At 50.3% G+C, this 71,201-nt stretch overlaps 1 protein-coding gene and 1 long non-coding RNA gene across 2 annotated transcripts; both read right to left on the bottom strand.

Annotated features, from left to right (window-relative positions):
- Positions 1–19,414: 19,414 nt before the first annotated feature.
- LOC118920840 (uncharacterized) lies at positions 19,415–23,552 on the bottom strand. Its single transcript, XR_008997952.1, has 3 exons — positions 22,936–23,552; positions 21,986–22,050; positions 19,415–20,065 (listed from the first exon to the last, which is right to left on the bottom strand). It is a non-coding gene; the product is annotated as an uncharacterized LOC118920840 (long non-coding RNA).
- Positions 23,553–41,780: 18,228 nt separating this feature from the next.
- On the bottom strand, positions 41,781–45,126 carry MAFB (MAF bZIP transcription factor B). Its single transcript, XM_057502990.1, has 2 exons — positions 43,785–45,126; positions 41,781–42,746 (listed from the first exon to the last, which is right to left on the bottom strand). Exons 1-2 carry the CDS (start codon positions 44,750–44,752, stop codon positions 42,725–42,727), a joined length of 990 nt encoding a protein of 329 aa, XP_057358973.1. The 5' UTR covers positions 44,753–45,126; the 3' UTR covers positions 41,781–42,724.
- Positions 45,127–71,201: the final 26,075 nt, after the last annotated feature.

Genomic DNA, 71,201 nt, shown 5'->3' on the forward strand with positions numbered 1-71,201 from the left:
CTGCAGCCCCTCCAGCTCTGGCCAGAGTTCCCTGTGGGTTAATTACACCGCCTTATCATAAATCAATGGGAGAAGGGAAAATGCTTTCTTGGAAGATTCTAAACATAACTCAAAGCCCAGGAGACTTTGGAAACTGTTCCACTTTCATTTAAAAGACACATTGATGAGAGGGTGAGCTGCCTAAGGAGCAGGTTCTCACAGTGAGGAACAGAGGCCTGCCCACAACAGAGGCTGCAAAGGTGGCCACTGGGCCAGTACAGGAAGCAGATTAAAGGAGAGACAAAAACAGCCCAGAGAAGTCACCAAGAGACAAAAGGGAGAGAAGGGGGATGAGGCATAAAAAGAGAGAAAGAGTGAGAAATTGGGGATCAACAGAGGTGAGGCTTAGAACCTCACCCCCCCTGTTTTGAGAGAAATCTTCTGCCTCTGTGGATGTTTTGTTGCCCTTGTCTAGCTTGGATTAATACTTAGTCTATAGGCACACACCTGATCATCTACATTTGCTCTCTTACAACACTAAACTATGTTTTCTACCTTTATCTTGCATCTACCTACCACTTCAGCATTTTATTAAAAAATAAATAAATAAGGGAGAAATGTGGGATTCACATATAAATCAAGTATAAAAATCAAATGAATAATCATATCTGACTTGATTGTTTATAGTTCATGATGTGTGATCAAAACCGAAAGTTTCTGTGATGACTGCCCTTGCACCGTTCACCATGTAAGAACTTACTCACTATGTAAGAACTTGTTCACCATGTAAGAACTTGTTCGTTATGCTTCAGAAGATTGGAGACTGTTGAGAATTAGGCTTGGGGTTGATTAATGATTGTGCATGGAGTCCCCTATACAGAATTTTATTGTTGTTAACAACCATTTGAACAATAAATATGAGAGATGCCCTCTCAAAAAAAAAAAAAGAGAGAGAAAGAGTCAGAGACAGAAAGAATAGAAAACGAATAGGATAGAATGGGAGGAATCGGTTGTGAGGAATTGATGATGGGGAAGGAAGCAAGTGTGAACCAGGAGAGAGACAGAGACAAAGAGAGAAAGACAGGGAGACAGGGAGAGAGGTGCCTATCAGAGCCCACCTAATGTGCGCTCTTCCTCCTGGACCCAAGTCCTTTGGGGGAAGTTAGGGTGAGACCAAGACACCCAGGGGGGCAAGGAGTTGCCTGGGGACACTGGGCCTGGCACGCTGGACCCCGGCCACATCTGACACCCACCAAAAGACAGACACCCGCCTCTGAGTCAGCTCTTTCTTCACGGCCCCACCTGCCCCACCTCTTGGACTAATACTCCAGAGATAATTACAGAAAGCCGGCTCAACTAGGGGTTTATGAGCTCAGAGAGCCTGGCTGCAGGGAGGAGGGCAGACAGCCACCACTGAGCTGGACCCTGCAGGTTCCTGCCACCCGCAATGGGCCCACAAACTCCCAGAGACAAAAGGTATCTGAGCCCAGAAGTGCCAGGAGGCCTGTCCCCACTGCGGCCTGGGCCACAGAGCCAAGTCTGCCACCATCCAAACAGCCTTTCTACCCTGCCTTCCACCCACCTCTCATCCTTCCCCTGAATATGTCACCCATGTACCACCTCTTCAACCTCTTGGCCAGTCCTTCTCCCCGCCTGCCAGCACCTTCTCCTGACATCTCCTCTGCTTACCCACCTTCCTCCGTTTACCTACCTGCACCCATCCATCAAACCATCAACCCAAAAGAAGCGTCACGATCAGCACGCCCCTCATCAGTGCGCCGACAGCTCCTCCCAGCCAACAATCCCTCTGCCATCCACCCGCCCTCCCTTATTGGCCGCCCTTTCCTCTCTACCAGTTCCTTCAACCTCCATGAAGCCTTCGGTCACCACCATTTCTTCTAACCCCCTGCCAAGCCCTTCCCCACCGGTGCTCCGTCCACCTGTGTGCCATTCTCCAGTTGTCTTCCTGCGACTCCAGCAACCCATCCACCCACCCCTCCAGCCATCTGCCCACCCTGCCCCCTTCCTCCAACTTCCCACCCGCTAGCCCATCTACCACTTTCCAAATCCTCCAGCCATCCACCCAAATCTCCAACCCCTCTGTACATTTACTACCCACCCTATCTATCCCTACACCTGCACACCACCTCTTCCCATGGGTTGCCAATCCCTCCATCTGTAATACGACACCGTCCCACTCACCATCCCAGCCAACCAGCCAGCAGTCACTCTGCCACCAGGTCAGCCTCTTCCTACAATGCTTAGCCCTGTACCCACTAAGCCCTCAACATCACCCACCTCCCAATGCACTCTCTGACTTCACAGAGGACCCAACCCGGCCCTCGGGGTGGATCACTGAGAAAATGGATTTGAAGAACACATACATGGGGGATATAATCTTGGTTTGGCATGTGGCTCAGTCCAGAGCACCCCTGCCCACTCACAGCCTTGGGAGGGTCCACAGGCCATTAAGGGAGTGGAACAGAGTCGAAAGGGGAGAGGGGAAAGGCCCTCTCACCTCTGTTAAGGACGCTGGTAAAGTTAATTACAGCCATCTCCACACCCTCCCAGCTAACTGGCCAGTACAGAGAAAGCCTCACCCTGCTGATTTTTGCCCTGACCTGTCCTGCCTGCCCTGATGGGGCACATCCAGGCCACAGGCTCCTCCTCTGCCTGAGTCCTGAGATTCTGAACTAGCTCCAAAGATTGAACAGGCAAAGCCACGTTGGACCAGGCTTGGGGCTGTAGGTCCACAGCACTGCAGTGACCCACTCAGTCCTATATGGTCCTATCCACTCCCTCAGCAAATAAATCTCTTGTCAGCTTATGGACAGGTTCATATCCAAGCCACATGGACAGCAGGTGACACAGGGGGAGGCTATACTAAACCTAGATGTAGGCTAAGGAATTAGTAAGACCTGAGCTTGCATCCTTGTTGTACTTCCCAGCTGTGTGACCTTCCCAGGTCACGTAACCTCTCTGAGCCACAGTATCCTCGTTTGAGGATTAAAAAGTTTCTACCTACTGCATGGGATTGTTATCAAAGATATGCCCACATTGGGTTAAGGCCTGACACATAGAAGGCCCCCATCAAGTACTGGGTTGCCTTCCCCTTACCAGCCCAGAGACTGGGGCGTGTGCCTCTAGGAGCAGAATAGAAAACGACACATTTCTACTACCAGCCCAGGCTGCCTGGGCCACTAAGCTAAGCTTTCTTTCCCCCTAGAGCTCCCTATATCAGCATTTTCACTAAAAAAAACTGTTTTCAGGGAATTTTAAATTCCAGGAAAATTTCTCTATGGGTGAAACTTGGCCAGAGCAATAAACAAATTTCTTTTGCAAATCCCAGCCCTCCCTTCTGGATTTGTGCAGGCCCCTCACCGAAACGCCAGCTGACAGACCAGTATGAGTGTTTCTTTGACTTGGGTTTCCAAAGTGGAGTTCAAGTAATCAGTCTAATTGCCTTTGATATCTAGAAAGGCTAATTAAGGTAACAATACTTGGCACTCGTGTCATAATAATAAAAATAATGACCCTTTATATGTAAGGAGCGTCTTTCATCCGAGGATCACAAAGCCTTTACAAACATTAATTAATCCTTACAACTCACCTGTGAAGTGGGTATAATTAGCCCCATTTTACAGCTGTATGCATTGAGGCACGGATGGGGTAAGGGATGTGGCAAACATCACACGCTGCATCTACTGCCAAGATAAGGATGGCGCTGAAGAATCCAGAAACCCCACTCAGAGCTCCCTGGCTGTTTGGCAGATCTTGCACCTGTTGTTGGGCTGTCTTGGGAAGTCTCCCAAGAGCCAAAGCTCTCTCTTGACCAACCACAGAGAAAAGCAAAATGTCAGGGCTGCCTCTGGCTGGGTGGCCTTGAGCCAACCCCTTCCCCTGTCTGAGCCTCCATTTCCTTCCCCATAAGCCAAGAGGATTGGACTCCATGCTGCTTCTCAGCCCCACGGTCCACCCCCCATGGCTTGTCAGCCTGTTTCTGGCTTCACAGGCAGGTTTTCTGAGCCCTGAAACCACCATCAAGGACCCATTTTCAATTAACATCCCTTAGTAGTTTTCAGAAATAAAAATACAAGAGGCCCAGCTAAACTGGAATTTTTAAAAAAGAACAAATCTTGTGTTAGTATAAGTATATGTCCCATGCAATATTTGGGACATGCTTAAAAAACATGATTTGTAATTTACCTGAAATTCAGATTTAACTGTGATTCCTGCATTTTATCTGACAACCCTGCTAATTAACTACTCTGTGCCAGGCACAGCCTGGATGAATAGACTCCAGTTCCTGATCTCCCGTGATCCTCAGCCTAGCCCTGGAAGGCAGGCATGGCTATCCCCTGGAGCCTCTGCTGACACTTCCATCAATTCCCAGTGGCCGGAAAACAAAGCGCAGACGCCTTGAAGGGATACCTTCCAGGTCCCGCCAATCTGGCCCCCAAAACCTCTCTGGCTTCCTGTCAGCCCCAGAGACCCCCATCACGTGCACATCTAGGGCCTTGCCCCCAACCATCCAACCCTGCCTCCCTTGGGTCTTTGGCCTTTGCCTCTTCTGTTCCCTCCACCTGGTATGCCCTTCCTCTATCTTCTTCAAACTATCCACAACATCTGCAGGACTCTGTTCAGTGTCACCTCCTCAAGGAAGCCTTCCCTAGCCCCAAACTTTCCCTGCTGCATTCATCTCTGGGCCCCCACAGTTCCCACTGTGTGTGGGTGTGTAGGCGTGTCCTCTGTGCTCCAGCCACACCAACTCCCCCATCACCAGCACACCTTGCACTATTTCTTGGCCCCATGCCTTGGTGCATGCTATTCCCTCTGCCTGAAATTCCAACAAACTGCACAAACCTTACAAAGGTGATCAGGGCATTCATTCATTTAACTAATATTTATTAAGCATTTACTATATGTCAAGCTTATAATCCCCAACCTCATGAAATTCATAATCTAATACATAGGTCAGCAAACTTTTCTATAAAAGTTCAGGTAGTAAATATTCTAGGGGTTTTACAGGCCACAGGGTCTATGCCACCACTACTCCACTCTGAGGCTGTGGCATGAAACCAGCCATAGAAAATACTTAAACAAATGCACTCAGCTGTATTCCAATAAAACCTTATTTACAAAAAAAGGCAGCAAGCCACATTCAGCACACCAGCCAGAGTTTTCCGACTCCCAGTCTAGTGTTAGGAACAGACATTGAAAAATACCACACAGATACCTAATAACGATAAATAACAAACTTTCTTAAATGCTGTGAAGGCAAAGATTTTGCTCCAATTCCTCTTCCCCACAAGGCATTATGTCAGTGGCCCTTCCTCTCTGCTCTCATGGGCCCTGGTTTCAGAGCACACATCTGTGGTCATTCAAGGTCAGGCCCTCCTTTTCTACCCAGAGGCCTTGGGTCTGCTGTTGATGCAGTACCTAATTCTGCCCAAGGCTTCCCCTTTCTGGCACCAGATGGGACAGGGCTGCTGCGGGTCTGGTCGTGCCGCCAGGCCTAGGCCCCCTCCCTGGCAGAGGGGGAGCCTGCTCACCCCTCACTTGCAACAACAATTCTGTTGTCACTCATTTCAGTTGCCCACTGCTGATTAATAATCTGCGCTGAGCAGGACTGGGAATCTTATATAATAAGAGAGTGCCTGTGCTCATATACATGAGTGAGAAGTATCACATTATATTGGGAAGGAGAGACGTATGCGTAAGCACACACATGGCCACCCATGTTTTCCTGCTTCACACTTAGACTCAGGCACAGACACAGATATATCCAGGGACACACAGACCCTGCATTCTTGCCTCACACCTGGACATGCAAATGCACATCACACTGTACATATCTGTGTGCACACACTGTACTCTTGTATGCATGCACATATACCATACCCATGCTTGTACACATGCATACACATGTGTGTATGTACACACACTGTGCTCACCTATCCTGTGAAATCCAGCCTCACCATGTGTCTTGCAGGAGGAACTGGCCATGTAAATCACGTCTTTGGCATCTCTGGGCTGCCAGCTCTGTCTGGGTTCCTGTTGCCAATATCAGCTCTGAGGCGGCCACAGGAAGTTCTTGTTTCCCTGGCTGCCAATTCCAGCCACCTCTGACCCGCAGAGAGACAGAAACTCCTCCGGCTTCCTGCAAGCTGCCCAAGCACTCTGTCCCCACCACACTACCTTGCGTGTGGCTCGAGGAGATAAAGCGGGACTTGATGTCCGTGCCGCTACAGTCAAGGCAGCTTCTGTGGCCTCCCCTGGGTGTCAGGGCCTGGCATGCTGGGGCTTCCAGGGAAGGACCTTGGGCTGAGCAAGGTCAGAATGTCCCCATTATCTGAAGGACGCTGACAACTTTCCTGCCCTGCTTCCCAACACGGTTCACAGCCTTGAGGAGCTCACCACCCCCAGCAGCCGTGCAGTGACTCCATGCAGCCCATGCCCGCTCTCCTTCAACTCTTCCTGAGCAGCCCAGCTCCAGCCTCTGCTGCCTTCCTGGTGGGGAGCCGGTGGCACATAGCACAGGGACAGCAGCAGTGATAAAGAATCTGGGGGACTAGCTCCCAGCCTCTCTGTTGAACTGGTCAGCAAGATGTGGACAACTCACTCATTCATTCATTCATTCATTCAAAACAAATGTGCTGAGGCTGTACCTGGTGCTATTCAGTGGTGAAAAGATGAGAGTCACTGGTCTCACTGTGGGCATAAAAACCTGGAGCCCACCGACATGGCCTGCTGAGTCAAGAAGGCTCCACAGAGGAAGTGCCATTGGGCTTGATTCTAGAAGGCCAAAGAGGAACATGTGTGGAAGAGCAAGCTAAACAAGGCCAGCAGCAAGTGCACAGGGCCTGGTGCTTAGTGGGTGCTTTAGAAGCGACTATTGACTGAATGAATGAATGAATGAGTGAGAGACCTTGGGCTCTGTAGCTACTGGAGACTAGCAAGCAGGGAAGGTACACTGACTCTTGTTAAGTAATACTTCCTACTGTTGCTGGGTCCTCCAAGGACTGCACCTCTCACTGGAGGGCCTCTTTCCCCCTGGAGACCCTGTGCCCCATGCCCATAACACACCTACATATAGATGCAAACATCACGTAGCTGAAGATACACCTGTGCACATGGGTACTTGTGTACATGTGAGACAATCACATGTGGCCCTTGTCTCTGTATGTAAGAATAATAGTAAACACATGTATTACACTTTCCCACAGGCCAGGCAGTCAGGCACTGTTCTGTGTTCTCTGTATTTAGTAACTCAGTTAATTCAGCCCCCTAACATAGGAAATGTTAAACATAGGAAATCCTCATGTTTACAGATAAAGAAATTAAGGCATGAAGAGCCATTTGTCCAAAGTTACTCAGTTAGTAACTGGCAGGGCTGGGATTTGAACCAAGTCCTCTGATCCCAGAGTCCATGCTCTTAATCATCAAAGCAAAGCAGTCCCAGCCTACTCCCCAGTTTGCATGGGTAAACTGAGGCATAGAGTGATTAAGGTCACTTATCCAAGGTCATAGAGAGGCGGAGCTTGGCATAGACTCAAACTCTCTTGACTCATGAGCTTCAGTTGTTCATCCCATTTTGGACTGTGTCCTGCTCAGTTTTGGCTTCTGTACCTGAAGGGAAAGCTAGGGGGAGGAGGAAAAGGTGGGAAAAGGGGAGGAACAGGAGGAGGACCAGCGCCAAAACAAAGTGCAAGGCGACTGGCCATCATGAATCCTGGGTGGGAGCGAGGTGGGTACAGCAGCCTTTCAAACTTTCTACCCACACTTAATTTTGAATAGTTTGGAAATATTAAAAAATGGAGAGAACTGTGCCATGAGCACCCGCAAACCCACCGCCTGAAGTTGGCGGTTAGCAAGTGCCTGTCCTTGCTTTAGCGCACGGCTGCCCATCCTGCCCGCCACCAGCCCACTTAAAATGGCAGACGCTCTGCAGATTCTTCAGACCTGAAGAAGTGATTGAGGCTGAGCTCCCTGGGAAGAGCCGGGGCTGCGGACCCGGTTACAAGGCTTCACTGGGGTCAGAGAGCCCATGCCCGCACGTGCGCATGTACCTTGGCAGGTGTGCATCCACAGCCGCCCACATGCGCGCAGGCACACGCAGAGGGACGAGGGATTCGGAGGATGAGGGGAGCCCCGGGATCTGGAAGAGGGCCTGGCCATCTCAGCTGTTCGGCCATCCGGCCCCTTCCCACCCACCATTCCCGCAGGGGGCGGCTAGGCCCGCATGGCCCCATCGCTGCCACCGGGAGCCCCTGGGGCCCAGCTGGGGGTGGGCTTTCCCTAATTGGCCGGCTTGTCGTTCACCCTGCGGAGGAAACAGCCGCTGGCTTCGGCCTCCAAATGACAGGAAATGCCGTGGAGGGCTACTGGGGTGGTAATTACTACTTTGAGAAAGGAGGGAGAAAAGCTGAGGGGGAAACGGTTCCAACTCAAATAATCTGCTCATTGGGGGGGATGGGGGACATTTCAAGGAAAAGACATTTTGAAAAGCCTTCAATCAATCTGACAAGCAATTATCTGCTTAGCTGCTGGTACAAATCCCCCAGTGAGGACGGGTGCCCCTCCCAGGAAAACAGCCCCAGACTGACACTCAGCCCCCAGCCCAGCAGCTGCGAGGGTGAACGCCGGAGACTGAGACCCTGCCTGGGAAACCTTAGGCTCTGGGGGTGGCCGGTGGCTGGGGGGGTGTAGCCTCCCCATTCTCCCCCTCCACCGCGTGCACCCACATGCACCCACACACACACAGGCCACGCGCGCACCCAGTGTGACTGATTACACGCCCTGCCCCACAGGGGTGGATGAGCCTGTTTCAGGCATTCTCTTTCCCAGGCAACCACAGCATTCTCCCATCTCATTAATTCATTCAACAAACATTTTTCTTGTAAAGAAAATTCACTAGGACATCCAGTGAGAGGATGAGAGTCACCCATGGCCTTTGGAATACCGGTGGGGAAGGAACTAAGTGTCACCTGCTTTGTGGCGAGTCACCCGGTTTAGGGAAGCAGCCCAGAGAACTGCAGAGAGCCTGCCTGGGAACGGGCAGGATTCATACCAAAGTGTGGAAAGCAGGTGTTGGGACCCTCTAGAGCCCCAGGAAGCCAGGCTGCAGGGTCTCTTTTCTCCTCTGCCGGCCCCAGCACCAGCCTTTCCCCTCTGGCAGCTCCATCTCCGAGGCCCTGGCCTGAGCTCTTGCTCAGAGAAGCCTGAATGTATCTCTGGTACAGCCACCTGGGACAGAGTTTGGACCACCGTCCTTCCAGGGAGGGATCTTGCCTTGCCCTGCAGTTCTGAGCAGAACCACCACCAGTACAGAGTGGGGACCCGGCTGATCCCCTTCCCCAGGGCCTACACATGGCCCCCCTCAGTGCTTTTTCTCTCTCTTCACCACACCTCTCCAGTGTGCTAGGTCTTGTGCAAAAGCACATGTATTCAAGGTCTCCATGAAACTCCCCAACCACATATGAGGTACAGACTCTTACCAGTGCGAACATTCTGCAGGCAAGGAGACAGAGCTCAGACAGGTGGAGTGACTTGCTCATCCCCACACAGTTACCAGCAGAAGGGTCAGAATGAAAACTCAAGACTTGCAAATTCGAATATCCATGCTGTTAGCCACTTTGAACAGCCTATGTGAGAAACTCATTTAACAGAGCAAATGCTCAATAAGTGTTAGCTACTCTCAAATTTGTTTCTATCCACCTTGGAACCCAAAGAAGGTTGCATCAGCAAAGCTGAGTGCCCTGGTGAGGAAGCCAGATAAGATATTAAGTGGAAATTGGTGCCCTGTGTTTTGCACTTAGACCTCGGGTATAGATCAAGAACTAAGCTCCATGTCCAGCCATGTGGGCCCAACATGCAGAGCTTAGAAGAGAATGACTAATTCCAATTCCAACATCAGTGGGTCAGAGTCTGCTGGGCAGACACTGAGGCTCTGCCCAGAGCTGGGAGGAGAGGCAAGCCCTGACCCCAGCAGGCCCCATATGACTTTGCAGACCCAGAACGTAGGATCCTGCTTCCCTCCAATCTCTCGCAGGCTAGAAAGGGACTGAGCCCACCCAGCTCAGACACATGGCTTCTTAGAGCACCCACCCACAGTCACAACAGCTGCTCTCCACACCCTGGGACACACGCAGGGCACATTCACTCCCAAGGCCATCATCAGGGAGAGGAACACACACGTAAATGGAGCAAAATGATCCTGCTTGCCTGGCACAGGAAGGAGGTGGCTGTTTGCTCTCCTAGGACATTTCATTTTGCCTTCAGTGTTTGGCAACACATATCTGATGCCCTGGCAGGCAGGCACATTGTTCACTGTGTCCCCGTGAAGACACACCCTCCTATTTTATGACAGAACAACTCAGGTACAAGATCAGCCCCAAGTTAAACCCGACTCCCATCTCCTGATTGCATCGCATGAAAGCAGAAACTCCCCGCTTGCAACAGAGCTGGGGCAGACGTCCAACTGTCTGTCCATCCACCAATCCGTCCATTTCATCAGCATTTATTGGCGCCTACCTGCACCCAGCCCTCTGCTGGGCCCTGGAGATGCAAGGACAAATACGACACTTCCTTCCTTTAGATCTCAAGGTCCGGAGGTGGTGACAGGGAAAGCAATGCCATTAGGAGGTCGGTCTAGCAGTAGGGCGGCTTTGGCAAGACACAGAACTAGGTTTAGATTCCAGCTCTGTCCTGTCCTAGCAGTGTGACCTTAGCAAGTTGTCCTCGGCAAGCCTCAGCCTCCTCCCAGTGGATAATGAGGGTCCCTACCTCCTCGTTTTGCTGAGGTGATTACATGGGAAACTGCTTGTAAAGTGCTGGGCACTGTGCCTGGGACATTGAGATGCTCAGTGTGTCTGCTGGTGTCATTCGTTATTACCTTCAGTGAAATGGATATAGCAGTACTCAACCAGCCTGCCTTTACAATGTGGTCATACAAAATAAGATAACATGTGGGGAGAGTGTTTTGTAGATGGTGGACTCTTTATTTTATCACTCACTCTTGCAGCAAACATTCCTTGAGCCTCTGTGATGTGCCCTGGTGGGTGCTGGGGATGGATGAGGGGGGCACGCAGATTCCAGCAGCTTCTGGTGGGGAGGACCAACCTGTAAACAGACAATCACAGGTCTGGGGCACTGAGAACAGCAGTAAAGGTTTCTACAAAGGAAGGCAAAAGAGGAGGTTATTTGCAAACTGGAGAGGTCAAAGTCAGCTTCCTGGCAGAAGGAGAACAATTATCTGTACAGCAAAGATGAACGCGCTACACCTTTAAAGTCTGCGTGAGGAGCATACAGTTAGAGAATCAGCATGCCTTGGGTGATACGTGGGTGATACGAGAGGGGTGGACCCAGGCAGGTTTTGCTCATCACCCATCAAGTGCACAGGAGCTCTGAGGACATCAATCCAAGAAGCCTGGAGGCAGCGGGACTGCAAGTCAGCCTTCAAACCAGGAGGCAGAAAGGCCGTCCAGGAGGGAAACTTGGGAGCATGAGCAAGGAGATGGAGCCAAGCACACTTAAGGACAGTGGGGACACCAGCATAGGAGGGCCAAATGGGGCTGGAAAGCGAAGCGGGCAGGATGCGTTACCTGAGTTCTCTGAGATCCCTCAGTCCACAGTGACAGCTTCTGCAAGTCTCAGCTGGTGGAAGCAAGATTAGAACCTGGATCTGGCTGTTCACATCTCTCTGTCAGATCCACCAGATTGCTCAGTTCTGGGCTGAGTTATGGGCCTCCAACTAGGAAGGCAAACCTAATCAACACATGGCCTTGCCTCACATATTCCCTGTTTGTATCATCCATGCACCTGGGGTAAACTCCTCTCCCTGTGAAGTTCTTCCAGGTCAGTCCTTCTCTGCTCTCTGTAGAAAACAGATTCCACCCACTACCTCCAAACCACACCCTTCTCCTCAGCTCCACAAGCATCCAGCCACTTCCTATACCCCTAAACCACTTACTCTGTCACTAAGACCTAATGCAAGTCACAGGGGAAGCCCTTGGCTGACATCCACGCCAGGAAGCCACATTAGCAACTTCATTAATCAGAATCAGGTCTATGCTTCTATTGTCTGCTATGATCATTTGTTTATTTCAACTTTGGCGGCAGCCCCAGTTTATTGTAATTATTACTATCTGGCATGGGAAAGAATAAACTTGCCTTTCACAAGCGTGTAGGAATGGTGTTCTTGCATTCTGTAGCAAAAGACTCATCTTATCCAATATTACCAATATAAATCTATTCATACATATCATATATACCTCTTTGAATCCGCAATCAAAGAAAAGTGAATTAAAATAAAAAGGAATAACACTTTATCTCATAGCAAACAGAATTATAAACAATAATACCTAGTGCTGGTGAGGTTGCCCTAAAATTGCTAAACCGGCAGACTTTGCTGGAGGCAAAGTAATTAGAACAGCCTTTATGGAAAGTGAATTGGAAAATATGTATCACAAACCACAAAAATGTTCCTACCCTGAGACCTACTGATTCCCCTTCTGGGAATTTATCCTAAGGAAATGAGACAAACAAAGAGACTTACTCTGTGGAAGAAGAAAGTGTTCGTTAAAGCATTATTTAGGCTAGGAAAAAAACTGAAAGTGAAATTCAACAGTACCCAGCACCAATTTGATAAAATAATAGGTAGCCATTAATATGATCATCTGTAAGGCTGCTGTAGCAGGCAAGGTGCTTTTAGGCTGTCACAGGAGGTGGGAGAGCGGGGTTCACATTTCAAGTTTATTATCAAAACCATATGTACAAACTACGGGTTAACAAAGAGGTCATTGCACTTGCACTGCTGGGCTGGTAGCCGTATGGGAAGGGATTTTTGCCCCTTGTTTTCTCAATTTTCAGTTGGACTCTATATTGGTTTATAGTTTCTTTTAACTGGAGATAACAAATGATCACGCTCCACGAAAGAACCACAAACAGAGCTTAATTAGACAGTGTAGCTTTCACAAGACCCTCGGCCTGTCTGGGCCTCATTTCTGTCTTCCTTACGATCATCTGTCCCATAAATGTCATGTAGGAAGGAGACAGACCTGAGAAGGCGTTTTAAGTCTTAGAATCAAGTGCTGTGAGGAAGAATGGGTTTGTCCGAACTACTGACTAGTGGTTGCAATACCCAGCCACAACAGCCCTGCTAAGTGGTGGTATCATCCTCATTTTACAGATGGGGTAACTGAGGCTCAGGTGTATGGAGACGACCAGGACAGGTGGTAAGGAACAGAGCCAGGACTCACATCCAAGTTGCTCTGTTCCATAACCTTTGTTGTGTTGTTTCTCAACCCGTGTTGATTATTTTTCCCAAGTGGATGTGTTTTAAAAGAAACTGACTCATTCAAAAAAGTTGGATATCATGGCTTGAAAGGAATGCAAGGCGGTCCATTCAGTCTTCTCAGGAGGCCTTGGAAGGACTCGGGCATTGGTTGGCTTTGGTTGAAAGAGGACTGGCATGGCCAGTGGCTGTGAAACCCACTGGGTCCAAGCATTCCAAAAGAAGGCACCCCCTTCACCTAGAATGTACTTCAACGACCACAGAGACAGGTCCCAGAAAAGAAAAAAGGGCTGGAGGGGCCCCTGAGTGGCTCCCAGTGATGTCATGACCCCACCCAGAAAGCCCGTAAAGGCAGCCTGTTCTGGACAACTTTATGGGGGCCTTGGTGTCTGCACCCTCCCTCCCTGGCAGGCAGGCCGGCACCCCACCCGCCCCCCACACGTCCATGGCCTTCCTGCCCTGGGCCTCATGTAGCCTATAATTAACCACAGTGACCAGCTTTATGGGCTCCTAGAGATGGGGGACAGGGCAGCAAGAGGAAGTTCCTTGAAAGGGACCCGGGAATCTTCCCAGCAGGGCCTCTTCCTGCCTCCTGCTCGTCTGGGGGTCTTGAAGAGCAGACCCAGGCCCTGCCTCCTCAGACAGCCTCCCTGCTCTGACCCTCCTAAGTGGCCCCATCAGCATGCACTCCCCCTGTCAACAATCCTTCAGCTGCTCCAGGGCTGTAAGGACAAAATACAAATTGCTCCCCTGTGGCCTCCAAGTCTCTGCCTGGTCTGGACACCGCCTCGTCTCTCACGATCCCCTGCCTTGCTCCACGGCAGCTGCAACCACCTCCCCACCATTCACACACACCTCTGCCCTTGCTTGCCTCTGAGCTTCCTCAGATGCTAGTCTCTCTGCCTGCACACTTATCCCTCCCTCTCTCTCTGCATACTCCCCTTTAGATGATTAACTCCTACTCACTCTGGAGTTCTCAACTTAGTCTTCTCTTCCTTCAGGAATTTGTCTAGATCTCTGTTCCAGCTGGGCAAGGTACCCCTCTTCTGGGCTCACAGAGTCCCCCAGGTTTGTCCCATATCTTAGTCATTGGGGTTCCCCCAGAGGCAGATGCTACAACATAGATTCCAGTGCAGGCAGTTGATTTAGGAGGTGATATCAGCATTCACTGAAAGAGAAGCAATAAGTGAGATAGAAAGGCCGTGAATAAAGGGTCTATATCAGGCAAGTTACCACTGTGGGCAACTGGGGGTTAATTCTGCTGGAGCCTGGGGCTTCAGTGTAGCACACAGGCCTAGGGGAGGGAGTCAGAGTAGTAATCCACCAGTCCCACTGTTATCATTTGGGCTATTCCTACTGGACATCAATTATCTGGCCTGTCACAAGCTCAGGTACAGTGGGCTCAGGCAGCCGAGAGCAAGTTCCCAGGAAGTCAGGTGGTGAGGACTGTAAGTCTGAGATGCAAAGGGATGCAGGCCCTGCACCAGCATCCCCTCTACCCTCCCACTGCCACCAACCAGCACTACAGTTGCCTCTTCCCCTCTCTCTCCTCAACCAGACCACAAGCTTCATGCAAGCGTCTGTGTGTGGTTGTACTCCAGGGCCCAGCACAATACTTGACACATAGGAACATTTGGCAAGCCAAAACTGTGTCCTACTTGGGATGGGTCCCCAAGCTCACCAGTAGTTCAGGGGCCCTATCAACAGTGTCCTCAGTCTTCCAGCTGGGAAATCCAAAGATCCAGGAGGCAAAACCCCAAGAAGAAATCTCAAACACCTTTCATTATTATCAGCATTGGCCAGAGACTCCAATGGTCAATCCTATCCCTGTCAGATCCTAAGACAAGGACAGCAGTGAGCAAAGTCAGACGTCTGGGTTGAAATCCCAGCTCCACCAATTGCTGTGTAGCCTTCGGCAAGTTGCTTAATCTCTCTGTGCTTCAGTTCCCACAACTATAATAATCCCATAAGGGATGCACCATTATTAACTTTATTACAAGATTCAGATGGAATAATGTGTACAAGATGGTTGGCCTTCGTTAAAAAAAAAGTCTTACTTAGCAAACAAGAGGCTGACTGGACCCAAAAAATGATTTTTAGTGAACAGCCAAGATTGGCCTAATCCCAACCCCCGAGGGTCCCCTGCTCAATGCTGAGCGGCTGACTAGAAGTGGTACACCCATGCAGAAGTCCACCCCAGGCAGGCCTGCCTTCAGCAGGGCTTGCAGCCCGATAAGGTACTTAAAGTGACAGGGAAGGCTTTCCAGCGACGGACAGCTCACTACTTCACAGGAGAACCAGGCTGGTGTCCTTGGCCAAGCTTAGGACACTCTGCTTCTGTTCCTGCAGTCAGAGGTTACAATAGCACTTTGACAGCTCCCACACCGTGTGGCCCCGGGCAAGCCACTCGGCTTCTCTGCGTCTCCGTGTCTATCTATATAATGGAGACAATACAGGTCCATACCCCATAAAGCTGTTGGGGCGATTCAGTGGAGTTGTACACAAATAGCCCCATATGCAGTACTGAGGAAGCATTGGGTAGTATAAGAGGCTGGCTGAAAGCCATAGCTCTGCCTTGTTCACAGTGGCTCTCATTTCACTGGGTTTTTCTCATCTTTCATCATTCCCAGCAAAGTCAGAAAGCTGCCAGACTTTAACTGAATCATTGATAAACATGTTGGCAAATACTGGACCTGAGGAACCCTACATTAAAGGGTAGGCGCCCACTGGCTGCCTCCCTCCGTTCCCCTTTCCACCAGCTGTGGGTGCTCCAGGGACCTGCCACTCTGTCGTGTTATTCTGTTTCTCCAGATTCTTACATAGTGACTAGTCAAGGAACACAAGTTGAATTCACCCCTGTTCATGGACAGCCAGAAGCCAGGAAGACAGTTTATAAGGTATTATTCTTGCTTTCATTTGATATATGAGAGCATTAATCACAGAAGGGGGGCGCTGTTGACCCCTTGCCACACATTAGATCCTCCTCTACTCACTCACTTAGTCTTCACTGATGAGGTATTACTGCCTCCACTTTTCAGGTGGGAAAACTGAGACTCAGTCAGGTTAAGTGACTTGCTGAAGACCCCACAGATGCCGCAAGACAGAACTGGGATTTGAACTCAGACCTGTGCAGCTCTGAGCCTCTTTCTTCCTCTAGCTGGCACACTTGAAAGTGCTCTCCCAATACTAAAAGTTGTGTGGGAGACATATTTGGTAACCCAGCTCATCATCTACCCCTGGGCCTGATTCCAAAAATCTGCAATGGCATAAACCCTCCAGTGTGGCTTTGAAACACAGCCATAAGCTCTCTGACACTACTCCCACTGAAGGTGTGAATAGGGCAGGAAGGTAGCAGGCATCAAGGACTTACGCTACTATATGATTTCCCAGGCTGTGTCATAACGTGCTGGACAGGGCCCACTTCATTTCGTCTCCCCTAGCGTCCTCGGCAGCCACTAAGAAATCCTGCTATCCTGAGACCACAATGCTAAAGACCATATGTAGGTGCTCTGAGTGGCAGTCCCTTCTGAGCCCAGCCCACAGCCATCGCAGCCCAGCATCTTGGAAGTGGATCCTCTAGGTCCGGCCATGTGGATAGCTCAGTCACCCCAGCTGAGGCCCCAGACACGGTGGAGCAGGGACTGTGCCCCTCCAGAACTCCTGACCCCCAGCGCCTGTGAACACACTGAAAGCGTTGCTGTTTCACACAAGCAGACTTGGGGATGGTTTGCTCTGCAGCCATTAGTCAGAACGTCATCTGACAGCGGGTCCCCATTTCTCTGCACTCTGAAGTTGTCAAGGGAAGGGCACATTCATTCTCAAGGTCAGAAGCTCCACATGGACCATGTCCCATCCGGCCCAGGTACTGTGGCTGAGTCCTGAGGGGTGTGGTGGCCTCTGTGTTCATTCCTCAGTGGCTGTTGCATTGCTGCATTTTGACTGGCACTGGGCTAGGGATGGGAATTCAGACACCAAAAAATGGACCCAGTCCCTGGCCTCAGAAGCTCACAGTCCAGTGGCAGAGACAGACGTCAGATGAGTAATTTTAAGTTAGAAATGGAGACACACAGCCTTGGGGGATTTAACTGTGTGGCAGAGGTAGCAGGAAAGACCCACGAGGGCGACCGCCTGAGGGCTGAACGTCAGAGGCAGCGCCCATCCAAGCGCAAGAGCAGGAGACAGAACTGCAGGCAGCGATACAGCCCGTGGGGAGGCCTGGGTCGGGAGCACAAGGGCGACTCGGGGGCCCAGCAGATGGCCATCATGGCAGGAGTCAAGGCCCTGAGGTGGACAGTGAGGGGAGAGGCAGGACCGGGCTGCACTACCCAGCCCCCTGCCCAACCCGCTGGGCCACTACCCACCCTCCTATCCACCTTGCCCTCTCAACTGCCCTTCCAGAGATCAAGATTGTGATGCCCCATCTCCTAGATATGAGACTCACTCACTGTTCTGTTTTGGAATGGAGTTTCCCACTCCCTCTCAGACTCTACTTTCTGGGGTAAGGGGCCTATAACCCAGGAGGTCCCCAGGTGTATGAGAAGTCCTGGAGGGACTGGAGGGGGACAGCAGGTACGGCAGGTGGAAACTCGGAATGAAATGAGTTTGGAGGTGATTCCAGACATGACTCCGGCTGGCACATGGCAGGTGCACAAGAATGGGTGCAGAATCCGAATCTGAAAAGCCCACCCAAACCCAAGAACTTGATGGAAAAATAAAGGGGCCCCAAAGGCTCCAAGCCTTGCCTCACTGTCCAGCCAAGCAGACCCTAGTACAGACAGGGGAACGGAGGCTTAGAGACAAGAAGGGACAGGCACCAGATCGTGCTCTGATGTTGGGATGGGGGCTGGAACCCAGGCTTCCTAATGCTCTGCCTACCCTCACCCTGTGGAATGGGGTTAGAAGTCCCGAGTGACCAGCTGGCTGAGTCCAGACCTGAGGCCAGACGCTGCTCACATGCACTGCTGTTTGCCGGCTGATAGCCATCTGGTCACATGTCTGGCACTGGAGTGTGAATGACAGTACAGAGGCATGGGATTAGGGGGAGGAGAGGTGTGGTGCTATAATCTGCACCATCACTGCCCCCACAGACTCTGAGAAATTGGGTGAAAGTATACCATGTTTTGGGCCCCAGCCACCTTGGGTCAGAAATTAGGCATGCCCTGCCTGGGGGCAAGCCCACACCCTCCCAGACCGGGGAATCCTGGGTTCCTGGCACTCTTGCTTATCATAGCACTGAGCCACTCAGCAGTGGGGCACAGTTCTGAACCTTGGAAGAGCCTATGAGGTCAGGCCAGGCCAGATGTGACCACGCATGTGTGTGTGTGTGTGTGTGTGTGTGTGTGTGTGTGTGTGTGTGCACATCAGAGAGCCACAGAGTCAGGGACAAATTATAACTCAGCCACCGGGAGTACCAGCCAATGTCTACTGCTGCCTTCTCTGCTGCACCCAAGGAAAGAGAAAGTAAACCCTCCCCTGCCCAGGAGCTCAAAGCTGGTAAGAGGCCAGGGCAAAATCTACAAGTACCTGCCCACACATGGAGGGCGTTGCTGTGCCGTCTAATTGAATCTGCCCCATAATGCCCTGAGGAAGGGGGTACTACCTACATCACAGCTGAGGAAACTGAGGCTTGGGGAGGCTGATGGGCATGCCTGCAGGAAGTTCCAAGCAAAGCAGGCACCAGTCTGCCTTTGCTCACCATTCAGTTCCAAGTACTGGCACATAAGAAGCAGATGCCCAGTAAATCTCTACTGAGTGAGTGAGTGATAAAAGAATGACATGTCAGAGTCAAGATTAGAACCCAGGTCTGCTTCCGTCAAAAGCCCAACACAAGGTAGTGTGGGAGCACTGCCAGCCGGGGCAGGAGTAGCACAGAGAGCAAGAACATTTGATTAAAGTTTTGGAGTATAGATAGGGATTTTCTAGGCTGACCACTCATTCCGCAAATATTTAATAAGCACCTATTGTGTGCCTGGCACCCTTCTAGGAGCTTTGGATCTATCAATGAAGGAGACACGATTTCTGCCTTCGTGGGACTTAAATTCAAGAAGATGAGAGGGAGAGGGCATCTCAGGCAGAGGTAAGAGCACACAGAGGAGGAAGAAGGTGTATCTTGGGGAGTCAGAGTATGGGGTTCATTGGGTGGGACAAGTGTGAATGGACAGTTGGGAAAAGGAGGCTGGAGGGATGGGCCATGGTCCAGAGGGTTCCGAATGCCTGAGAGCAGGTGGGAATGGGGTAAGCGTTTTTCATCATAATAGGCCTAGTGTCTTTGGCTGCATCAGTGGTCCTTTTTATACTTAGTTCATGTGTTATCCTCCTATTTTAAACCATGGATATCACCATGGAAAATCTGGGCCTCCAGAAATTTTCAGTGTCCTGTAAGAGAAAAGAAATTATTTGGGCTTATTATTCATCTTTTCATTCTTTATATTGATTTCGATATTTAAAACTGAAATCTTTATGTCAGGTACCCAGACTCCAGTTCAGGCAGTTAAGTTGCTTATAAAATATGTGACATGTTTTAATTTCTTTAAATCAATCAATCAATCATTCATGATGTCTTTGGCAGGGATAAGATAGAAAACAGGCTTTTATTTTATTAGAAGTTGCAGTTGTCAACATTTCAAACGGGAGGTCACCTGACCCACATTTCTGCAGATTGTCGGGGAAAAGTTAAAGCAGACAATTCCAGAGTTGAATGTGGATGTGGCTCCGTGGAGGAGGGGGAGCCGGGGCTCTCATGTCCAGAGGGACCCACTGGTATGGCCAGACCAGGAAGAGAATTTCAAGGATCTGATGGCAAATAAGGGAGTGGAAGTGAAGGAAGGAAAAAAGGTTCAGGCGGCAACCATATGGCTCTCTGCAAGCCAGCAGTGGGGAGTAGGGTGACAGACACACAGACATGGGCAGAGTGGGGACCTGGGTCTGCAGAGGCCACAGAACAGGCAGGAGCCCAATGGTCAGAGTGCCCAGCACAGATCCTGAGCCGTAGCAGGTGCTCAGCAATTATATATTAAGCGAATGATCTTGAATGCCAGCTGATTGATTTTATTTTTTGATAGCTTTGATATGTTGGGTGCTTTTTATGTGCTCAGAGATAACCTTACTAAAGGCCTTTCATTCATGCATTATCTCATTTCACAGATGAGGAAACTAAGCCTTAGAGAGGCTAAGTGGCTTAGCCAGGGTCACAAAGCTGGCAAGTGCTAAAATCAGGGCTTAAGCCCACTTCGGTGAGTCTAGCCCCTAAATTCTCTGTCTCTTGGGACTTTCTCCTGCAGGAGAAGGAAGTGCAAAGACCAAGGTACCGAATGCCTTTCATGGGACCCAGGAACTTTTGCTTTAATAGACCCCTTCCTCCATAAAAATATTTTTTAAATGATAATTTATGGCTGTTACATACAGAAAAATATACCCTAATCTGGATTATCTTCACTTTTTTTCTTTTGACTTTACAAAAATTAAAACATTTCCCTGGGCCCCTGCAAGGGTTGTAGGCAGGGTTCTCTGTGCTGCAGGAGAGGCCGGCCCTAGGCAAGGATGCCCCAGGGCTGTGATCTCTGTGCCTCTAAGCAAAGTCATTCTTTGGGGTGCAGCCCTTGGAGGCCACCCAGTGGGTCAGGGGAGTATTCTCACGGCACATGCAAGACCCTCCCAGAAGGCATCCCCCAGACCATGACACTCCTCCTTGAGGGAGTTTTATGCCTTCCACTGACAGATCAGTTGCCAGGGGACTCAGACCAAGGCCAACTTTGTCCACACAGAGACACAGCAGGAAAATCCAGCCGCCCCCAAGCCCCAGCTCTAACCTTTCCCCAGCACTGCAGAGGGAGAGATGCTCAAGCCACCCTCTGCCCTCTGCCCTCTGCCCTCTGCCCTCTGCCCTCACCCTCAGCCTCCTGGATCTATCTCCCCGGGGAGGAGCTGGGGCTCCTGTGGGTGACCTTTGGCATCTCTGATCTCCATCTTCCCTCCCTAGCCCCACCCCCATCACTCAGCAGCTCCTGGGCAAGGACAGTGGGCATGGGGGCGCGCAACTGGCCACAGCCCAGCCTCCCAGAGCCTCCCACGCTCACCCTGGGCTGCGGGAGTCCCCCTGCTTCAGCCTCCTATGGCCTCGGCCTCGGGGTGTTTCTTTGGAAATCAAAATCACTCTTCTGGGGCTTCCTAACCAGCTCCCATACCAGTCCTAGCTATTAGCCTTCTGAAAGAATGCATGAATAATTTTCAGCTTTATCATGAACCAGGCTCTGTGCTAAACACTATACTTATTTCAATGCCCGTAACAACTCCACAAAACACTATCATCACCCCATTAGGGGGCTGTGTGGGTTAAGAGACTTACTCAGGGTCACACAGCAGTGAGTGGCCAGGTCAGGATTCAAACCTGCCTGGCTGGCTCCAAGGACCAGGCCCCTGCTGCTTTCCAGATTAAATTCTTCAATGCCTCCTTACTACCTGAATAAGGCCTCACTCTCAAGGCCATCCTACCTTGGCCTTTGCCAAACCCTATAATGTCCACTCCCAACTGCTCTCCCACATGACATCAGCACACTCCATCCAGAACCACTGACAACTCTTTGAACTCCCATGTCATCCTCTGTGCCATTGGGCATGCTATTCCCTCAGCCTGGAATACTCTTCCTGATGCAGGAAGGTCTCTAGAGGATTACACATGGGGTTCGGACAGACTGACCTGGGTCTGCCTCTCACCTCTGTCCCCTGGACTGTGAGTTCTAGGAGGGTCTGAATGTCCTCTGGCTTTGTCATGGTGCTTGCTGGAAGGAGGAAAGGAGGAAAAATAATTCAGTGGATCAGAAGAAGGTGGTTAGGGGTTGATAATGGGACTGCACACCAGAGATGGATAGTAGAAAACAATTTGGTCCTTCATCATTTGGGTAATTAGGCTCAAAGCGCTGGGAGCAGGAAGGGTGACTGCATTCAGCCAGGTTGCACAGTAACCCTGCTGTGTAGATGGCCCCAATCATTCTCAGGGGCCCCAGTGAGTGGGTCCCATGTCCTGTTTGGCCCCTCCTCCCAAGGCACCTAAGCCTCAGTCAGAGCCCCCAACCCCCGCCCTGGACTGACTGGGAGCCTCAGGAAGCCAAACCAGGCCTGACCCCCCGCCTGGTGGGCTCCCTGGCATTTGGGGGAGATTCTCACAGTGGTTTGCCCTCCTCCTTACACGCCAGGCCCTGTGCTGAGCTTTGGCCTTTCTGTGCCTTGAAGTCACAGGTGAGGGGCAGAAATGGGGAAACTGCAAGCTAAGCCAGGGGCTAGCGAGGGGAGCACCAAGCCCACCCCTTCCCACGCTGGCCTCGTTCTGCTCCCCTCACACCCTCCCCTCTCCACCCTCTCCTCAGCCCTCTCCTCTTTATCCCAGCCCCAGCCCAACTCTCCCCACTGCTTCCCTTCCCCCATTCCCACCCACCTCCAGGTCTCCATCCCTTCCCAGTAATAACAGCCTCCAAACCAGCCGGACAGGTTCCAGAGGACCTAGCCCTGCCCCAGAGGCAGGTAAGAAGTGGGACAGCAAGCCCCTAGCTGCTGGCTGCCAGAAAACACCAATTATCCCTGCAGTCCCCTGGCCTGCCCAGCCAGCCCAGCTCAGCAGCCCCGGGGCAGGGGAGGAGGCCCTGGATACAGGGACCGCGTTTCCAGACCTTGCAGTCCAGGAACATGCCAACCAAGGATGCGGCCTCTTCTGAAAGCTGACAAGCCTGGAGAGTTCTGCCAAGCCAGACACACTGACTCACATTTAATTACACACTGAACCGATCATCTGGCTGAAATGAGTGAAGTTTCATAAAAGGAGATGTGAAATTCAGGGGGCAGGGGGAATTAGCAACTTTGTTTCTTATGAATTATTTGAAGTTTTGACATGAACCATCCCTGAAAATCCCTTCTGGAGCGAACCTCCCTTTTGGAGCCGGGTTCCCAGACTCCCTTTTTGGCCAGTGACAGGAGCTGAGGAAGGGAGGTTGGTCAGAGCAGTGTGAAGTGTGTGTGCGATTTTACTTGTGAATGTGAGGGGATGCATGTATGTCTGTAAATGTGTGAGCAAATAAATGTGAGCCACATGGCCTGGGTTCAAATCCACCTCGATTTAGCTGTGTGACTCTGGGCAAGTTATTTAATCTCTCTGTGTCTTGCTTTGCCTCCTGCAAGCTAAGGAGTTTCTCCTGGGGTTGTCCTGAGGAATGCAGGAATTTGTAAATAAAAAGCATTTAGCAGAATAAATACATGATGGGCATGCTTTAAGTGTTTGTTATTACCACCACTAGTATCAATATTGTTGTATTAGTGTTACCATGACTATTATGATTACTTAGAACCATCCTTGGACCCAAAAGCACTGAATCCAAGTAGCGCTGATGGTGTGTTCGTGTGTGTGTGTGTGTGTGTGTGTGAAAGCTACAACTGAGGAATTATCCTGTGGATGAACAAATGGGTCTCCCAGGATGAATGGCTAGTCCATGTTAGTTTTAACTACATTTCTATAGATTGGAAGTTCGACACAGTTCTTGCTGGGCTAAAATCAAGGCGTCGGTAGGGCGTTCTAGGAGCGAATCTGTTCCCTTCCCTTCCCAGCTCCTGGAGGTCCCTGACTTCCTCAGTTCACACCCCTTTGTCCTTCTTCCAGGGCCCCAGTGTTGGGTCTCTCTAGCCCCCTTCCCACTCACATCTCCCCTGCCTACGGCTGGGAGAGGCTCACCACCTTTAGGAGCCCTTGTGATGACGTTTGCCCCACCCAGATAATCCAGGATAATCTCCCCATCTCAGGGTCATTAACTCTAATCTGTCTGCAAAATCCTTTTGGCCACATTAAGATAACATATTCACAGGATCCTAGGATTAGGACACAAACATGGTTGGGAGGCCATTATTCTGCCTCACACGAGGGGGAAAAGGCCCTCCTGCCTCTAAATGTGTTGCGGTTGAATCACATTAATGAGTGTCTACCTTCTGCATCTCCTGGGGCTCTGGGTGCTGGAAGAGGCTGGAGGGAGCTGGCGTGGCTGTGGACATGCTTCAGTCTCCACGTTCAGGAACACCCCAGCTCAGGTGCCCAGGCCCCACATCTGGCCAGGTTTGGGTAACTCCTCCCAGCTCTGAAAGGACATCAAGCCATGAATCAGGCTCTGTCACCGACCCACTGCATGGCTGTGGGGACAGTGCCCCCTCTTTGAGCCTCAAGGTTTCCCCACCTACAAAGCGTTCTGAGGACCACACGCAATGACCCGTGAAGTTGCTATGACAGTGCTGGGTGTCCAGTAAGGGCCCTATTGGAGCTTCTGCACGCCCGTTCCACATCCTCGGGACGTGAAGGTCAGGTTGTGGGGATGGGGGAAGAAGTATGTGAATGCGTGAGCAGGAGGTGGAAATCAGTGTGTAGGAAGTGGAGGTCAGTGTGCCTCCCTGCATGGAGGACCGAGCCACAGACTCTTTCTCACAAGCCTGGAGCCTCCCACCCAAGTTCCTCTGGAGGCCAAAGCCAGCTAAGGGTCTGAGAACCTGACTACAGTGAGCTGCCCCCAGTAGAAAATTTCTCTGAAGTCTCCCATTTTGCATGTTCTATTCCAGAAGCTGTCCACTGCTGCCTTATTATAAGGAACAATGTTTCAGGCTGCGGAACACCAGGCTACTGTTAAAACCATGAGGTCAGACTTTGTACAGACAAGATGTCCAAAACATATTTTCAGGCAAAAGATAAAGTGCATTTCATGACACTGGGTATAAGTTGGACCCATTTTTGTTCTTTTAAAAAAGGGTCCATCTTGCCAAGTTTCGGAAATACAAATCCTTTCAAGGCACCAGATAGAAGTGGACAGATGTAACACTCTAGGGAGTCTGCATCCAGCCCCCTAGTTAGGCCCAGGTGACACTGCACATTGTAACCTCCAGGGAAACATAGTCAAACCCCAGTTTTCAAAGTGGGCAATGAGCCTCTGGAGTCTTTGAGAGGGGAGTGAAAGTGTGTGTGTGTGTGTGTGTGTGTGTGTGTGTGTGTGTGTGTGTGTGTGTGTGTCTGGTGTTTGTGTGGGGAGCAGTATATAAGTTCATGATGGTTTTATAGTAAGAAAGAAGGGTTTCAGGGCCTTTGGCCCTTTCTTTCCTGTTTACATTGTGCATTTCCTTAATCTTTTAAAATAAGCTTATACCAAAAGTACCGAAAGTCTTAGTACAGTTTTAAGATTAAAAAATAGTATTTCTCTAATCATAAAAATAGACAAAGAAAAAATATATAATCAAACATTTGTGTAAAAATGGTACCCCAGGAAAATGTGCAAGGTTTGTCCCATGGAGTCTCACACCGCCTGGTGCGCCTGATGGGGCCATTAACCAAGGCCAGTCAGGAATCCGCCTCCCGCCCAGGGGTGAGCAGGCCTGCCTCGGAGGTTGCTGCTTGGCCTCAGGGAAGGTCAGCAGTGTCTGCCTCGGAAACACGGGATGTCGTCCCAGGCCCTGTGTGCTCGAACAAGCACACGCTCAGCATTCAGGCAGGGTTCTGCGAACAAATCCCCCTTGTGCTGTGTACTCTTCGTTCTCAACAGGCACCAGTCTAGGTGACAGATCTGCCTTCCATGACTGACTGTGCCTGGCCAGTTGAGTAGCTTTAGACATGCCGTTTTTACTCTCTGAGCTCTGATGTCTCCTTCTGCAGAAAGAGGATTCGAGACAATGCATATGAGGTGCCCGGTGCAGTGCCTGACCATTGCAGGTGCTCAATAATAGGGTTTCTAAAGAAGTAAGTCCCATGGCCTCTCCCCAGCCGCTGGGCTCCAGCCCGGTAGGAGGATGTCATCAGAGTGGGCTGGCTGCCTGAAGAGAGCAGAGTCCATGGCCTTATCAGGCCAGCCTCACTCTGCCCCACGTGGAACTGGCCTCTGGCCTCTGATCCCCTGTACCTGACTAGTTTCAAGATACGTGCCCCAGGACCCCGTGGACCCAAGGGTCGGAGGAGCCTCGCTGCCTGCCTGGGAAAGAAGCCAGATATTCCCATTTTGCAGGTGGGAAAACTAAGGCTCAGAGAGGCTCTGTAACTTCTGTTCATACACCTGCTTTCATTTCATTCATTCATTGGTTCATTCCTCCATTCGACGTTTAGAGATGCTAATGAGGACCAGGCACTGTGTCAGGCTTGGGGCAGGAGGCAGCAGCAGAAAAGTAGCCCTGCAGTGTCTTTGAGGCACAGACCAGGAGCTGCTTCACTAGTCACACTGGTCACGGGGCCAGTAGCCACCAGAGACCCTGCAACTACAAAGGCCAGCGAGCGTGGCTTTAACATTCTAGTCCCATCTTAAACATCTCAATAATGTTTAAACAAGAGGCCCTTCATCTTCATTTTGCAAAGGGCCCTGAAAATCATGTAACAGATGGAGTTATGAGGGTCATGAAACCAAATAAACATCCCAGTAGATGGTGTCTGGGGGGGGAGATTCAGCAAACCTGGGAGAGGTGGCAGTGGCAGGGGGGGTCCTATGCAGTCTAGAGCTTTGCTGTGGCCTTCCTAAGGGAGTAATGTGTTGGCAGAGGCCTGAACAATGAGTAAAAAAATGGCCTGGTAAAGAAGTAGGAAGATGAGAGGAAAACTCAGATTCCTTAAAATGGAGATAGTGAGCCTGGCCTCATGGGACTGATTGTCACAAGGTTTCATTCACTCATTCAGCCAATATATTTCAAGCATCAGGCAGGAGCCATCACCAACACAGCAGTGGAGACAAAATACACCATGCCTATGACATATGTGTCCTAGCTGAGGGAAGGATGTGAGCACAACTTCTTGTGCAGACAATTATTTACCTACTCCTGGGGTTTGTGTGGGGAAGACCGACAGGGTGCTAAGGAGCAGGTGATGGGGCCGAGCTGGGCTAAAGCACAGAGTTCTCAGCCCTGCCAGGGCCAGGCATAGGGGAGGCCCTGGCAGAATGCAGGCTGGTGGAGCCCGGCTCTGCATTCTGTTCCGCTGCAGGCAGACCCAGCAGGAGACATGTGGACCCTGATGATCCCAGGAGGCGCCATGGCAGCTGCCACCTGCCTGTGCCCTGGTCCCAGGGGCACTGGGTAGATCTTGGGAGGAGCCAGCTCGTGGCAGGGAGAGGGTAGGAAAGCAATAAAAACTTAATTAAAGGGAGACTGCTTTCAGAGGGAAGGAGGGAGGCCAGCCTTACTGACCAACTGGGGGCCTGGTACTTCTATCACGTCTGCCAGTCCCCGAGAGCCCTCCGCAGCAAGAGGCCTGTGTTACACTACAGGAAAATCAGTCTCAGCCTAAGCAACTACCCAAGGGCACGCATGAAGAGGTTGGGAACAGAATCCAGTCTCCTGACTCCCGGAGCGGACTGCAGCTCTGCTCACCTACTCCCTGACCAAAAATCTACCCAGCTGCTTGACAGTCTGCCAGAGAAATTTCTCCCCAGCTCCAGAATCAACAATGCTTTTGTTTCCCTTGAGCAATGGGTTTGTGTTTCCTTGATAAGCATCCTGGGTCTTAATGTTTATGTTTTTTCACTTTCCGTTGACCACCAGGAAGCCCAGAGCCAGCTCTGTGGCCCATCTCAACACGGACTTTATGTCCCATGTAAACCATAATGTCACTTCTGATTCAACATCATTCTTTCATCCTACTTTCATTTTCTGCTTCCTACCTTTGGCTAATTGGCAATACGGTCTGGCTCATTCTAGCATGTCCAGCTTCCCTGAGCCATCTGAAACCTCTTCAGCCTTCTCTACATGTCTGCTTCATCCTCCCCTTTCTGCAGAGAGCTCTTCTCCGGCTCCTCAGGCACAAGGGCCAGGTGAAGCTGCCCCCGCTCCCTATTCCCACCCTTTCCCCATTCAAGCTCCCATCACACTCTGACTAGCACCCCAGAATCCAAACTCTAATTTGCGAGGAAATAGATGCTTATTGCCCCAGGTTGGGTCAGGCATCCACTTCTAGTCCAAGGAGTGTCCATGGGTGTGTAACATGGGAGTGTAAAATGGCCACAGGATTCCATCACTGCAGTGAAGTCAATACTAAACCCTCATCCCATCATTCGAGCCCCTTAGGACCTGTGTGAAGCTTCCTCTTTCCAATCCTAGCCATCTCCTACACCTTCATCTCTAGCCAAATAGGACATCTTGCTGTTTCACTTATCTGGAAACTTCCTCTACTGCCGCCTCAGAGATTTCACCCAGGCTATTTCTCCTCCCATTTTTCCTTCTTGTACTTTGTCCACCTTCCCTACCCAGCACCACAAGTTTCAATAAGGCTCTGATAAGCCTCTCAGGGTGCCAGACTCTTGAAAGGCAGAGACTTTGAAGCGAGGTGCCAACACCCTGTGCCTTGGGAACAGACAGACCTCAGTTAAAATCCTAGTGCAGCCACACAGCAGGAGATTTAGACACACCCCTCCATCTCTGCATGAGGTGCCACCTGGGAGCAGGGACCCACTGCCTCTCACAGTAGAGACTGTGGGACTGCACGGGAGCCGGAGGGGTCGGGGTGCAGAAGTGCTCTGTGCCGGGCACTTCCAGAGTACTTGTTGAGCGAATGAGCTGGTTTGCACCTGAAGATGAACATGTTTTCACTAATCACACACACACTCTACCCCCAGCAGCTGGGCAGTGGCCATATGTACCTGCCTATGGCCCTTTTGGTTCCTGGGGACACCAGGAAGGGTGTGGCAGGTGGCCCCAACCCAGAGCTCTGTAGCCTCTTCCCAGTAGGTAGACGTGGCAAGCTCCTACACACAGCATGTAGTGGACTCTGCAGCAGGGACAGGCCTCCACAGAACCAGGTTCCCCCATGCTCGTCCTCTTCTGCAGGGGAACTCACACTGTCCCTGCTCCCAGAAGGCCCTGTCGGGGAGCAGGTCTGAGCCCCTTTGCCCTCTCCTGTCCTTTCCCCACTCCCATCTCCTGTCCCCTGGGATTGCCCCTGGACAGGGAAGGTGCTGGAGGGGAAGGAGAGCAACCATATTTGCTGATAGACGCTCACCCAGTCGCTGCACTCACCACTTTATGCACATTTTCCCATTCACTCTTGGTTCTCCTTTTCTGCCTTTCCACATTAATATGATCATACCCATGCTGCCAATGAGGGAAGTGAGGCTCAGAAAGACTACCTGGCCTCCCCAGGCCACCCGGGTGGTGGAGCCAGAGGTTCAGGCCAGAGCTGCCAGTCTGCAGAAGCTGGGGTCTTGCCAATGCAATAGGCGGAGACCCCACCCCCAGTCCCAGGGAGAATTCCCCAGCTGGGTCAGAGGGAGAAGGCTGGCCTCTACTCCTCTGAGGGCTGGTTAGGAGACCCTGTACAAGAAGGCCAGAGTGGACAAGGGTCCACTGTTCAGGGCTCAGGGGGCTGGGCCAGCCAGCCACTTGCATCCTTCCAGACTGCAGGGCGCAGGGCTAGCTCTTTGCTCACTACTCAGAGCGCCTTGGGAGTGACAGTCTGTAGCTGACCACTTTGTGGGCAGAGAGGCCAAGGCAGGAGGCAGCTGATCAGGACTCGAATTCAGGGTGGCATCCTGAGTGATGGCTGGAGACTGCACTGGGCCCTTTCCTAAGGTCTGAGCATGGGCCCGGGGCCTCGGAGGCCTCCTCACCATCAGATTTTCCTCTAGAGGAGGAAGTGAGCGCCAGCAATGGCTGATGAAGCAATGATTTTCACAGTGAAGATGTAGATGATGTTGGTGATGAGGGTGACCCTGACGGCAACAATAATAGCAGTTAACACACAGGGTCCCATATGTCCACCAGACACTGTTCTAAGCACTTTATGGCACAACAACCCTATGAGACAGGTACAAATGTTATCATGACCATTTTACAGATGAGGATACTAAGGCAGAGAGCCGTTAGGGAACTTCTTCAAAATCATATAGCTGGAGCGTGTTGGAACTGGCACACTAATTTCAGAGTCTGTAATCCTACTATGATATTGCTTGCATTCAATTTATATTACATGAAATTAGCTTTCACTATTTACTGAGCACCTACTATGCATCAGGTACCATCTAAGCACTTTACAGGCACACACGAGCTTTAAGTCAGCGATATCATAGTTGCATTCCGCTGAGGTAAAGCGTAAACCCTCGAGGGGAAAGCCATCTCTCCAAAATGACAAGGCCAGTAAGGGCAGAGGTGACTGTCACACCCAGGCAGCCTGACATCTTAACCACAGAGGGACACTTTCTCTGTGTCTGTGTACACACAGGCACATGCACCCTTCCATAAGCTCATGTGCACACAAACATGTTTGTAGCAGGACACACCCACCTCACACAGACTTACAGAAACACAGCCAACAAAAGCCAGCTATGTGGTCACCCAGTTCAGAACCCAAGCCCTTGGCCTAGAGACTCAAGATGCTCTCTCTCTAAAAAGTGGTTCCTAAGGGGAGGCAAGTTTGTATTGTGACCATGCCAGTAAATGCTGGCAAGCCCTGTCAGTCAAGGCTCCTGGCCTCTGTGGATCTGGAAAAAGTCAGTGGGGGTGAGAATATTCCCGCTCAGAGCTGAAACTCCAGCTTCTTTCCCACAGTATGTTCACAGCTGCAAATCCCCTTCTGGGAGCTCCTGCTGGGGTTTGCACACCACCTCCCAGGGCCTACCCTGCCAATCAATTTCAGGGCGAATTGAGCCAGAGATCCTGGCCAGAGGGTAGAACCGGTTAGACCTGCTTGACAGTCTCCCAGCTGCAATGCAGGCGTCTGGGCTTGCGGCTAAGTCTGATCCTTCCAGGTTGCTTCTAGGAGCATTTCCTGAGCTCCTGTCTCCGTTCTGTAAGACCAGGCCCTAGACCCTGCTAAGATCAGAGGTGGCTCAGACCCAGCCTTTTCTCCAGAATGTACATCTTCCTGGGGAGACCGACAGGCTGTCTCTCAGCAGATCCCTCCAGCTACCAGAGGAAGTGGGCAAGATGCTCCCCATTTTGCCAAGAAGCACTTGAGGCTCAGAGAGGTGAAGTGACTTACCTGAGTTCCCACGGCCATTAAGAGGAAGGGGCTGAGTCTACACCCAGGTCTAGCTGCCTCCACAAACTGAACTCCTTCTAAGCTTCCACTCTAGCTCCAGAGAGGAGTTCAGAAAGAAGAAATGTCTTCCTTCTGGTGTTGGTGGCTGAGGAATGACTGACATAGGAGATGATCTGAAGACGAGAGGATGATGGGGAACTAAGAATTTCATGGGAGAACAGCTCAGAACCAAAGGTGGCTTCTAGGGTCTGTCTACTCAGAGCGCAGGATGCTGAGTGAAGAATGAAGGGGCAAAAGGTTCATGGTGCAGGGCCCTGAAGGCCAGACCAAAGAATCTGGAATGTGCCCTGGAGGCGATGAGAAGCCATTGATGGTTTCTGAGCAGGACTATCTGCCAGTATCTCTGAAAAATTAATTTAAAAGCAATGTCCTTCTTCACAAGAAAAAAAATTTTGTAACTATGTATGGTGATGGATGTTAACTAGACATTGTGGTGATCATTTTGCGACATATACGAGTATTGAACCATTATGTTGTACACCTGAAACTAATATAAAGTTATGTGCCAATTATGCCTCAATTAAAAAAAAAAGTTTAAGCCATGTCCCCAGTGTAACACACAGGGATCAAGAGGAGGATGCAGGAGAGTCGGAGGGTGAGGCGGCTTGCTCTTCTCAGAATCAGATCTCCACAGAATAAAATCCCAGAAGCATTTTTCAGCCAGTTACAAATGTTATCTCACCTATCACAGACAACTTCAGACTTGAGAAGAGTATAATAGTTGAAAACATAGACTCCACATGTAGACTGCCTGGGTTTGAATCCCAGCATTGCCACTTACTAGCTGTGCATCCTTAAGCGAGTTGCTTAACCCCTCTATGATGCCATTTTCTCATCTAGAAAATGGAGATAATCCTACCCCCTTGCTTCACAGGGCTATTGTGAGGATTATGTGAGTTAATAGTTGTCAAACTCTGAACAGTGCCAGGCACATGGAAAGTGCTTGTCAAATAAAGATCTCTGAGGCCACAGCCCCTGATCTATCTACCGAAGATGAAACTGGAATGAGTCTGACGTGGTGTGTTCTGAGTGATCCCATTCTGGGTCCTAGTAGTCATCAGTTCTTTTGCTACACACAAACCATTCCTTTAATACACCCTGGCAGATTCCCAACCACCACCTCCAAGCTCATGGGTCTATAATCTGCAGAGTGAATCTACTACATATCAAGTTTCATAAGGGTCAACCTAACACTTCTACTTTCTGAGAAGAGGCCTCCTGTGCCCTTGGTCTCCTGGTATACTCTCCTTCCTCCCTCCTGCAAACAAGGAGAGGGAGGTGGGCCACCCAAGAGAGCACAACAGAGTCATCCTTTTTCAAGACCTCAAGCAAAAGAAAGGTCTTTTAGGTATATCATGCCTATAATCCAAATGATATGTACCTTTCCTACTATGCAAAAGTATAAAATCCAGAGAAAGGTCACCTTCTGTTGACCTTGAAGGAGACAAAAGCTGGACAGGCTGAAGGCAGGCCAATATGGATTCTCTTTACAAGTCATCTGAGGGCTGGGACAGACTCTTCCCAGGGACCTCTGTACTTCACTTCTGCCCTTTGACCTTCCGTAAACTGCCTCAACGTCTTGGACCATGAGAGCCACTGTTTAGGAAGAACTAAAATTTGAAGCATTGCTGTCTTCTGGGACAAAGACAAATCAATGACTCCTTGATTGTGCAACAAAACAATGACATGACCAGAGGTAAGTGTTTGAAAGAGGATCCTCACAGCCTCCAAGTAGGGTGGGGCCTGGAAGATGAGTTTATAAGATTCTGGGAACTGACCAGGGAAGAAGTGGGGACATTCCACACACTAAGGTGTGGTGGTAGAATAGGCCAGCCAAGTGCATCTGAGAGGGGATATGGAAATAGATTCACCCCGAAGAAATCAGTTCTCTCTCAAGAACTGGGACAAGAATCTCAAGGAGCCCACTAGGCCTGGTGTGTTAGCAGAACCTGGAGATGCATTCTCTCCCAACTCTGCTTGGAGACAGGTTCCCCTGACTCTGTTTACCTAACTGTGAAATGGACTTCATGCCTGATCTTTTCCAGCATGAGGCAAAGAGCCTAAAGTTGCATGAAGAATGCAAGGGGGTAGGGAGTGGGGGTGCAGACGGGTGGCGGTGGGCGCTGCTCACAGATGGACTTTGATTTCCCAGCCCCAATCAGCCAAAGAAAATGTCCCCGGGAACCACGTCAGCCTCCCTTCATCTGCGTCCCGCTTTTAGAGAGCCTCTTCCTGCATCAATGAAACAGAAGGCAGGAGCTGGGGGAAGGTTGATTTTGACTTGAGGACACTGAATACAATCTTTTCTGGGTGTTTACAAAGTGTTTACCAAGCAGCCGCTCTCCAAACCCTAGCAATTGCTTAAAACAAGAGAGCTGTTGATTTGTGGCGTGTTCTCTCTTTTAAAAAATATCCATCACAAATGTTTGATTTAGAGACATTATTTCTTTTTAAAAATAACTTGTCAAGGAGACAAAGTATTTAGGAGGCTTTCTTCTCAGCTCAGAAAGCAACAGGGAGGAGGAGCCTTTCTTTTCCCATGTGAGATTAGGAGGGAAAGGGAAAATCCAGGGAGGGAGGGTGACCAGAAACAGGTGGTTAGTTCCCTGCCCACAGAATCCCAAAGACCCTTCGCCATTTCCCTCCCACCCCCACCTTTCTCTTGTCAAAGACCCACCAAGAATCCGGGGGGAAGCAGTGAGCTCTGCTCTGCCCCCTCCCTCTCTGGCCCATCCCAGTGCTCCCCCACCTGCCCCTGGTATTAGATACCAGCCTTTCTCCTCACAGACACCAAAATGTGTCCCAAAGTGCACAAGATTTTGGAGAATGAAACACAAACAACACTTTTAAGATTTTTTTTCTAGTGGTATGTATTTTAAGGAATATCAAAAAAACTAGATATATAGATGATGATGACAATGATGATGAAGATGGATAGATAGCTAGGTAGATAGATGATGATATATGATAGATAGATGATAGATATAGATGATAGATAGATATAGATAAACAGATAGATAGATAGATAGATAGATGATAGATCGATAAAGGATAGATAGATAGATGATATAGATAGATAGATAGATGATAGATAGATAGATAGATAGATAGATAGATAGATAGATAGATAGATAGATAGATAGATAGATAGATAGATAATAGAGGGAACATGCTAGGACTTCAACCCACATTTTCACAGATATTACCCCTTTCCTCTTTAAATACCTTTTACTCAACACATAGTCATTCAACCACTTATTGGGTTACTGAGGTCCTACTAAGTGCCAGGCACCATTCGTGGTGCTTAGGAACATCAGTGAACAAAATGGTCATCAGACATTGACCTCACAGAGCACATGCTGGCAGGAAGAGGCAGAGTGAACAAGGTGAGAGAGTAAAGGAGGAAAAAATCAGAGGGGAGACAGAGATCCTCATTGCTTATTTTAAAATTAAGACTAAAAGAAAGTTAGACCTAGAATATTCTTCCCCTACCCATTTCACTTGGATAACTCCTATTCAAGTTTCAGAGCTTAGCTCAAACATCACCTCCTCCAGGAAGCCACTCTCCCCAGTCAGTGTCAGCTTCATTGTAATACTGATGCTCTCAGACGGCCGAGCTGCTTTCCTCCATAACAGTTATCTCCTTTTGAAATTGTATATTGATTAATATAATATCTATAGCTATCTCTCTCCCCTACTAGACTGTAAACCCCCTGAGGATTTGTTTGCCAAGATTGTTTCTGGTTTTGCTCACTGTTGTATTGCCAACACCTAGCACAGTGCCTGGCATATGGAAGACACGCACAAATATTTGTTCAGTGATTGAACAAATGGTCTTAGGTGGCAGGACTAGAAGCAGAGTATTTGCTGAACAGAGGATTATAGCAGCTGTGGAGAGCTGTGATTCAATAGGCTCTTGGAACTCAAACCTTTGGCAGGTCTGATCAGCTCCAGAAGCTGAGTCCCAGCTGCAGCAAACCTGAGTCAGCTCAGGACCCCCAACCCTGTCTTGTGCCCATCTCCTCACCAAGGCTCTCCAGGATAACTTCTGTCTTCATTGGAAAAGCCAAGTCCCAGATATTCACAAAATGCCTTTGCTCCCCACCAGCTCTGCACCTGCAGTCACACTGAAATCCTAGGAGTGGGAACCGACCTTGGCACATTTGCTGGGATGCCTGGCTAGGCATGGAGAGGGCCATGTGCTCCAGCACGTACGTGGCTGCCCTCATGGAGCAGGTCCGGGATTGCACAGCCCTGGATCTGACAGGTAACACACCGCAGCTGCATGATTTACAGAGGTTTGTGGGGAGAGGTTCTGTTTCCCACTTTGAGAGCTTGAGTGCCTTGTATAAATATTTATGGGAGTCTGGAGCTCCATTAACCCCACCAGTGCCACATTTCACTTGTTACAAGGTGCTTGCATGTGAAAGAATGTAAAGGCCAGTGTTCAATATACAATGCATGTATGTTTGTGCATATGAGTATATGAGGAGCATGAACCCATGTGCATTTTGTACATGTATGTGTACTAGATTGTGTTTCAATGTGAGTATAAATCATGCAGGTATGTGCACAATCAAGCACGCCTTGTAAATGTATGCACATAAGCAACTGGATATGCATGCACATGGGCATGGATATATGCACGTGGCACTTGCGTGATATGTGCTTGTCTGTGTGTGCACATCTCAAGACTTTGAGAATGATACATAACAAATAAACACATGCAGATTTAAGTGTGTGTGCTCATATCTGCCTGCCTCTGTATGTATAAGTATGAATTATTTACACACGTGTTTATGCATACGTCTACACTAAGAGTGTAAACACACCTACGAGCAGGGCAAAAGTTTCAATATCACTCCAGAATCAGCTTTGGTTAAGCTATGGATGATTCTATCAAAATCGCCTCACCTAGAAGCTGCGGCTTCTATAAACCCATGCTCTGGTAACAATGACATTTATTGAAAAGTTCAACTGAGAACAGATGCAGGGTGAGAGAGGCAGATTGATAAATTACAAACAGCACCAGTGTCCTAAGCTAAGAATGCCCAAGCGGGTGTCCCCGGCAGCACAAGTTCAAAACCGTCACACCCTGCCTGCCGGCTCCTCAGTGAAAGGCTGAAATGGGCCACCTTGCCACAGTGTCCCTCATGACAAACCACCTTGTCGTGTTTGTCCCGCAGCATCTCCAAGTGCCGACGGCCCATCCTCGTGCCTACATAGGGACCCTTGTGGCTGGAGAGCATTAAATATACCCCCAAGACAGTGACTACCCTCTGCAAAGGGAATTAGAAGGGAAACTATCCCCCAAAAGGGCTATTTCCCACCCCTCCATGCTTTCTCCCCAATCTGTCCCCTACACCCAAGTGTTTCAGATAAGGGATAGTGGACTTGTGGAGTTTGGTGGCAAAAATACAAATTTTGCCATTAGCTACATGGGGATTCAAGTTCTAAGTCTTGCACTGGGTGACACTGTTCGAGATGACCACTCTGGGCCTAGTTATCCATCTCTGACTTGCATGAAGTCCTTCCTAGGGGTAAGTGAAATGTCTTAATGAGACATTTGATCTCATGAGACATACCTCTTATGCTCCTTGACTTGCTTGCCCCTTATCCATGGAAAGGGACATGTGTCCCAGGACACAAAGGAAGGCAGATGCTGAGCCCTGCATGTGGAAGTGCAGCCCTTCACTGCCCCCTGGACAGGCAGAGCTGAGTCCCCAGACCAGGCCAGGCCCTTGACGTCTCCTCAGCAGGACACAGGTGCGTGTAGCCCTGCAGGGCAAGTCAAAGTGACAGACCAAAAGAAACAAGGGGACTTGGTAGTGAGCTCAGGACAGGCTTCTGATTCCCAGTGGAGTCACAGGCTGGCTTCCATGCCTGCCTCACCCTCTTCAGCTCTGAAATAAACACACTCTAGCTTCCCACCTACCCCTACCTTCCAACACCCCCTCCACCCTACCCCTGCCTATACACTGGCAGAGGTGCAAGCCTTGGTAAAATGCACAGAGCTACGAAAAGGAAAACAACAATATAAATATTAGATTTGTGGACTTAAGCTCCCTTCTCACTGGCTCTTTCCAGAAGATACCAGGCTTCCTCCTACTGCCTCTGCAGCTGCCCCTCCAGCCTGAGGACATCATCCCTTTTAGATACAAATAAAAAGGAATGGGTAACCAACAGGCTGCTATATTACATGAAAGTAACTTCACATGCAAAGAATGTAGAGAGACAGCTAAAACTGAGTTTTGCTTCAGAACAAGTCCTTATTAATAATTTAGGTGGTTTTCCAAATTGGAGTGGCAACTTATCTCATATATTTAATTTCTTCTAAGTAAGAACTGTTAGCTCTGATTTTCTTATCTAAATACATCTTTTAAGATAATAGCTGTAGCACAATGGAGAAGGGTATTAAGACACTAAGAAGACATGTAAAGTATGGAAAATGCATGTAGAACATGGTGAAGGAATGCAGGTTATGGAGACTGTGTGCTCCCCAGCTCAGAAGGGGTGCTCTCCATGGTCTGGACACCTGCTCTCAGGCACAGGAACTGTAGAAAAGACAAAATTCCAGCAACAGCCGTTGCCGTCTCTCCTCCAACAGGAGGCTAGTCCTCTCAGCCAGGGGAGCCCCAGCCTGGGGACCCTCATGATGGCTGCTTACATGACCAGGTACACACTGGACACAGGACTCTCCCTTCCCTGCAAGCTGGAGTGTGTCCTGAGAGTGCTGTCCTGGGCACAAGCTCCAGAGCAGCTCTTCTAACCACAGTGACTTCTTTCAGGAGGGCTGCTGCTGGAAAAGACGCTATCTACAGGATGAGCCTTTCGAGGACTTTTATTTTGGTGGGGGGAGGAGGGGCAGAGCAGATCTTCAGTCCTCCCTTTCTTACATAACAAATCCAAACACTACTATCTCTGGAAGAGAGGCCAGGCCCTCGGACAGTGGGCTGCATTGGGAAGGGTTACGCAAGAAGCGGATCACGGTTTTCCTTTCCGAAAACAACAGGGCTCAGAAGCTCGTTTTGCATCTGAAAGTGTGCAAAGGAACACCCAGAATCTCTAAACCCAGCTGTTCTGCCAGGCCTAAAGAGAAAGGACGCGAGGAGTCCTCCGGGTGGCGGAGGGAGGAGGGGGTTTGCCTGGTGTGGCAGAAGCTGTAGCTCTAAGTCACAATCCTGGTGTGTCTCTGCGGTTCCTGGCAGCTCCCTCGGCGAGCCCGAGTCCTGGAGGCCCCAGGACAGGCACAGCTGGGGGCGGGGCACCTCTGGCAGGGAACGGGGGCTGTCGTCCTGCCGCAGAGCTGCCCAGAGGCGCTGGATTGAAGGCAGCCTGGCTGTGACCGAAAGAGGAATCGGGTCTAGCACGCAGCCCCCGCTTCCCCAGAGGTCCCTTCACCGGAGAGCGGAAGTTTGCACTCTCCCGCCGGCGGGGTCCTTGCTCCCGGCCGTCCCTCGCCAGCCCTGCCGCTGGCAGAAGGATGCAAGGGAAAGGCTGGGTAGCCGGAGCCGCCAAGGCGAGAGCCCGGGAGCAGCTGGGCCCGGAACCGGCGCTGCGCGGCGGCTCTGGGGACGCAGATCGCCACCGCCATCCCTTCCCTCCCCCACGCCCACCGGACACCGCAGAACCCGCTCCCACGCCCTTCCTCGCGGGCAGCGCGGGAGGAAAGACTGAAGGGGAGGGAAAACCGCAGGGAGAAAGTTTTCTGAAATGAAAAGTTGACGAAGGAAGGGCTGAAGTCAAGGGAAATGGCAAAGAAAGAGCGGTGAGGAGGGCAGGGGGCCTGATGCCGCCAGCCTGGCGCGGGGGTGAGGACCCGGGGCTCCCGGGCAGCGGGGGAGCGTCTTCCCCGGCCGCCTCGCTCAGGGCGGCGGCGGCCGACCTAGCCTGCACGGCAGCTGGCACACCCGTGAGACCCGGGGGCCTCACGGGCGGGCCTCCGCGCGGGACCGACCGGCCGCCCCAAGCCAGGGGCGCAGCCTGGAGCAAAGCCACCGTCCCGGGGCCGGTGTGTTTCCAGTGTCTGTGTGTCTGTCTCGGCGTTTGTCCCCAGGTGCAGGTGCAGGCGCCAGCCTGTCTGCGTGGGACCGATGCCACCGGTGCCGGCGTGGAAGACTCCCGGCGCCGGAAGGATTTTACCCCCGGGGTCCTGCGGGTTCATGAGGAGCCCGCGAGTTCCGGGGAGCGGTGGGAACCGCAAACCAGCATGCGTGCTTCAGGGCGCCGCCGGGGTGGGACCAGCCGCCGAGGGCCTCCGGACCCGGTTCGCTTGCGGACGGTCTGCGGCGTCCCGCGGCGGGTCAGGGGAGCAGGCTGCGAGCCGAGACGTGGCCGGGGCATGCCTGCTGTATAATGCCGCCCTGGAGGCTCCGGAGGCCCCAGTGCTTTCCTGTGCGCGGCCGTCTCTGCTCGCCGCTCGTCTGCATGCGTCCGCGGCCGGTTGGTGCTCAACTGGGAGTTTGGTGCAGGGACTGACAGTGCCTGCAAGGGCATCAGTGTTGCTGCAGGGTACGGGTGTCTGTGATTCTGTGTGTCAGTGTGTCACTAGGACAGTGTCGTCCATCGTCAGCTTCTCAGAGACGCAATTAGTGGCTCTGAATCTGCCTGGGCCACCATGTCACTCTGGATGCAGCATGGCGGTGTCTGTCACTGGGTAGGTGTCTGTGTCTATGTACTCTGGGGAAGGAAAACCCAGCGTTTGGGAGTTTGTGACCCTCCCCAGCCCAGAGGCTTCTCAAGCAGAGTCCAGGTGACTCTAGAGGTAAAAGATGCCAGTCCACTTGGAATGATTCAAAGGGAGTCAAACCTCAACCAGGTGAAAATATGAAAATAGCCTGCCTGGTCTCCTGAGCCAAATGGCAAGGTTTCTTCCAGAACTCCACCAGGCAGAGACCTCTTTTTTCCCAAAGGGGATACACTTGTACATGTAGGCATGCCCTTACCAAGTTCTTTGCACGTAACATTTGTGCACACACTTGCCCAAGGAATCATGCCCCCTTGGCCCTTCACCCACATGAACTCAAGCAGTTATGCCACAGCCAGACTCAGCCACTATCCTCCTCCCAGAATACAGCCAAAGCCTTCCTTCCATGCCAGGCTTCTTTCTGAGTTAGTGAAATGAACTGGGTTTAGGAATTAATTCGAGCTAGTATCTCTGGCTTCTATCCTACTAAACACCAAAGTGCTATTAGTCATAAATCACTGCTGGTATTATTTGTATCCTTTCTTTTTGGATTGTTCTGCCTGTCTTTGCCAGACTCCTACTACTACCCCCCGGCCTCCACGGACTTAGGCCAAAATCTGTTCCCTGCTAGTTTCACCATCCCCTTCCTTGTCCCAGGCTTTTTCTGACTCTGATTCCAGGCTGGTGTTCTGTTGCTTATATCTGCTCTACCTCCCCATTCAAGTCCTGAAATTCCATGTTAGGACCTCTGGGCCAGAGCAGGCCAGGGCTGGAAGGCTCAGTCTCATGGACGGCAGACATTGAGTCTGAGGAGGTCAGAAGCCCCTTGGAACCAGCTATGCTAAAGGAAAGAATTCTTTTGCAGTTGCAGGGAGGGTGTCCTATTCCAATTCTCAAAGGTATCTGAGGCTAATCCTGAGTTATAGACGGGACTCCAAGGAGGTTGAGAGGGGTTTGGGGTAACTTAAGCAGAGGACCTTGATTCTTCTAAGCGTCTGGAAAAGGAAAGGCTCTGGGACCACCTCCCAGTCAAGGAGGGAGGTCCAGGCTGCAGTCTGAGCTGCTGCACCAGAACAGTGCCCCAAATCCCCTCCATCCCCTTGTTTGGGGAGTCACTGAAATCTTGGTCTAGCCATGCAGTGCCCTCCTGAGGGGCTGAGGGCCCCAGCCTGAGTGGCAGGTGTGCCCTGGATACCCCACCATCAGAAAACAGGTCTGCAAGCGGGGCTTCCTGTCTGAAGGGTCTTCCATGCCAAGACCTGGCCCTGAATCCCACCTGCTTCCACAAGCCCTGGGGTGGGGAGGGGATAGGCTGGCCTCCACCTAGGCAGGCGTTCTAGCTCTAGACAGCTCTGTTGCTCCCAGCAAGATGCACAGGCAGGAGAAAGTTAAAAGCCTTGTAGCCCAGGCCAGGGCCGGGGTGCAGCGGCACAGCGAGGACAGCGCTGACTAAGCCTGATTGCCTGCTTCCCTATCTGGGTAGCGGCTGCTGGCTCCTGGGATCAGCCAGTCTCTACGTGAGAGTCGGCAGGCTAGCAGGCCAGTCCTGATGGCCAAGCCTGAAAGCCCCGCAAAAGCGGCTGTGTGCCCCCTTCTGCTCACAAACCAGCTCGCGACCAGGCTCTGTACCTAGAGTGAAGCAAAAACACATTTGAGGCCACATACAAAAACGCTCACACACACAATGTAGAAATTTGCCAGAGCTGGTCTGTTTCTCCATTGGCCAGGGCAGTGAGAGTACCCAAAACCGGTGCAACTCTTAAACAGCAAGAAAAGAAAGTCAAATGCAGGCGAACACGGAGTCCTCTAAATAAACACTATTTCCATGGTTTTAATAAGCAAAATAGGAAACCATTTTAATAACCAAAAAACAGAAACCAGTCTGAATAAAACTACAATAGACTAGGTTTTAATATTTTGATATCATAAGCAGGGTTTGAAATTGATCCCTTATTTTACATGAAATAAAAACAAATTTCTGTTGCAGCAAATTTGATTTCAACACAGTTGAATCTGTAAAAACTGAAGCTTGTTTCTGATGCAGGACGAATATCCACAATATTTAAAACTGCAAGCACCATGCGGTTCATACAATCTTGTTATTACGGTTAATTTATCAACTAATACAAACTCAAAAAATGCATCCGGCCAGCAGCGCCAGCAATTTCAAATGGGAACTAAAAAATACACTTTCATTTTGGCATTTTTGTCAGTGCAACTTAAATCCTTTTACTGACCTGCAGGGAAAAAAAAAAGTAATAATAAAGAAAAACACCCAGATCTTCCCTATAACTACTATACAACTGAAGGTGGATGGAGGGAACACCATCAATAATTCTCCCGTTATCTCAAAAGCGGGAGAAGAAACACACATAACGTGTTGGTCTAAAGAACACACTTGAAAGTTGCAAAATTACTTGCCAATGTTTGGGTTTCCAGTACTTTCTGAGTGTGGCGGTTGGCGCAACACAAGTTCAGGTCACCACGAGTGTGGCAGCTGGCGAAGCCACTCATGCTAGAGCACTGCAGCTCCAGCAGTTAATGGAGAGTTTCATAGGGATTCTGGGATGATTCTGGTTGCAATGAAAAGCAAACAAGAAAATTTGTTTTCCATTCCTTTCTTGTTAGACGCATAAGTTTAGCCATAAGGTAAGGTGGGAGTGAGGACATTCCACGGGGCCTCTGGGGTGCGGAGCTGAGCCTGCCCTGCCTTGGTACTCAGAAGATGGAAGCATCCTCTTTTCTCTCAGCACCAACAAAATTGAAAACTAAATTGGGAGGAAAAAGAGGTCCGAATGGGGGCAGGGGAGAGGAAGAAAACATGCAACTTTCAAGGGTGCCCCAAGACGAAGTTGTTTTCTGATGCAAAATGCCCAGAACTTTTTTTTTTACTTACAAAAAAAAATGCCATAATAAAAAACCCAAACAAAGATACTCAGCTCGCTGCCACGTTCTCTACGCGGTTTGGAAGGGCGGGTATTTACAAGCCGGCAGCCGGGACTGAAACCCCGCAGGCAGCTGCTGGAGTTGCCGAACTGCGATCCCTTCTCACTCAAAGAAACAAGGGGGTTATGATCCATGATCAACAACATGCTAAAGTTAAACAAGAAAATGGTACAAAATAGAAATTATTACCATACATGTCCAGCATGCAGGATTAATATTTTTAATGCAGATTTTCGTATTTTTTCTATATAATCGAGCAGGCAATAAAACTGATGAGATTTGCGCGCAAAACGTCCTAACCGAGGCCCGCGTCTCCGGGCTGAGAGCCAGTGTTCTCCGGGCCCTTGGACGAATAGGTCAGTTTATCCTTCCTTCCTTTGCTCAGCCTCGCCTCGCGCCTGTCGGACGCCAGGGTCCCTCTCCTTTCCTCTCCTCGCTGCTCTCTTCCTGGGCTGGACTGCGCTCCTGGCCGCGAGGCAGCAGCCTCGGCTTAAAGCGCAAAGTTCAGAAAGCCAGGAGTCTCCAGACGGCCTTGGCGACTCCTCCGGACTATGCCTTGCCGCCCTCCAGCCTGGAGAAAAGTTGCTCTGGGACTTCCCACCCCCTTGTCTCTGGCTCTGCTCGAGTCTAGGAGGCGGCGCTAGCGCGCACCACTCTCGCCTTGGCCAAGGTACCCTGCCTGCCCGCGCACCCTCCCGCAGCCCGCGTCCCGCGCGCCCTTCCACCCTCTCCCTCAAGTCAAACGGGTCAAGGCTGGGGCTGTGGCAGGGACAGGGTCCAGGGGAGTCCGGGGCTGGGGACACGGGACAGGGAGTTCCAGGCCGGGGCAGGGGCGGGGGCCGGGACCGGCCACAACTCACAGAAAGAACTCGGGAGAGGAGGGGCTGTCGCTGGTGGAGCCCGCCTCCCTGAAGCCGGAGTTGGCGAGTTTCTCGCACTTGACCTTGTAGGCGTCTCTTTCGCGGGCCAGCCGGGACACCTCCTGCTTAAGCTGCTCCACCTGCTGAATGAGCTGCGTCTTCTCATTCTCCAGGTGGTGTTTCTGCTGGACGCGTTTATACCTGCACGACTGGGCGTAGCCCCGGTTCTTCAGGGTCCGCCGCTTCTGCTTCAGGCGGATCACCTCGTCCTTGGTGAAGCCCCGCAGGTGGCGGTTCAGCTCGCGCACCGACATGGACACGAGCTGGTCGTCGGAGAAGCGGTCCTCCACGCTGCCGCTACCGCCACCCGCGGTAGCCGCGGCCGCCGCGTGCGGCCCTGGCCCGGGGTGACCAGTGGGCAGCTGCTGCGCGGGACTGGCCGCGCTGGACGGCGGCGGCGACGCTTGGTGATGGTGGTGATGGTGCGGGTGCCCGTGCGGGCCCAGCTCTTCGTGGGCCACGCCAGTGCCCGGGTATGCGTGGTGCGGGTGTGTGTGGTGGTGATGGTGGTGGTGGTGTGCGCCGCGGAAGCCGTCGAAGCTCTGCAACGGCTGTGGCACTGGGTGCGAGCCGATGAGCGCCTCCACCGCGTCCTCAGGCGTCAGGTTGAGCGCCTCGGGGTTCATCTGCTGGTAGTTGCTCGCCATCCAATACAGGTCCTCAAGGTGGGTCTTCTGCTCTGTTGGACTGAAGCTGGGCGATGAGGGCACCGAGCTACACGGCGTGCTGAGCGGTGTGGACGACACCGAGCCTGCTGGCTGCAGGCGCGTGCAAGGCCTGCCCGGGCGCTCCGCGCGTCCCAGAGGCTCCTTCTTTACGTCGAACTTGAGCAGGTCGAAGTCGTTGACGTACTCCATGGCCAGCGGGCTGGTGGGCAGCTCGGGCCCCATGCTCAGCTCCGCGGCCATCGCTGACGCGAGGCGCAGCCGCCGCCGCCCGGGAAACTTTGCGGCGGGCCGGAGCGCGCCCAGCCGAAAGCGGGGGCGAAGAGCCGCGAGCCCGGGAGGCGGGGAACCGAGGACTCAGCGGGCCGGGGCCGCCGGCCAAGCCTTTGTCTGGGGACTCGGCGGCGCGCCGGAGAGTCCCGAAGCTGCCTGCGACGCCCCAGAGCTCTGGGCTGTGGCCGCGCCGGGGCCGGGCCGAGCTGGGAAGGGTGGAGAAGCTAGGGGGGCGCACGGCTGGGCAGAGGGGAGGCGCCGGGCGAGCGCCCGCCGCTCGCTCTCTAGCTCTCTTGCTCTTGGGCTCGCTCGATCGCAGCCGCTCGCAGCCCGGCGGTGCAGCTGTGCTGGATCCGAGGCGGCCGCTGCCTTTTATCCCTTCCTGAGTCACCGGGGCGCGGGGGCCCGGGTGGCCCAGCGCGCTGGCCAATGGCTGCACGGCCCCCGCGGCCGGGCGGCGCAGGGCGGGGCGCGCCTGACAGCTCCTCCGCCTCTCGCGTCAGCTGACTGGCTGCCCGAGCCGCCCGCGAGCAGCCAAGGCCTGGCTGAGGACTGGAGCCGAGTGGGACGGCCGGCCCGGGCCCTGCCCCCCACACTCTCCAGGTCCCGGCCCGCGCCGGCTCGCCTTCGGTGCGCCCCCCACCCCCAGGGCCAGGCCTCCACTTCCACACCTTCGCGCGTTCGCCTCCCTCTTTACTCTTTGCTCCCCCACCCCCAGCCCGTGTCACCCCCAAACAGGCTCAGAATAAGCGCCAGAACGACACCTCTCGGGCCCTTTGTTCCCAAGCGTCCGTCGCCCAGTGGGGGACGCTCCGTGTGCCGCGCGGCTACGGGCCGCCTGTGTGCAGAGCATGCCTGTGTTTCTGCAGGTCTGCGTATATTTGTGTGCTGAGGGGTGGGGCTGGAGCTCCAGAAGTTGTGTTCAAATCCAACTCTTAGCCTCAGGGAACCCACCTCTGGCCAAGCAGGAGCCGTTCCCCCTCCAGGTGGGTGCAGTGGCCGAGTCCTGAGCTAGGACTCCACTGGCCCCGCCGCGCCTGGTTCACCCCACCCACAAATGCACAAGATGAAGGGAGGAGCAGGGAAAGAATCTGCCAAAAGGCTCTGAATCTCTTTCCTCAGTCAGATGCACGGAACCTTGAGCTCCCCGAGCCTTGGGGCTGAGGCCAGACCAGGACAGTGCTCCGGGTGGCTCTTGGCTGCTGGGGAACCGGCCCTGTTTTTGTTTGAACGTTTTGTAACGATTAAGCAGATCCCGGCGTCATCCCGCTGCCGAGAGGCTCAAATAGGCATAAAGTGCGACCCCAAGTGGCCACTGTGCGCAAAGGCGGGTCGAACCGCGCGGCCCGCAGCTGGAAAGCTTGGACGACGCCTGGGACCCAGTTGGGTCTTCAACTGGCCCAACCCAAGCCAGCCCAGAATGTAGCTTTCTGCGCACAGGAGCCTAGGAAAGATTCCCCTAGAGCCACGCACAGGTTCTGCACAGGTCCTCGGATTCCGTCCTCGGACTCAGCCGCAAGTTCCCCGCTGATCGCCCCCCATGAAAACACTGAGCCCCAGCTCGTAGACGGGGTGGGGGTGATGCCCATTGACAGCTCCCTCGTGGGAAAGTCCTGGCCCAAGTTAGGCTAGTGGCCTAAGGCGGAAACGGCGAGGTGGCCCGATGAAACCTGGGTTGTCTGAAGAGAAACCAACCTTGAGCGCAGACCAGACCGGAACGCACCACATTAGACTTCCCGACATGGCTCGGGCGCTGCGGACCCTCCCTACTCCGATCCAGGACGGCCCGAAATAAGAAGTTGTTCCCAAGACCGCAGCCCAGGCGCAGAAACCGCATAAATCGCAAATTCGCTGTACCCGGAGACCCGACCCGCCTCCCGCGTCGCTCTCTGCGCTTCAGCTTTGGGCGCGCGCAGCGCAAGGGAGGAGAAGCGTGCACTGGGTGAGTGGGTCCCCGCCGCTGTGCAGGACCGACATGACCGACGCCGAAAGCAGGGGTCAGGTGGGCCACACCAACGCGGATGCAGCCAGATGTTTTTATTGTTACAAGTTAAAATGTTTGCCTCCAAGTAATCTGAAAACTGTCTATTGCGCCCTCGGTGAGGCTGGGGTGGCGTGTGGTCTTGGGCCGCCTATTTTTAATAAAATAAATATATTTTAACTAAAACTTGGACTGAAGGTTTAGATCAGCAACTGTGATGCTGAAAGAGCCCATTCATTCTTCAACCTTCTGCGAGAAGCGAGCTCTCGGGCAGAAGCGATTAGGCTGTCTCGAGGGAGAGTCGGGGCCATGCCGCTACCCCGCCCCTGCCGGAAGCTGGACGCTGGGGACCCCCGCACCCTCCCTGTCCCTGTCGCGTTCGCAAGCAGTGAAAGTACACCAGGACCGTGGCTCAGTGCGGGAACGTTTCGAGGCCACGCTGGGTCGGCCGTCTCTGGTCTGTGACTATTGCTCCAGCTCGAGCTGACCAAGGCGGGACAGACGCACTGGTCTCTCTCGGTGCCCCTGAGCCCTAGGCGGCAGCGTCCTCCTTCCCGGGCGGACCGTAGACACCCGGGGCTCAGAGAGTACACTGGACGCTGTGGGTTTCCGCGTGCGTCCCGAGCGGCCGGGCCGGTCTGTGCCCTCCAGCGGCCCCTCGAGTCGGCCTGACTCTCGTTGTTGTGGCCCATCGAGGCTCTAGGCATTCATCGGTCCCAGCTCTGCGGTTCCAAACCTCCCGCCCTGCTGCCGCGGTCACACGGTCTCTAGAACTCCGGCTTTGTCTGGGCGGGCAAGCTCCTCTTTGTCCCTGTGCCTCCGTCTCCACTGCAGTCAGTCCCTTCTCCTGGGCTCTGCCTGATGCATCGCTGTCCATCCCTAGTTCCATCTTTCCCCAAAACCCGTTTCTTTGCCTCTCTCCCAGCCTCACCAATCCGTCCTCTCCCCACCCAACTTCCAACCACCTCCACCAAAAAATGATGGAAACTGGGTGAGTAAAAGAACGCAGGTTGCTCCTGACTGAAGACTGCTGCAGGGCACGGACACCTCGCCCCCGCCTTCTGCTGCGCTCTGCTACAGGGTTGAGGCACCCCAAACTATGGCCTCCTGCTCCCACAGCCCGCCGCCAGTCGCCACTTCTCCGCTCCCCGGGGCTCCAGGGATCAGCGTGCCTGGCTCCCGGTCAGGTCAATGGGAACGCAGCAGTACCGGGAGGCTGCACCCCATCCCTAAAAACAAGCGGGGTAAGGCGAGGCGGGAGCAGAAAGGGAGAGAAGGCAAGAAAAGAGAAGGGATGGTGGGAGAAGGAGAAAGTCGAGGAGGGAAAGCAGAGGGAAGAAGGCCAGGCGGCACAGGAGTAAGTGCCCCAAGGCCCTAGCCTCATTTGAAGGGAAGCCCAGAAGGACAGGCAGCGCCTGAGCTACTGAACAGTTTGTTGCCTCTAGACCCCAACACTCCAACTGGAAGTTTTCACCCCAGAACGACTGCCTTTACCCGTCCCAGGTTGGGCCAGAGGCAATGCGTCCTGGGCGCACCACCTTAAAGTGCTTCAGCTATAGATGGAGTGCTCGGTCCGATGCCACTGTGGAGGCTCAGGGCACTTGGTGGGGATGGACGAAGAAGTTTTGCCTTAAGGAGGTAAGTGGCCCATAGCCACAACCAGTTCGAGGTTCGCTGCGCCGCTCCCGCCCTCTCCCGTTCACCCAACCCGCTAACCCGAGAGTGGCCCCGCGGCGCGCTCTCGGATGCCGCGCGCCTCCAGCCCAGCGCGCCGCTCCCCGCAGCAGCCTTTGGCCCCATCGGGCGCCGTACACAGGGCGTTTCTAAGGGCTGCGGGTGTTCGGTGTGCGAATGGGCGTCTCTGCGCGTGCAAGGGCGCGATGCGAGATGTATGGGAGGTGGCTGGGAGCCGGGGCAGGGGTTGGCGAGGGCGAGTGCTCCGGGACGGGAAACAGTAACAGATTCTCCAAGTGTGGCCTCACCGCGACGGGCTGTACTGTCCCAAGTCACCAAATGGAGGCCGGTGATCCGGAGGGCCCCAGAGAGGGTTCTGCCACAGAGGAGCCTGAGTCAGGGGGACCACCCCCCCACACACACACCAGGGACCTGCTTTCTGCGTTTCTGCCCGGATGTTGGGTCACCTGTCTCCTCCAAGGAGCCTTGAGGTCTCTGCCACCCTTACAAGGGCCCGGTGAGAGGCGATTCTGTTGCTCCCACTCCCTCTGAGCTTCCCAAGATCTGTGGCTTCCAAGAAGAAGCAGGATATTTTTCTCCCTCTTCCTCTTTCCAAAGGCAGCTGTTACTTTCACTGTCCCCTGCCCCACGCAATGGTCATCAAATTCCAACTCAGTGCTTCTAAAAAGCTATTCTTGGGCTCTGGGTCCTGGTGGCCTTAAGCACCCAAAGGACTCAGCAGGTCCCAGTTACCCCGACTCTGCAGAGCCCTTTCCCAGTCCCCTATCCCCCCTCCTGCCACACACACACACACACACACACACACACTTGGGAGTTGGAAGTTATTACTATTTCACCTGCTTCTTTTTACTGTTGTAATGTGAATACTAGACATTTTTAAAAATGCATATGTGGTTTACATTCTATTCCTATTGGACAGGGCTGTTAGACAACCACTGGACACCATTGCTTCCAATACGGATGGTTTATGTGATAACAGCATTCACTGCCATCTGTACAGGGATTTGCAAAGTCTTTATCCATCCTTTTTTCTTCAATTGTCACAAACTCTATAAGGTAGCAAATATTATCATACTTACTTTACAGAGATACAAAGGCAGGTAGGTAAGTAAATACAGATATATAGCAGCATCCTAAGAGTTGTATCCACTCATGCAGTCATCACAGGTGGGTAGGGTATCCTGTCTCACACAAAGGAAGATCTGAGAGGCTGTGATTTCTTTAGCTACACAGTGGCAATGAGCTGGAGCTTCTGGCCCCAGGTCTGAGACTCTGAATACCATGAGGCATGTGGTCTCCATCTTGACTAGGTGGCATCCAGGAGACCCAGGTGTCAGCACAGTTCTCCAGCTGCTCTCTGGGTCAGGAATTCCAACTTCCAACAGACTCAGTGGTTCCATTCAGGTCACAGATGAGCATCTACCAAGTGCCAAGCCTCTGCCAAGGGCTCAGTTATAAGGGCAGTGATTGACATGCCTTCTTGTGGACGGTGGTCAAACATGCCCAGCCGCCTCCTCCTTCCTCTGCCCGGACTGTGGGACTGAAGGGTGGAAGAGAAACCACGGCAAGATGCAAGCCCAAGGAGAGAGATTTTGCAGAGTCCTCTCATCCTCTCCTTTACCCTTGGCCTCAGCCTGATCTTTAACCTTTGCCTTGATCCTTGGTCCTGCCTCCGGCCTGACTTTGGCCTTCAGCCCATTTGACCTTCAGCCCCCGTTCATACATCTCTTGAATATCAGCAAGGAAGGGGGAAGAGAGATGGCTCAGTGCTGATGAGAAGTTCACTGCCACTCAAAACCAGCAAGGGATGACCAGCAGGTCTCCCTTCCATCACTACCTCCCCAGGTCCCCAGGGACAATGTTAGAGACTCTGAAAAGTTATCACTGCTCCCTAGGGCTGAGGCTGTCACCCCCACAGCCCAACCATCACCCATGTGTCCATCCCTCCACCTTAAGATCCCAGTGTCTCCCTCTGTTGCCTTCACCCTCATCCAAGCCACCCTTGTCTTTGCTTAGATGACTACAGAGGTCTTAATCAGACTTTCTCCTGCACAGGGCAGTGAAGCCAGTTTTCATGTTACGTGAATCTGATCATCCTGTCTTCATCCCCTTCCCCCAGCTTGCAAACAAATGCCTTTGGTACTTGGAGGAAGAATCTAACTCTTTAGCATGGCCTTAGACCCTGAAGGACCTGCTCCTGCCACCCTCTCCTTCCCCATCTCTCACTGCCTTCCTCCCTTAAGGTGCTGCAAGCACCCTGTCTTCTATAACTCCTTCCACAGCCCAGCTGTGTTCTTCCACCAGCCTTGCACATGCCACTCCCTGCCTAGAATGAGTCAAGTCAGTCTCTTGGTTCTGGAGGACTTAGACAGAAGAGGAGGGCTAAGGTTCTTCCCAGGCTTCTGAGGGATGTACCATCTACCTGGGAATGGAGATGGGAGAAGGGAGAAGAGCTCAGCAGGGTGAGGCCCTGCCCACGCCAGGGAAACCCGCACACACTGGAGTCATGGGGCAGGGCTCACGCCTCTCTCCCTTCCCTCTCCCGGCAGGATCAGGGCAGTCCTCAGGTTTGGGAGAGGCCTTGGGAGATTCCACAGGGAAGGTCAAGGAAATGCTTTGGTCAGCTAGTCCAAATGTTTCCCACTTGAGAAAATGTGTTACAAACACAGAATCCTGAGCCACAGTCTGACTTTATAGGTCTAAGAAGAGCCCGGGAATTTACATTTTAATCAGTTCCCTAGGTAATTCTGATGTTTGGGGTCCAAGTAACATACTCTGAGAAACCAGGTGGACCTTGACCACGAATTTCCGGAGGAAGACACTGTGATGGAATTGTCTCTGTGTCCCTGGTGGCCAGTGCAATGGGAGGAACTCAATTACAGTTACAGTAGAATGAATGAACGAAGCTCACAAGTAGGTAACGACTGATGCCTCCTTGCAGCACACCCTCTCAGAACCCTTCCTTCCTGCATGCCCTCCAGCCCCGCCCCCTCCCTTAATCAACCATTATTCTTGAACCAAACCTTCCTCCCTCCTCAGAGCAAGGAGGAAGTCAGAGGAAATCTGGATGGCTGAGTGATCCCTCCAACCAGCCTCCCCTTTTTCCTCCTCATCTATCCGGATACTCGTCAGGGACCCAGACATCCCTCTTCCCATCACATGCTCCTCACACTTAGGGAGCAAGCTTCTGGGTACAGAGGAACTGGGTGGCAACATCCCAGAGCTGGGACTGGCCCCCGGGGCGGATAGAGGAATAATGCTGTGTGGCTGCGCCTGAGCCCAGGCTCACTTCAACCAGGAGTACTGCGGTCACTCCATCTCTTTCCTTTCTTCTGTTAAAAATGAATTATACAAGATATACAAGCCTACTTTCTCATTGTAAAAAAAATGCAACAATGTCATTTTAACATCTGTTTCTAGAGCTACAGCTTGCTTTTTATTTTTACTCAGCAACTTCTGCATCAATACATCGAGATCTTCCTTCTTTTTAACTAATGCATGGCAATTCATCCAGTGGATGCTCTGTAGTTTTTTATCCAGTCTTATATTTATGGGTATTTAACCTATTTCCAATCTTTCACTATTGCAAACAATGCAGCAGCAAATAGCTTTTGACCTGCTTCTGTGTGTGTGTGTGTTAAAATAAATAGCAAAAGATGAAATTGCTGGATTGAAAAGTGAACACATTTGTAATGTTAATACTGTCAAATTAGCATCTAAGACAACTGTACCTCTTTAATAGCCCATCAGAAATATATGAAAGTAACGTGTTTCCCCACAGTCACACCAACAAAGAATTTTATCAAGATTTTTCATTTTTTGTGCCAATTCTATTTATGTCCATTCTATGACCAGTACTGAAGATGAAGGCACAGAGGTGGGTGTGGCTTCTTTCCTCCCCTACAGGGAACTGCAAACCTTCCTAGCAGCTGGAGAGATGGTGCAATGGTGATGCATCCAAAATGCTAATGAATCTGTTGGGTGAGGGAAAGAGTTGGCCCATAAGGCTGCAGAGCAGAGGTGACCCTTGACTAAGGCTTTGAAGGCTGAGCAGAAATTTTTCGAACAGAGAAGTGAAGGAGAACCTGGTGGTAAGTGCAGCCCAAACAAAGGCACGGAGCACAGGCCCCACGTCAGGCAGCTGGGGAGCTATTTCACAGAGGCTAGAGATAGAGCTGCAGGCTTCTGCAGGAACCCACACCTGAAGGGCCTCAAATACTCTGCCAAAGAGTCAGGCTCCTGTTTTGGGAGCTAGAAGATCATCTCTACATGGACAGGCATATTTTTTGGCTGTCAGACACATAGTAGGTGCTCGATAAATACACATAGAAATGAAAAAGAGCTTCCCGAAGGTATTTAAGCAACAGGCTGACTTCTCTCTCATCCCTCTCAGGGACAAGGTTTACTCAGTACCAGGGACTCTGAGCCTGGCTCCATTTGGAACACTGGAGATACAGCACAGATAACCTGGGCTCAGGAATCCATTCCTGGGTCTCAGTCCCCCATCCCGGCCTTGTGCCAGGTCCTTTTCACCTCTGCCCATTAGAGATTGCTTTTGGTTTCTGTGTTGACAACCCCTGTTTCTGTGTTTGGAGCGGCTGTTCAGTGCCATTTCCTGATTTAATATCAGAGCCAGCACAGAGCAAGGATGCACAGTTAGCAGTTTTTGCTCCAAGTATTTTTCAAGTTCCCTTTTGATGTAAGGCTTGGGTTTGCAGCTTCCCTGATCTTGCCGAGCAGGGAAGGAGAGATGGGGGAGAAGCTGGTAGCTGGAGGGGGGAGAGGTGGGGAGGAGAGTATCCAGAGAAGAATCCTCTAGTCCCGCTGAGCTGAGGAGCTCCAAGCTCCTTTCTAAACAGGGAATGGCAGAGGGCTCAGCAGGGATGGGGGGCAGGCTAAAGGGTCTGCTGGCAGGTGGACTCCATGAAGCAAAGCTGCTGTCACTGTTCTGTATGGGTGTAAAGATTCACACATACGTCCATGCGTATATGTCTCTGTCATAAAAACAAAGGACTGAAGAATTTAAATAAGCTAACCTGATGCAACTCAAAATACCAGATAATGAAGACAAAATTAAAAGAAATATATAAGATAGATACAGTTCCCAGTGGCATTTAGGTACTTTGACTGAGCTCCTACTGTGCACGAGGCCTTCTACAGGGCTAAGTTCTGGCCCCTGACTGAGGAGCTCATCTTCCTCTGGTGGAAACAAATCTTGTTACACACACACGCACACACACACTTGAGCACAGGACATGGGGACAGACTGGAGTCTTTGAATACCCTGACACCCCCCCTGCCCCTAGCCCTCTGTACCTTGCTACTGGGTCTCATTTCTACCTCCACTGCCCCCACCTCTGGGACTTTTCCTCTGACCCTCTGTGTTATTTTGGGTCTTCTGAGGAACAAATGCCAAGAGGAGATCAGACGTGCAAGAGGTTTACTGCGGAAGCAGCTGTGAAGGACCAAGGAGGCCAGAGCAGGAGGAGGCGGGGAGGGCCTTCAGACCACGCTGCAGGCCCGGCAGCCAGCGGGGAGAGAGGGAGGAGGGTCGTAGCTCAGACGCAGTGCTGTCCTAGGAAAGCCTCAGGGGGTGGGAGTCCCTGAGCCGGTCACCTGCTGGGAGTCCACTGCTTGGGAAATGGGCCAGCACCCTCAGCACCCCTCCATCCCTGTGCTCAGTCCCTGGCTGAAAGCAACCGGGTGGAAATGCAGCCTCAGTGGAGCGCACTGGGGGAGTGTCAATCAGCTGCGCTCACCCTGGCAGTTTCTCTTAAAGAAGACTTGAGCAGTGCATTTCCATGCCCACCACACCCTCCTTCTGCCATCCAGCCATGGCAGACTTCCCCAAGTAGTGACATTAGCAGCAGCAAGCATCGTACTGGGTGTTTTCAACACGTGAGGACCGTCCTACCTGCAGCTTGCATCATCTCACTCAGTCCTCCAATGTGACCTTATGAAATAGGAGCTATTGTCATTCTTGCCCCCGTCTTATAGACGAGGGCTGAGACTCAAACAAACTAAATCATTTGCTAGAGGCCAGAACTAGCAAGTGGCAGAAAGAGGCCTCAGAGCCTATTTGACAGTCAGCTCCCAACAGAATGCTCATGTGAAGTAGGCAGTCTCCAGCAGGCACATATCTTTTTCTCAAGCATCACCTCCTCTGGGAAGCCCCTGACTGGCCCATGTTTCCATAGCGCCTTATACTGGCCTCCATCGATGCATTTACTTCACTGTACCCAGTGTCTGTTACATCTGTTTGCTGTACTAAACGGGGTCTCTCCCGAACCAGAACCAGCTCTGAGTCATGTGGGGTCCCTAGCTCCCAGAATATTGGGATCTGGAACTGGAGGGGTGGCAATACTTGGAAGGGATGTTTTGACAAATGAAGGTTGGTCCAGAGCATCAAGAAAATATACTTGGAGGACATGAACCCCTTGTGAAAACCATAGGTTTGGCCTTCTGAAGTGCAGCCTGCAGTCCCCAGCCTGGCCGCCAGGGGCCTCATCAACCCCCAGGCGGTGTTCACACCAGGCTGCTTGCTGCTCTGCAGCAAATCCATGCCTCCCGCCCCTACTCCAGCACCTTGTGGGTGAGACCCAGGCTTTCAAAGGCCTCAGCATCTGCTTGGCCGCCAGTGGCCCAGCAGTAGCCCCAACCAAAGAGGAGAGTTATTTTTATTTAAATCATGAACTTAATTTAGCTGCTAATCAGGTTACCATGGTGACTTACACTGGATTTATAGCAGTTTCCTAAAGCGCCTTTTCACACTGTTTGGGTAAATGAATAAAATGTGGGTGATGAGCAAAGCGCATAAATATTGGGTGTCCTAGAAAAAGGTCAGATGCTTCAGCTCTGTATTTGCCTTTTACCCTGACATACTTAAGAAAGATCTGTGGTTCTGGGGAGACCTCAAGTTCCTCTCTTCTCTTTTCCTTTTGAAGCCTTCAATGGATCCCTATTGCCAAACAAGTAAAGACTGAGATTTCTGCATTGCTTTCAACACCCACCCCTCCAGCTTCCCACCCTAATGCTCTACCTTCCCACTCCCCCGTGCTGTTCCCTACATGCTCATGCCTGTGCTGTGCCCTAGGCATAGAAAACAGGGGTGTTCTCAGAGGTTTCCCAAAGGGCTAATTCCTCTCTCCTCTGTCTTGGGGATGACAGTGGCCTAGCTTTTCTTGGGACCACACCGCCTCCCAGTGTGGTATCAGAGGACACCTTCGAGCAGTCTTACTTGTCTCACTACCACTCTGGCTGGGATGGTGAATGGCGTGCTAGACTGCCCAGGAGGGCAGGGCAGAGAGGCAGCAGGGAGAGGAAATGAGGAGTCAGCATTCTGACAGCTTTCTGTATTTTACAGTCTGGAAGGCTCATCTAGTATTCCATCCCAGTGACTGGGGGTTGCAGGGGGCGGGGGGGACACAGCTTATCTCCCCTCATCCTGTGGGCTCAGAGGCACTCAAGTTTTGGGCCAACCAGAAGCCCCTTTGTGTCTCCCAGAAGGCACAGTGTCTCCAGCCTAGAGGCCAGTCTTTCCAGGTTTCCCCTGAGGACTGTGGGGCCAGCTGACAATCAGTCCCAGGATCAGTCACCATCCATTAGCGAGTGCCCAGGGCTCATGGCGCCAGTGGAGCCACCGGGCGTCGGTGCCGGATCCTGCTCAGAGAATCCAAAGCCACCTTTAATTACTATCTCAACCTTTGTAATCAAACAAACTGGGCCAACCAACTGTGGACTGGCTCACTAGGCTCAGAAAGCACCCTGGCCATTGGCTCTGACCCTTGGGTTCACCAGGTACCCTCCAGTCCTAGATGTAGGTACAGGCCCACCTGGAGACCACTCTGGGGCCCTCCTGAGTTTCAGGAAGAACAGGCCAGCCCACACCATAGGAGAGGCTCTGTGAGCCCATTGAGTGACAGCGCCTCTCTGAGCCTCATTTCCTTTATTTAGGAGATGGAGCCATAGATATGGCAGATAGGCTGGCATCCCTTCTGGCCCTTCTGAACTCAGGTTAAAAAGAACTGGGTTCACATCCTGGCTTAGCACATTTATTTGCTCTTACTTCAAGACTGAGGGCAAGGGAGAGGAAAGGTTGGTTCCCAGAATTCCTGTAGGAGAGTGAGATTAGCAGGCCTAGATATCTCCAATAGTGACCCAGAAGGGAATGTCTGTGACATGCCAGGAAAGCCCTAAATGGCTACAGCGACTTTGGCAAGCATATTTGTCTGTTCTCACTCCCAGAGGACTTCTGCCCGAATGAACAGGACTCAAGGGCTGTGGGGGTGGGGAGTAGAGGGAGAGCCCCCTACGTGGGCATGGAAGGACCTGCAGATCTAGACACAATGGCCCAAGGCTTGAGATAGTCTGGGGCTTTGATCCAAGCTCAGTGGCAAACTTACTACACGATCTTGGACAAGTCACTTAACCTCTCAGTGCTTCAGAAGAGTTTTTTTCTGGAGAGGTCAAACCCTACCCAAATAAGGGTGGAACCTTAAGTCTCCAGACCCTTCTCCTGTCACTTTGTTGAGCTGGTTCTGGCCCATCTCACAACGAGGGTCAGAAATTATGACTAAAGCTCAAAGAGAGAACCTGCTTCGGCCACTGGGGGCTGCCTCACTCCACCCTGTGTATACATCCTAGTGTAGGAACTAACAGGTGCCCATTTCCTGCAATGACTCAACAAACATCTAGTATGGAGGAAAATAGTGACCTTCTCACTGATTCAGTCTGGGCTACCTAGCATTGTGCTGAAGAGCACAGGCTCTAGAGCCTAGCTGCCTGGATTCAAACTTCAGCTCTGCTGTTTGCTAGCTGTGCCAGCCTTGGCAAAGTTACCTAACCACTCTGTGTCTCCTCTCACCCGTAGGTATAATAGAACTAATCATGCCTCTACTCATAGGATTATTGGGAAGATTACGAGAACTAATACACAGTAAGCATTTAGTGCTGTATGTTGGCAACTATGCAGCAAACATTTCCCCCATATGTTAGTTCTCAAAGCTTTGATTATTGGCCCCCTCTTGCAGTCAAGGAAATTGAGATGCAGAGAGATGAAACCCCTTATCTGGGCCTGGTGCTCTAATCAGTGCGTTTGCCATCAGACCTTACTGTTCCTACATCTGCTCAATATGATCAATGTTCTCAACTGACTTGTTTTGCCAAACGAGTTCATAAAGCTATAGAAATAGAAATGGGAGTAGGGAGGTCATTAAGAAGGATTGTGTGAGCCATTGATCAATCCTAATATGTTTAAAGGAGAGATGACTAGACATAGGATGTGATGTAACAAGGAGGGCACAGAAGCTTCCACAAAGGCTTCCGGCCAAAATCGAATGGACTCTGATCTGGCCTCTGAATCTAACTGCTGGTTTCCAGGAAACACAAGGGACAGAGGAGCAGGTTAGATGACACCGCAAGGAGGCAGTCAGCCAGAACATGAAACAATCTGCAGGACAAATGACCCAGATTCATCAAGAAACAAATGGCATTTAAAAGAGAGAGAAATAAATGACTTTTTTTTTTAATGTGGGATGAAGAGGAGACATTTTTATAGAGTCAAAGAAACTTAAGAGACATAGCAATGAAATGTACTGTTTACGATGTAATTTGAATACTAAATGTAAAGTAGACACTTTTGAGACAATCAAGGATATTTGAACATCAACCAAATATTAGATATTAAAGGAACTGAGTTTGTTCTATTTTGTTAAGTATGCTAATAGTATTGTGGTTATGTTTAAAACTTTTTTCAAGCTCTTATGTGTCAGCAATACCCCCTAAAATATTCATGCTTGAAATGAGATGATGTCTGGGATTTAATTTCAGTATGCCAGTCAAGGGGTGGGGTAAGGAATGCAGAAGGGCTTATTATAATTCTCTCAACTTTTGTGTATGTTGGGAATTTTCACAGTAAAAAGTTTAAAAGAAAAAGAAGACGAAGGCAGATCACTATGTAGGAAGAGTTAGTACAGGTTTCAGAAACACTGGTTTGGAGTGAGGGTTGGCCCCATGGCAGCAGGAAGGACTTGGGGAGAATCGAAGCCCCTTGACCATCGAAGAAGGAAAAGCAAGCCTTTGCACACCACCTTAGAATTCATTCATTCATTCACTCATTCATTCATCTATCCACACATTCATTCATTTGTTCAGTCAACACACCTCTTTGCTCAAAGAGAGTCTACAATATGCCAAACACTAAGAGAGGCATTGAAACAATGGTGAGCTTCTTTCTTCTTGTGGGGCTGACAGTCAGGAGTGGGCAAGGGATTCAACTTGTTAAATCTGCCGTCACAAAATATATCTTCACAAACCATGAAAAGTCTGAAGAATGAAGTGCATTGTATGCCATCAGGATGTTTAACATGGGGAGACATGATTTGGTCTGGAGTGAGGGATGGTCAAGGGAAGGACTCTCTGTAACAGTTAAGCCAAGACTTAAATGATGAGAAGGGAAAGCCATGTGAAGAGCCCAGGGGAGGACATTTGGGCCGAGAGGACATTGCAAAAGCAAATGTCCTGGGGCAGGAGGGATTTTCAGGAATATTAAGTCCAGGAGGGTGGCTAGAGATAAAGTAAGAGATGAGGACCTGAAGGCTGGGGAAGTCTAGGGTGTCAACAGTTGCTCTTGAACCAAGAGAAACTTCTCCCCATAAACAGAACATGTCGTGTAGAGACATAGGCCTTGGGCCAGCGGGCAGATTCTCCTACTAGTTGTCAAGGCAGAGTATTGGGGAAGTTTGTGTACAGCTTGTCTAGTGAAAACGCTCTACTCGCTTAAAGAATGTTAATCTGGCAGCAGGGTAGAGAGGAAGGGAGAGAGCCTGCCCTGAGGCCGACAAGAGGCCTCTACAAAGGGAACCACTGCAATCGCTGAGTAAGGAAGACTCCCAATTAGAGATTTAAAAACCAATGGTGAAAAGCCGGCCTGTGCCCTACTCAGCCCCTCCCTCGGCCAACCCAGCCAGGGAAAGGAAGTCCCAGCCAACTGTGGGGACAGGTGCCCAGTGATTTATGACCCCGAGACAAAGGCTCTCAAGGAAAGGCCTGTGAAACTCAGACATGTTGTTGGAACAATTAGAGCTCATCCATCTATTTGAGGCAGCACCACATCTAGAAAATGGGCCTGGGACAGGGTTGGCATGGGCTGAGCACCAGTCCTCATGTCGGACTTTGCACATGGTGAATGGGCATAAAAGCCTGGGAGCTGAGGGTTATAAGCCCCATTTTTCAGATCAGGAAAATGTAGCTCAGAAAGATGACTTGCTCAAGGTCACCAGCTAGGAGATTCAAACTCAGGTCCATTAGGTTTCAAGGCCACACTCCTTTTTGTCATATTTCACTGCCTCTCTGACAGCATCTGCAGTGTCCTGGGGTGGCTGATCCCTTGGGGGCTATAGGGCTTTTTCTTTACTTCTCCAAGATTAGGCTGCTGTGGCCATGCAAGAGGGCCTCTCTGCCAATTCACCCTAAAAACCCAAGCTGGGATATCCAAAGCCCATACCAGCCGCCTGTCTTGCAGAAGCAGGCACTGACTCCCTCCTCCGGAACTGTGATTCTACAGGGACCTTGGAGGGGTTCGTGAGTGACAGTGCCCTGCCTTCAAATTATCATCAACATTCTAGGCCATCGTGAGAGATGCAGACGAAGGGGCACCCTGCAGGGTACATGCACAGCTCTGTGAGCTGATCCCAGTGCATCCTCTTCAAGAGCCCTGGGTCTGATTCAGCTGAGATCCCGGCACAGTCTGGCTAGGAAAAGACACACAACAAATGTCTGAGGAAGAAAAGAACAGACCTGTGGCACTAGAGATGCTGCAACAAATACAATTGAAAAAGAAAGAAAAAAAATGGCTGATTAAAATGAAGAGACGGGGAAATGCTGATGGTATAATGTTCATCGTAAAAAGCAGATGACAAAACCATATAAGAAAAAGAAGCCCATACAAATCTAGTATGATTTTAATTGTGTAAAATAGCATGCATATGTTCATGCCTTGTAACAATCCTGGATGAAAATGTAAACCAAAATATTAACACTCATATCACTGTGCAGTTGGCTTATGCGTGTTTTTATTTGCTTCTTTCATTTTTTTCCAAAATGGATTAAAGGAGCAACTTTCCAAATAATAAGGGAACACTGTAACTAATTTCTTTTTAGTAACACAGTTTTAAATAATAAAGTTTAGGGAGCTAGAGCCTCTCTGAACCCACAGCCAGCTTCTGGGTGCCAGACCAGGCTTCAGTATCCTGTGAACTCAAAGGAGAGCTCCCCTGGACCTGCAGGACCTACCCCACAGCACCAGCAACTGCTCATCCCCTGCCCAGGGCCCGAGGGTCAAGAGCATGGATGCCAGGCCTAACAGCCATCTGCCAAATCTTCACCACAACCTAGTACATTTCCACGACTCCTTTCCCCATAAGCCAGTCAGTAAATCAAAGCACGTCTCATGCGCAAGGTGGGCCCTTTCTGGTAAAACACAAAAAAACTTAATCTTTGGTCCAGAAGCAGTAGATTGCCGCAGCAAGTCAGCAGCCAAAACCATTAATCTTTGCCGCGTTCCTCAACTGGCCCGAGTAGTAAAGAAGATAATACCCCAGCAGAATCAGTGACCCACTACAAATTGGTCCTGAAAGGTCCACCAGCATAAATAGACTTTTGCTGATCCAACACTTGTTAGGAACCCCAACAAAGAGACTATTGGCTCATCTGATGAGCCGCTTGCAATGGGCCCTTGCAATGGCTGGTGATGGATGACCACCCTCCCTTGGAGGGGAAGATGCAGCTCCTGGTATGGGGCCCTTTCTCATCTTAAATTTGTCCTCAATAAATCACAGGTGCAGAGGAGCCGGCATCAGTTTCATTACACCTACATGCTCCAGTATCAATCACGCCACCATGGCGGCCTGTCTGGGTGCAGTTCATTTCAAGTGGCTTTTTCTGTCCTGATTCCTTTTCCACCACAGTGCTGCCTCCAAGGGGCTGGGGGGTCCAGTGGACAGGAGGAAGAAGCTTCTCTCCAAAGGCTTATGCTTCCTTGGCCTCAGCACCTATTCCCTCCTCCTTCTCCATTAACTATTTCCCGGATGGGAGTCATCCAAGCTCTGTACCAGTGGCTGTGCAAAGACTTAGAATCAGAAAGACTTGCTCCCAGATAATAGCTCTGATATTTGCAAACTTGGAGCAAGTCACCTTACTTTGCTGACATTCAGTTTCCTCATCTGGGAAATGGGGCTATTAACAATTGCCTGCTGAGACTGAACACAGTATTATGTGTAAACAGCTTAGCACAGTGCTGGGTACCAAGTGACCCCCCAGTAGATGTTAGTCCCAGTCCAGGCTCACTCCTGGTTCAGATGCTGGCTGAAGAGAAAATAAGGCAGGGATGGCTGGTCTTGCTTTCCCCTTGGTACCCAGGCCCATGAGAAAATAGAAATCCTGCTGTTCCTCTTCCTTGTGTCTGCCTGCCTGGACCATTCCTGGTGCCAGCAAAGGTGTGTCAGTCACAGCTCAGAATTTATGAAGAGGCTGCCATGGCTCATTTTTTGTCTTGTCCCTTTCATTATCGGCAGTTAAAATACACTTACAACCAAGGACATCAGAGAGCTCTCAGACCTCTTTTTAATGCAATAATCAGATACTTTAATGCCATTAAATGCATATATAAGGCTCATCATAAAAGCTGTGAACTTCTTTTTTAAAGAACCATAAATGAGAATAACAGGTTTCTTTTTAGGCGGGGCCCTAAGCTGGTCTGCCTACGGCCACAGAGGCAGAGCACGGCCCTCCAAGCCTGCCCTGGCCCCCTCAGGAGGGCACAGCCCCGCGGCCTCTGGTGGGTGGAGCGCCCCAGGCCCAGGGCTAGCCCTGTGAATCATTAACCAAATGAGCAGATCTTTGAGCAGCAGAGAGGGGAGGGCAAAGGCTCTGCTCCTGAGCAGAGGATCAGGAATGTCTGAGGGAACAAGCATTTCAAAAGGACACTTCCACTCACTCTAAACCTACAAGAGAACTGGAGTGACAGGGCCATTTATTTGCAGAAGAGCTGGGGAGGAGGTGGAGAGGAGAGGCAGAGAGGATGAGGAAAAAGAGAGAGGAAGGGGTAGCAGGGAGAGAATAAAAGGTTCAGAAAGCAGGTAAAGAGGAAAAGAGATAGAAAGGGAAATGGGACAGGCTTCACCCAGCACACAGTGGTTCATCGGCACTGTGCATCGGCTCAGAGTCCAGAGGAAGATTCTAGGGAGGCTACGTTGTGATGATATTGAGAACTTACTGAGTGGCCGTTCGTGTGTCTAAGTCTTTTACAAGTACGACTGCCTTTAATTCTCCTAACAATCCCTGTAAAGTTGCTACTACATGGCATCCATTCTAAGACATACACTTTCTTTTTCCCATTTTAACATCCCTAAAATTGAGATGCTTGTCACAATCCCTGTCAGCCTAGCAGCAGTCTAGGCATCATTGTCATATCTGGGAAAACACATCAAAACTTGCAGAATGGACAGTGACTGCAGTGGCGGGGGGGCTTGATAATATGGGTGAATGTAATAACCGCAATGTTGCTCATGTGAAACCTTCATAAGATTGTACATCAATGATACCTTAATAAAAAATTACTTGGACATTGTCTTAATAGGCAAGCTCATATAAGCCTAATAGGTAGTACTGTAACTTCAATTTTATATGAATTTGAGCTATACTAATAGGTGTTCAAAAAAGAAAACCTTGCAGAATTGATATCTGATCTCTGTGGCTTAAAATCCCAAGGAAACTAGAGGAGTGGTTTTTGAAGAATGCCACCATTAATGTTACAGAAGATGCTGGTGTGTACAAAGCCATGGGCATCAACAATTCTGAGTCAGTCTCTGAACATAAAGAGGTTTCAGGAACACCTTAAATAAGTTATTTCACTTGTATTTTCCTTTTTATGTATGTACAAAGGCCTTATGGTAAAAATCTATGTCTAAATAAATCTGAGAGTTCTTCCCATAAATATACAAGCAACATTCAAAGGGACAAGAAAGTATATCATAGTTTAATTAGTGATGGTTCTGGTTTTCTTAGTGTGACATAAAATAATGGTGCAACACCCAACGATTGGGTTCTTGGACTAAGTTAGACATGGTACTGTCCCATCTTCCAGATGAGCAGACTGAGGTTTGGACATCTTTACTATTTGCTTGAAGCCTCACAGAAAGTCGAAACCACAGATCCTTCTGTGTTCTCAGCCATTATTGCCATTCTTTCTCTCACATCTCTAGAGCCACATCAACATACATTCTAATTCCAGCTTTGTCACTTACTGGCTTTGGGATCCAGGAGGGACTTCTTGTTTCTGAGCCTTAAGCAGAGATGCTAATGAAACATGCTTATCAAAGTGGTAAGGAAGAAAATCCTTATGGGAAAAGGTTCAGCATGGTGCCTGGCCCCAAGAAGGTGGCCAGGATATGGGGGTTGAATGAGAGTCCACATATAGGTCCACAGCACATTTGAAGAGCACCCCTTTGCCTCTGCAGCAGCTGACTACAAACGTAGGCAGCACCCAAAGCCCAGATCTAGGACCAGAACTTTGGCACCTATAAAAGATGCTTGTAGCCCTATCTCAGGACAAGCCAGCCTATACACACTTGCCAGGGCCTGCTGGACACTCAGTTCTTTCTTCTAACAGAACAACAGCCACAGCATGATCATATTACTATTATTATTACTCTTTACACATACTGAGTGCCCACACTGTGCAGCACTGTTCTAAGGCCTTTACACAAATTGTTTTCCTCACAATAACCCCATGAGTGAGTATGTTACAGATGGTGGGAGGACTCAGAAAAGTGAAGAACTGAAAGGACTGCTTTAAGGTGTCCCAGGTCTAAGCAGGGAGCAATATGACCACTGTGTTATGTTAATTTGGGGCTCTGGGATCCAGTGATTCATTCCCATTAGGTCTGAGGTTTAAGTGAAGAAGTTGACTTTTAAAAGTCATAAAGGGTGCCCCCCCCACCCTGATTATTAAGTAAAACATGTTTAATGTAGAAAAATTGGGAAATAATTTATAACAAAAACACATGACCACACCGAATCCCATTACACAGAAAACACCCCCTGGCTCACATATTACATTTCCTTCCCTTCTTGTTTCTAGCCATACTTTACAGTATCAACATTATTCATGCAATTTTATATCCTGCTTTTTTTTCCACTCAGCATAAGCATTTCCCCATGTTATTAGAAATCCTTTGACAACATCATTGTAGTTGTTTCCAATATTTCACTGAATGGGTGGACCATAATCTATACAAGTATCCCCTTCATATGGGGGCAATTAGCCAGTTTTCTGTGCTCTAGTATAAACATGTGCCTAAAGCTTTGCTTACATTTTTATTTCCTTGGGATAAATTATTTACAATAGCATTAGTGGGTCAAATGACTTGTACATTTGTACAATTCTTGATAGAGATTGTCAAATTGCAGTTCATATTTAAGAAACTCTTTTTCAATCCATCTTTGCCAGCATTGAATATCAATATTTTTTTAATACTCTGTTAATTTGTAAAGAGAAATTTTTCTGTTTTAAATTAACATATTTGTGTTTACTGGTACACATGAACTTGTTCTTTCAACTTTATGATCTGATAACACCTGTACATTTGTGGGATTACAGCAGAGCAGTTAAGAGCATATGCTAGATCAAGCTGCCTGGTCTTGAACCCTGACTATTCACTTATAATCTGTATAATTTGGGTCTAACTTTCCAAAACTTTATTTTTCTTCATCTTTTAATAGGGATGAGAATAATAGCACCTACTTGATAGGATCTTTGTAAAGAATGCATGAGAAATCTCATGTAAATTATTCCTGATATCTAGTAAATGTCCAATAAATATTAGCTACTCGAATTAATTCTTTTGTAAATTCTTTTTCATACACTTTCTTAATAATAATCTTGATATCTTTCTTAACAGTTTGAAAGAGTTCTTTTAATAAGAAGGACATCTGCCCTTTGTCACATTTGCTGTGAGTATTTTTTAATTGGCTTTTAAAAGTATTCTTTCACTTTGATGGTGTCAGTGAAATTATTTTAGTGCCATACATATCTAGTAAAGCTGTAAGGAGGAGTTATTATTAAATAAAGGTAAAAAAAAAAAAAGGAAGGGGGTTTGTTTCCAACAATGTGCCTCAGAAGATATGACTTCAGTTCGCAATGCTGCACTTCTACTAGATGAGGTAGTTATAGATGGAGTTAATGGTACCACAAAAACAGCCCGAGCTGGGATGCACAGAGAAGGTTGCCACAGCTCCAACATGTTGATGCCTAAACTCTGCACCTGACACTTCATATCAGGGAAGGAAATCATCGAACTTCCCAGAACCCAGTCTTTCTCTTCCTCAGTCCTGAAGCTGCCTCATGTTCATAAAGATATTTTGGTTTAAAAAAAAAATTCTGCTCCAGGATCTTTGTCTCTACATTGCCACTTTCATGCACTCAGTATTTTTCTGTCAAAGAGGGTTTGGAGTGGTGAGAAAGCCCCTGGTTTCATTTTTTATGTCTATTAAAAATAAACATGCTGAGAAGCTGCCTTTTAGTCTCTTTATCAAGCCCCAAATGACATGGAGCCCTTGTCAACTCAGCGTTGACGAAAGCGACCAGGGTAATTTATAAGGCATCAGGAACAAACTTAGTTAAGGGCAGGTTTCCCCTCCATTGATCAAAACGGGTTTTAGCTAAATGATGGGCAACTGGTCCCTCAACTCAGCTACGGCACACGGGCAGGCAGGACACCATCCCCAGCCCACCTGCCTGGGCTCAGTTCACGGGACACCTGGTAAGATCTGCCCGGAATGCCAGAAAGCCACCTCTTTATGGATGAGCACAGATGAGACCCGTTTCATGCTGAGTCAATTTAATCAATACTTTTCTTGCTTTGGAAACTCAGGACATTTAGAGAGAGCAAAGCCACGATACAGCAAAGCAGCTTTAAATTCTAATGAGCTTCTCTGTGCTAATTAGTGACTTTGCTAACTGGAAGCTTTCTTTGTTAGAAAACACATCCTTGCCTTGGAGTGACGCAATATGCCAGCTTTTCCTCTCCCAAATGTACCTCCCTTCATCTTCTTTCAAGCCAGAGAGGGAAGTATTTTGCTCCTCTCACCCTGTTAGAACAGATTTTTTTTTAAGTGTCTAGTGTTGCATTTTGCCTTGTAAAAACTAGAAAGCGCAAGAGATCAATTTTTCCTAAACCCCACCTGTCACCCTCCTGGCAGGAAGCGGTCAGGAAAGCCTGCGAGGTAACCGTGAGTCCCGCATCTGGAAGGACCCAACAGTGTGCCCCCTCCCATTTCACTGTGAGATTTGTTCATTTGCAAATTGAGCAGCCATCATTATTTTCCTAGGAGCAAGCAGGGTCTCCACTCCTCGCTAGGAGGATGTGACCCAATCATTTGTCTCAGCAACACACGAATTCTAGAGCACTTGAGAATTCTTAGCCATAAAGCTGATTACTAACACAGGAAGGAGTGGCGGGGGGTGGGGGAATCTTTTTAATCTGGGAAGGAGAGGAGGGGAAGGAAAAAGCAAGAAGGAAAGGACATGGGGCTCACTCAAGTGGTTACCAGCCCAAATAGGATCTTACTGTGAATCAGAATTACAACTTGAATGGGTGAATGGGATTTCTTTCCCTCTCACTTTTGTGCCTTGTTTTTAATGCCACCCATCTGGGCCTCTCTGTCAACATTTCCATCTCCACTCTTCTGTCCTTCCTAAGTACTTGGTGAGGATACCCTGCCCGGAAATAATTGCATTCAGACCCCTGAGTCCCACTTAAAAGTCTTCGGGACTGATCGAGATAAACCCCATCAGGCTTTTGTTTCCACTCAAAGTGCCCCCATCATTTATTAGATGAATTAAAGTATCAATTTCTGTTTAAACATTAACAGGGTGATGCCAAATATTAGTCAGTTCCTAATAATTTTGAGGGATTAAAAAGATAATAAAAGTAATAGTCCATTACATTACCTACTTCAGCAAGATTGTAATGGATGTAATAAATTCTGGATCAGGGTTATAACAACTTCCATCTATTTAAAATGAATTTGTAGGGTTACTTTCATTAACTATGTATATGGGGAAAATGATCTGACATATTACTTTAAAAGAGCTGTAAAACCGATTAAGAGAAAATATGCTTTCCAGATAGGGATGCTGGCCACTGGGGACAGCCACATCCATGGGAAGAGGGACTGAGACTGCGGAGACAGCCCAGTTTCACACTTGTACTGCCTGCTACTCTGAAGAAATGATGACAGAATCAACACCAGTGAATGAGGGTGAAGGATCCTTTTTTTTTCCCCCTTTCTCCTTTTTTTTTTTTTTCTTTCCAGGTATATTCCTGCTAATGAACCAGGGCTGGCTCTGGGAAGTTCTGCAAGGAAATAAACCCTAGGCCCGCGGCCTCACCTGGCCTTTGGGCCCCCAGGGGAAAGCTGCTGCATTAGAGGGGCCCATGCCCTCATCGCTGGAGGAGACAAGGGAGCGAGCACTTGGCTGCACCACAGAAATTACTGCTGTACCTCGAATGCCCGCTTCATTTATCAATTTCATAGCAGAAAAACCCATATGACTGCCTTGTTCACTGGCACGCTAAATCTAGTTGCAGAAAGCTCCCCACCGCCAGTCAAGTGTGTTATGCACGGGCCTGGATAAAGTAACTTGAAATACCACTAATGATTTATACTTAATTGAACCTCTAAGTGATTAAAGTGGCAGTAATGAATGAACAACACCCTCCTTGTTCCTTTGCCACCGGGCCCAGCGTCTCCAGGCAGGGCCTGTCCTGGGAAGTCTGCTTGGACAGCCGGCTTGAGCCATTCTCCCAGCTTCCCCCAAGCCGCTTGTCTGGGTCCTGGCTAAATTACGCTCGCTTGCAGTAAATGACTCCATAAGCACCGTTGATCAGACCATTGATCCTTTTTATTAGATTACCCAATTGTAAGGTTAATGCATTTGCATTTGGCAAACAGAGTCGGTCAGCCTGAATCACACGCGGGGATCCGTGTTTAAATGGACACAGGAGGAAAGCAGCTCTATCAACATATTGATTTGTTGAAGCAGTATCAGGACGTTGATGCCCTTCACAAACCCCACCCCCCAAAAGAAGGTGCCAAGAAAATACACTTCCAGGGCTGTGTCTTCCTTAGCAGAAGTCCTCCTAACAGTCGGGAGGTCAACACAGCAGCTGCGCGCCCCTCACCGCTAGTACTTGTGTTTCTGGAAGAAGGCAGGTCCTACAAAGGTTTTCCATCACCTCAGACAGGTGCAAAGGTGGGCAGTTCACCTTGGACCAGCAACCTGGCCACTTCCTTTAAAAGAGGGAGGGTCAAGATGTTGTAAACCAGTGACAAGGACGCAGGCTTCAGACGCCAAAAATTCTCCTGAACATCATAGCATCGGCTGGGGGCAGCCATTTCCACCTAAGTTTCTACACCCATTATGAACTTATTCTTGGATTTTCTAAATACATTAACCAAATACCATTTTAGTGGTTCCACCTTTGTAAGGATTTTCCAGTAAATAAATTTACAAGTTGGAAAACATACTTTGTTGATCTAACATGAGTTCAATGGAGAATATAGCTATGGTTTGGGGGAGTAGAAGCTACCCAGAGAAATCACTCCCAGAAAATCATGTTTCTTTCATGAATGGGGAAACTGAGGCCCAGGGAGAGAATGAATCTACCTAAGGCCCCCCAGTGAGTTCATGAAAAAACTCCCCAGTTTTCTGCCTTACAAATCGGCCTCCAGTAAGAAGGTAGCTCTCCCATAAGAGGTGCCTTTGAGGCTGTGACAGTAAAGAAAGATTCTTTTTATACAAACGTCCTAAGACACAAGCCATATTTCATATTCAGCTGGATAAACTTGGTCTTTGTCTGAAGTGGCCTGTGGAGTAAGATTCACCGCAAGCACTGCTTACAGGATGGATTGGTTCAGCATCTGGCCTCCGAGGACAAGCAAGCGGGCTTCATCGTGGCCATTCAGTCACTTTTTCTGCTGTTCACATTCCAAAGGTGGCTGGGAGGCTGGGGAACAGCCTCTTACATGAAGTCAGAAAGTGGGGTTCAAGTCCCTGCTCAGTGACTTGGGGTCCATGCTGTCGTTCTGAACTTCATCTTCTTTATTTGTAATAATCCTTCCTTGGTCAGATTGTTTTGAGATTAAATGGGATAACATGTAAAACTGACTGGCATGGACACTGCCCTTAACTGCGGAGGGCTCCTTATCCATAAGCTCCCTCCCTCCCGGTTTCAAAGGAAAAGGGTGATCCGCTAGACTGTACAGGCAATGACTGAGGGCTGACAGGTAGCTGGGGACAGCCCACACCCATGAAGGGAGCTGCTTGCCTACCCAGTTCTGTCCTGCTTTGTAAGAGAGGCCCAGACCCCCTGTCCAGCCTCTCATGTCCCTGCTCTGCTGGAGGCTGAGCCTTTTTTGAATTTCTACTCAGACTGGAAGGACCCAAGAGGCCATGAGAATAGGGGTAAGACCATTGTTAAAACAATCATCTTGCTCATTAACATTTTTAGAACACTCTGTCATTTATCAAGTGCTTTTTTCATGCATATAACCTAACTTAACCCTCGTAACCACCTTGAAGGTTCAAACGGTCATGCCCACTTTACAGAAGCAGCACCTGAAGTTTTCAGATGCCATGTGACTGTCCAAAGAGACACAGCTGGGAAGGGGCAGAGCTGGGATTTAAGCCCAAGCCCATCAGACTGCAGGATCTGTGTTCTGTCACTGTGGCCGCTGCCCAAGATCTGAGGTATCTTTGTGGCAGGGAACAAACCAGAATTCAGCAGAGACCCTGGATTCTCTTTCCCTTCCTCGCCTGCTATGCCATTAAGTCAGCAGCCCCAGGGGCAGGTAAGGGATAGGAAGGCATTTGTCCAGAGGGAAAACGGAGCTTCAGATGTGAAAAGGGGCAAAAAAATTACTGAGTGAGCAACAGTTGACCTTGGTGAGTCATTGAGAAAGCGCTGAGGTGGCAAGGTGAGGTGGTGACAGGACCCCAGGGGCCCACAGGAAGCATGCTTATCTGATTGGGAGTGTGATACGGGCAGATGCCCCCTGGAGATAGTCGAGGCTTGTCTATCTGGGAACGAGGACAAAGAGAGGCCCAGTTGGAATAAGCTATTTGTCCATAAAATTCCCAGTACCCAACAAGCTTCTGGCCTGAGCAGGGCAAGTTCCCAGTCCCCAAAGGCCAGATAGTCAGCGGCAGCCTCTGTTCTAAGGAGAACACCCAGAATCCTGGAGGTAGGGGAGGCAGATTGTCCTGAAAAAGGTGGCCTGTGCAGACTTAGACAGACTCTTTATGTCTAACGAGCCTGGGTTTGCCTGCAGGGAATTGTGTGCACGTCGGTGCATGCAGGAGGCCAACACTGTGGGACAGTGTCTATGTGCGTAGCTGTGTCTCCAGGAGAGGACAAGGGCAGAGGGAATGTGTATTAGTGACCAGGGCTGGTCACACTGATGTCCACATGCCTGCCTGCACATCTATGGACACATGAAGGGGTTATGCCTCCGTGAGAGATTTAATGGCCACAACTCAGCCAAGGCGAGGGATGGTGGGAGAATGGTTGGCCTTATCAGTGAGAATGTGACCATTCAGGGATGTATGCACCGTGAGACCAAAGTGGGAGTCTGCTTTGTCTTGAAGAGTCAGGAAGGACTGCCTGGAGAGAGGGTATTTGC

Source organism: Manis pentadactyla, chromosome 5 (assembly GCF_030020395.1).
Source record: "Manis pentadactyla isolate mManPen7 chromosome 5, mManPen7.hap1, whole genome shotgun sequence".
NCBI lineage: Eukaryota > Metazoa > Chordata > Mammalia > Pholidota > Manidae > Manis > Manis pentadactyla.

What these genes read in the sequence shown, in the direction of transcription:
- MAFB (XM_057502990.1), bottom strand. Translation starts at nt 44,752, where the DNA reads ATGGCCGCGGAGCTGAGCATGGGGCCCGAGCTGCCCACCAGCCCGCTG. An exon ending in TCCTCTCCCGAGTTCTTTCT is followed by an intron (nt 42,747 to 43,784) that starts GTGAGTTGTGGC and finishes CTCCCAATTTAG; the next exon opens with TTTTCAATTTTGTTGGTGCT.